This window comes from Delphinapterus leucas, chromosome 6 (assembly GCF_059928025.1).
Source record: "Delphinapterus leucas isolate spDelLeu-1000000601 "Yukka" chromosome 6, BTC_Dleu_Yukka2, whole genome shotgun sequence".
Lineage (NCBI taxonomy): Eukaryota > Metazoa > Chordata > Mammalia > Artiodactyla > Monodontidae > Delphinapterus > Delphinapterus leucas.
The window spans coordinates 78,774,845-78,846,933 of NC_143134.1; the positions used below are offsets into that span (position 1 = coordinate 78,774,845).

At 37.1% G+C, this 72,089-nt stretch overlaps 1 long non-coding RNA gene across 1 annotated transcript; it reads left to right on the plus strand.

Annotated features, from left to right (window-relative positions):
• The first annotated feature begins 11,488 nt into the window (after positions 1 to 11,488).
• LOC111174596 (uncharacterized) lies at positions 11,489 to 43,234 on the plus strand. Its single transcript, XR_002644514.3, has 3 exons — positions 11,489 to 12,649; positions 40,165 to 40,214; positions 42,776 to 43,234. It is a non-coding gene; the product is annotated as an uncharacterized LOC111174596 (long non-coding RNA).
• Positions 43,235 to 72,089: the final 28,855 nt, after the last annotated feature.

The window sequence follows — 72,089 nt, forward strand, 5'->3', positions numbered from 1 at the left end:
GAGTGCTAAGGCAGGAAACAGCAGGTTGACGACTGTAGTTAAAGCAGTAAATGGAACTTCTGAAGACTTCTTTTGGGAGGCTGAAAATTATGAACTCAATTTCTTTAATAGTAAAGGGCTATTCGAATTATCTATTTCATCTTGGGTGAATTTTGGTAGTTTGTATTTTCTGAGAAATTAGTCCATTTTGTCTGTTCCTAAAACAAACAAAACCAGGGAGTCAGTAAACTTGAGGTCAAGAGGAAAAGCATTCATTTCTTTTTTTTTTTTTTAACATCTTTATTGGGGTATAATTGCTTTACAATGGTGTGTTAGTTTCTGCTTTATAAAAAAGTGAATCAGTTATACATATGTTCCCATATCTCTTCCCTCTTGCGTCTCCCTCTCTCCCAGCCTCCCTATCCCACCCCTCCAGGCGGTCACAAAGCACCGAGCTGATCTCCCTGTGCTATGCGGCTGCTTCCCACTAGCAATCTACCTTACGTTTGGTAGTGCATATATATGTCCATGCCTCTCTCTCGCTTTGTCACACCTTACCCTTCCCCCTCCCCATATCCTCAAGTCCGTTCTCCAGTAGATCTGTGTCTTTATTCCTGTCTTACCCCTAGGTTCTTCATGACATTTTTTTTGTCTTAAATTCCATATATATGTGTTAGCATACAGTATTTGTCTTTCTCTTTCTGACTTACTTCACTCTCTATAACAGACTCTAGGTCTATCCACCTCATTACAAATAGCTCAATTTCATTTCTTTTTATGGCTGAGTAATATTCCATTGTATACATGTGCCACATCTTCTTTATCCATTCATCCGATGATGGGCAATTAGGTTATTTCCATCTCTGGGCTATTGTAAATAGAGCTGCAGTGAACATTTTGGTACATGATTCTTTTTGAATTATGGTTTTCTCAGGGTATATGCCCAGTAGTGGGATTGCTGGGTCATATGGCAGTTCTATTTGTAGTTTTTTAAGGAACCTCCATACTGTTCTCCATAGTGGCTGTAGCAATTTACATTCCCACCAGCAGTGCAGGAGTGTTCCCTTTTCTCCCCACCCTCTCCAGCATTTATTGTTTTTAGATTTTTTGATGATAGCCATTCTGACTGGTGTGAGATGATATCTCATTGTAGTTTTGATTTGCATTTCTCTAATGATTAATGATGTTGAGAATTCATTCATGGGTTTGTTGGCAGTCTGTAAATCTTCTTTGGAGAAGTGTCTATTTATGTCTTCTGCCCATTTTTGGATTGGGTTGTTTGATTTTTTGTTATTGAGCTGCTTGTAAATTTTGGAGATTAATCCTTTGTCAGTTGCTTCATTTGCAAATATTTTCTCCCATTCTGAGCGTTGTCTTTTGGTCTTGTTTATGGTTTCCTTTGCTGTGCAAAAGCTTTGAAGTTTCATTAGGTCCCATTTGTTTATTTATTTTTTTATTTCCATTTCTCTAGGAGGTGGGTCAAAAAGGATCTTGCTGTGATTTATGTCATAGAGTGCCCTGCCTATGTTTTCCTCTAAGAGTTTGATAGTTTCTGGCCTTACATTTAGGTCTTTAATCCATTTTGAGCTTATTTTTGTGTATGGTGTTAGGGAGTGATCTAATCTCATACTTCTACATGTACCTGTCCAATTTTCCCAGCACCACTTATTGAAGAGGCTGTCCTTTCTCCACTGTACATTCCTGCCTCCTTTATCAAAGATAAGGTGACCCTATGTGCGTGGGTTTATCTCTGGGCTTTCTATCCTGTTCCACTGATCTATCTTTCTGTTTTTGTGCCAGTACCATACTGTCTTGATTACTGTAGCTTTGTAGTATAGTCTGAAGTCAGGGAGCCTGATTCCTCCAGCTCCGTTTTTCTTTCTCAAGATTGCTTTGGCTATTCGGGGTCTTTTGTGTTTCCATACAAATTGTGAAATTTTTTGTTCTAGTTCTGTGAAAAATGCCAGTGGTAGTTTGATAGGGATTGCATTGAATCTGTAGATTGCTTTGGGTAGTAGAGTCATTTTCACAATGTTGATTCTTCCAGTCCAAGAACATGGTATATCCCTCCATCTATTTGTATCATCTTTAATTTCTTTCATCAGTGTCTTATAATTTTCTGCATACAGGTCTTTTGTCTCCTTAGGTAGGTTTATTCCTAGATATTTCATTCTTTTTGTTGCAATGGTAAATGGGAGTGTTTTCTTGATTTCACTTTCAGATTTTTCATCCTTAGTGTATAGGAATGCCAGAGATTTCTGTGCATTAATTTTGTATCCTGCAACTTTACCAACTTCATTGATTAGCTCTAGTAGTTTTCTGGTAGCATCTTTAGGATTCTCTATGTATAGTATCATGTCATCTGCAAACAGTGACAGCTTTCCTTCTTTTCTGATTTGGATTCCTTTTATTTCCTTTTCTTCTCTGATTGCTGTGGCTAAAACTTCCAAAAGTATATTGAATAAGAGTGGTGAGAGTGGGCAACCTTGTCTTGTTCCCGATCTTAGTGGAAATGGTTTCAGGTTTTCACTATTGAGGACGATGTTGGCTGTGGGTTTGTCATATATGGCCTTTATTATGTTGAGGAAAGTTCCCTTTATGCCTACTTACTGCAGGGTTTTTATCATAAATTCGTGTTGAATTTTGTCAAAAGCTTTCTCTGCATCTATTGAGATGATCATATGGTTTTTCTCCTTCAGTTTGTGTATCACGTTGATTGATTTGCATATATTGAAGAATCCTTGCATTCCTGGAATAAACCCCACTTGATCATGGTGTATGATCCGTTTAATGTGGTGTTGGATTCTGTTTGCTAGTATTTTGTTGAGGATTTTTGCATCTATGTTCATCAGTGATATTGGCCTGTAGTTTTCTTTCTTTGTGATATCCTTGTCTGGTTTTGGTATCAGGGTGATGGTGGCCTCGTAGAATGAGTTTGGGAGTGTTCCTCCCTCTGCTATATTTTGGAAGAGTTTGAGAAGGATAGGTGTTAGCTCGTCTCTAAATGTTTGATAGAATTCGCCTGTGAAGCCATCTGGTCCTGGGCTTTTGTTTGTTGGAAGATTTTTAATCACAGTTTCAATTTCAGTGCTTGTGATTGGTCTGTTCATATTTTCTATTTCTTCCTGATTCGGTCTTGGCAGGTTGTGCATTTCTAAGAATTTGTCCATTTCTTCCAGGTTGTCCATTTTATTGGCATAGAGTTGCTTGTAGTAATCTCTCATGATCTTTTGTATTTCTGCAATGTCAGTTGTTACTTCTCCTTTTTCATTTCTAATTCTATTGATTTGAGTCTTCTTCCTGTTTTTCTTGATGAGTCTGGCTAATGGTTTATCAATTTTGTTTGTCTTCTCAAAGAACCAGCTTTTAGTTTTATTGATCTTTGCTATTGTTTCCTTCATTTCTTTTTCATTTATTTCTGATCTGATTTTTATGATTTCTTTCCTTCTGCTAACTTTGGGGTTTTTTTGTTCTTCTTTCTCTAATTGCTTTAGGTGCAAGGTTAGGTTGTTTATTTGAGATGTTTCCTGTTTCTTAAGGTAGGATTGTATTGCTATAAACTTCCCTCTTAGCACTGCTTTTGCTGCATCCCATAGATTTTTGGGTTGTCGTGTCTCCATTGTCATTTGTCTCTAGGTATTTTTTGATTTCCTCTTTGATTTCTTCAGTGATCACTTCGTTTTTTAGTAGTGTATTGTTTAGCCTCCATGTGTTTGTATTTTTTACAGATCTTTTCCTGTAATTGATATCTAGTCTCATAGCGTTGTGGTCAGAAAAGATACTTGATACAATTTCAGTTTTCTTAAATTTACCAAGGCTTGATTTGTGACCCAAGATATGATCTATCCTGGAGAATGTTCCATGAGCACTTGAGAAAAATGTGTATTCTGTTGTTTTTGGATGGAATGTCCTATAAATATCAATTAAGTCCATCTTGCTTAAGGTATCATTTAAAGCTTGTGTTTCCTTATTTATTTTCATTTTGGATGATCTGTCCATGGGTGAAAGTGGGGTGTTAAAGTCCCCTACTATGAATGTGTTACTGTTGATTTCCCCTTTTATGGCTGTTAGTATTTGCCTTATGTATTGAGGAGCTCCTAAGTTGGGTGCATAAATATTTACAATTGTTTCATATATATATATATATTTTTTTTTCCTGTTGCGCGGGCCTCTCCCTGTTGTGGCCTCTCCTGCTGCGGAGCACAGGCTCTGGATGCGCAAGCCCAGCGGCCATGGTTCAGGGGCCCAGCTGCTCCGCGGCCCATGGGATCCACCTGGACCGGGGCACGAACCCGCGCTCCCCGCATCGGCAGGCAGACTCCCAACGACTGCACCACCAGGGAAGCCCTACAATTGTTATATCTTCTTCTTGGATCGATCCCTTGATCATTATGTAGTGTCCTTCTTTGTCTCTTCTTATAGTCTTTATTTTAAAGTCTATTTCGTCTGATATGAGAATTGCTACTCCAGCTTTCTTTTGGTTTCCATTTGCATGAAATATCTTTCTCCATCCCCTTACTTTCAGTCTGTATGTGTCTCTAGGTCTGAAGTGGTTCTCTTGTACACAGCAAATATATGGGTCTTGTTTTTGTATCCATTCAGCCAACCTGTGTCTTTTGGTGGGAGCATTTAGTCCATTTACATTTAAGGCAGTTATCGATATGTATGTTCCTATTCCCATTTTCTCAATTGTTTTGTGTTCGTTATTGTAGGTCTTTTCCTTCTCTTGTGTTTCTTGCCTAGAGAAGTTCCTTTAGCAGTTGTTGTAGAGCTGGTTTGGTGGTGCTGAACTTGCTCAGCTTTTGCTTGTGTGTAAAGGTTTTAATTTCTCCATCAAATCTGAATGAGATCCTTGCTGGGTAGAGGAGTCTTGGTTGCAGGTTTTTCTCCTTCATCACTTTAAATATGTCCTGCCAGTCCCTTCTGGCTTGCAGAGTTTCTGCTGAAAGATCAGCTCTTAACCTTATGATGATTCCCTTGTGTGTTATTTGTTGTTTTTCCCTTGCTGCTTTTAATATGTTTTCTTTGTATTTAATTTTTTACAGTTTGATTAATATGTGTCTTGGCATATTTCTCCTTGGATTTATCCTGTATGGGACTCTCTGTGATTCCTGGACTTGATTAAATATTTCCTTTCCCATATTAGGGAAGTTTTCAACTATAATGTCTTCAAATATTTTCTCAGTCCCTTTCTTTTTCTCTTCTTCTACTGGAACCCCTATAATTCGAATGTTGGTGCGTTTAATGTTGTCCCAGAGATTTCTGAGAGTGTCCTCAGTTCTTTTCATTCTTTTTTCTTTATTCTGCTCTGCAGTAGTTATTTCCACTATTTTATCTTCCAGGTCACTTATCCGTTCTTCTGCCTCAGCTATTCTGCTATTGATCCCATCTAGAGTATTTTTAATTTCATTTATTGTGTTGTTCATCATTGTTTGTTTCATCTTTAGTTCTTCTACGTCCTTGTTAAATGTTTCTTGCATTTTGTCTATCCTATTTCCAAGATGATGGATCATCTTACTATCATTATTCTGAATTCTTTTTCAGGTAGACTGCCTATTTCCTCTTCATTTGTTAGGTCTGGTGGGTTTTTATCTTGCTCCTTCATCTGCTGTGTGTTTTTCTGTCTTCTCATTTTGCTTATCTTACTGTGTTTGGGGTCTCCTTTTTGCAGGCTGCAGGTTCGTAGTTCCCGTTGTTTTTGGTGTCTGTCCCCAGTGGCTAAGGTTGGTTCAGTGGGTTGTGTAGGCTTGCTGGTGGAGGGGACTAGTGCCTGTGTTCTGGTGGATGAGGCTGGATCTTGTCTTTCTGGTGGGCAGGTCCACGTCTGGTGGTGTGTTTTGGGGTGTCTGTGGACTTACTATGATTTTAGTCAGCCTCTCTCCTAATGGTTGGGGTTGTGTTTCTGTCTTGCTAGCTGTTTGGCATCGGATGTCCAGCACTGTAGCTTGCTGGTCATTGAGTGAAGCTGGGTGCTGGTGTTGAGATGCAGATCTCTGGGAGATTTTCGCCGTTTGGTACTATGTGCAGCTGGGAGGTCTCTTGTGAACCAGTGTCCTGAAGTTGGCTCTCCCACCTCAGAGGCACAGCACTGTCTCCTCGCTGCAGCACCAAGAGCCTTTCATCCACACGGCTCAGAATAAAAGGGAGAAAAAGTAGAAAGAAAAAATTAGGAGTAGAAAGAAAGAAAGAAAGAAAGGGAGGGAGGAAGGAAGGAAGGAAGGAGGGACGGAAGGAAAGAAAGAAAGAAGATAAAGTAAAATAAAATAAAGTAAGATAATATGTAATAAAGTTATTAAAAGAAAAAAATAATTATTAAGAGAAAAAAACGGATGGATAGAACCCTCGGAGAAATGGCGGAAGCAAAGCTATACAAACAAAATCTCACACAGAAGCATAGACATACACACTGACAAAAAAAGGAAAAGGGGAAAAAATCATAAATCTTGGTCTCAAAGTCCACCTCCTCAATTTGGGATGATTCGTTGTCTTTTCATGTATTCCACAGATGCAGGGTACATCAAATTGATTGTGGAGCTTTAATCCGCTGCTCCTGAGGCTGCCTGGAGAGATTCCCCTTTCTCTTCTTTGTTCTCACAGCTCCCAGGGGCTCAGCTTTGGATTTGGCCCCGCCTCTGCGTGTAGGTCGCCGGAGGGTGTCTGTTCTTCGCTCAGACAGGATGGGGTTAAAGGAGCAGCTGATTCGGGGGCTCTGGCTCACTCAGGCCGGGGGAGGGGGGGCACGGAGTGCGGGGAGAGCCTGCAGTGGCAGAGGCCGGCGGGACGTTGCACCAGCCTGAGCCGTGCCGTGCGTTCTCCCGGGGGAGTTGTCTCTGGATCCCGGGACCCTGGCAGTGGCGGGCTGCACAGGCTCCCCGGAAGTGGGGTGTGGACAGTGACCTGTGCTTGCACACAGGCTTCTTGGTGGCGGCAGCAGCAGCCTTAGCGTCTCATGCCTGTCTCTGGGGTCTGTCCGTGCTTTTAGCTGCGGCTCGCGCCCATCCGCCTCTGGAGGTTCTTAAGCAGTGCTCTTAATCCCCTCTCCTCGCGCACCAGGAAACAGGGAAGAAAAAGTCTCTTGATTCTTCGGCAGGTCCAGAGTTTTCCCCGGACTCCCTCCCGGCCAGCCGTGGCGCACTAGCCCCCTGCAGGCTGTGTTCACGCCGCCAACCCCAGCCCTCTCCCTGCGCTCCGACCAAAGCCCGAGCCTCAGCTCCCAGCCCCGCCCGCCCTGGCCGGTGAGCAGACAAGCCTCCCGGGCTGGTGAGTGCCGGTTGGCACCGATCCTCTGTGCGGGAATCTCTTCGCTTTGCCCTGCGCACCCCTGTTGCTGTGCTCTCCTCCGCGTCTCCGAAGCTTTCCCCCTCCGCCTCCCGCAGTCTCCACCTGCGAAGGGGCTTCTAGTGCGTGGAAACCTTCCTCCTTCACAGCTCCCTCCCACTGGTGCAGGTCCCGTCCCTATCCTTTTGTCTCTGTTTATTCTTTTTTCTTTTTCCCTACCTAGGTACGTGGGGGGGGGGGTTCTTGTCTTTTGGGAGGTCTGAGGTCTTTTGCCAGCGTTCAGTAGGTGTTCTGTAGGAGTTGTTCCACGTGTAGCTGTATTTCTGGTGTATCTGTGGGGAGGAAGGTGATCTCCGCGTCTTACTCTTACGCCATCTTCCTGGAACCAGCCTGTTGTGTCTTTGAAACCAGAGTAAAACAGGCTTTATAAAAGGAATAGGAGTCTTCCCTTTCTGTTTTTGTAGGAGAAATTGTGTAGAACTGGTGTTAATTCTTCTTTAAAAGTTTGGTAGAACTCTTCAGTGAAACCAAATGGACTTGGAGACTTCATTTTTGAAAGTTTTTTTTTTTTAATATTTCAAGAGCTTTATAACTGATCTATCAACTATCATTTGTAACAATATGTTATTGTCACATTTATTGACAGAGTTCACTTGCTTGAAAGAATATTTGTTGAGGTAAACAGGTACTATACAGGGGGTTTTATCCATGAATCCCCTATCTGTGTACCTGAGATAAATTTACACAAGGGTCCAGATACCTTGTAACAAGAGGGTAAAAAAGCATCTGCTAAACTTTTATGTTCATTTAAAATGTTTAATACATTTCTTGGGCACAACTAACTGGTGTTTCTGCAGGCGGTGAGAAGGATGATGGATTTTTGGTAGCTAACTTAGCTCAGGGGCACCCACTGTTGGTACAGTTAGTGCAGTGACTTGGATAGATGGAACTTGATTTTTGGTGAAGGGTGGTATGTTGCTATACCTTTTAAATCTGTGATGCTCTTTTGCTTAATGTATTACTCAATTTTCAGATCATGCTTCCTCCTTTCTCTTCACCAGTGAACTTCTTGGGGATACCTCCCCATTTCCAAGTTCCCTCTCTTTCAAAAGACGTGCCTCTCCTAAGACGGCCATGTCTGGTTGTACACATGTTCAAGCCCTTTTCTCCTACTGCCCAGATCTATTAGATCTCAGATCTATTCTCAGTGCAGTGTTTTTATACTGGGAGTGGGGATAAATTCTTAGAACAATCTTGTCTGTGTTTCACCTGTGCTTCATCCTGATACTCTCTCATGTTGCCTGGGCCATCTTGACCTGTCTCTCTGCTCTTATATAGACTCCAAATCTGGCTCTGCTTGCTTTACATATTTTCTCCCACTTATATGTAAACAACATTGGTTGTGGGTGGTTTTATTAACTTTCTTTTTTTTGATATTATGATTTTTGGAGAATGTGTACCATTTCTTTGCAAATGCCTACCTCCTACTCATCTTTTGTGCCTGAAAATAAATATTATTTCTTTCAGGATACCTTCTATTTTTGTGTACTCCCAGAGTGTAATAGGGAATTACAAATCTGACTCTATATTAGATCTGTTTCTTTTACTTTAACCTTTGTATTATATTGCTTTTGCTACATGTTAATCTCTAAAGGGATGTTGCTTATAGCTTAAAGTTAACATAATGTCCTATCTCCGAGAACCCTGCCCTCCATGCCTGAACGTAAAACTAAAGCACCTTTGTTCAGGTCACAGGAAATATCCTGACCCAGCCCACCTGTGAAAGGCTGCAGGAAAGAAGAGATTAACACATCCCATCCCAGAGCCTGGCTGAAACCAGGAGATATCTGCAGCAACTTATGGCCTTTTTACATTACCTCTCCACCTCCCCCGCTCTTTATTCTATAAAAGAAATGAGCATCCAGACCCCAGTAAGATGGTTCTCTGCACATCAGTTTGCCATTTTCTCAGACTCCTGGCTTTCCAAGTAAAGTCATTATTCCTTGCCCCAGCACCTGGTCTCCTGTTTTATTGGCCTGTCATGCAGCAAGCAGAACGAGCTTGGACTTGGTAACAAGAGCGTTCATCACAGCACTTACAACTGTAACCACCCTTTACCTCTTCTGTAATCCTTCATGCAGTTAGCTTACTGAGGAGTGTTTCTCATGGTCATTTTTTCATCCTTTCTATTCAACACAGGGATCAACCTTTATTAGAATCTCAATAACTCTTTCTTGAGTAAATGACTGTGTTATTTCTCGGTAAGGAACCAAGAGTGGGGCAGTCTGTCTCTGGTGCAGGTAGTAAGGAATGCACATCTGCAGATAATTTCAATACAATAATAAAACCAACCAAAAGTTTGTCTGCTTTTGGGCTTCCCTGGTGGCGCAGTGGTTGAGAGTCCACCTGCCGATGCAGGGGACGTGGGTTCGTGCCCCGGTTTGGAAAGATCCCAAATGCCGCGGAGCGGCTGGGCCCGTGAGCCATGGCCACTGAGCCTGCGCATCCGGAGCCTGTGCTCCGCAACGGGAGAGGCCACAACAGTGAGAGGCCCGCGTACCGCAAAAAAAAAAAAAAAAAAGTTTGTCTACTTTTTATTATAACCATAGGCCAATAAATGTAAATAATTTCATGATAAAATAAATATTCCTCTCTGTTGGGAGAGACCCCCTTCTCTCTGTAGCACACCACTGTTATTTCCATTATCAGAAGAAGATAGACATTTTGTTATAGCCTAACTCTCAGCCTTCTTTCATACCCTTTTGAAGAGTTAATGCCTGCTAGATAATGTTCAGAAAGAAGAGAATTTATTTTATACTTCTTCTAGGGTACAAATGAAATATTACTTCATAATCCTCTGGTACTTTCTTCCTTTCAGCCTCATTATGACAAGCTCACCTTGATGCTAGTTTCTGTCTGCAACTCCTGGATTCAATCACCTCAAAAAAGGGAGAGGTATGTAAAGGTGTGTCACACCTCCCTTTACTTCTGATGAGATGGCCTTAAGGTTCTCCTCAGCTTGACTCAACTTTAGAAAGATTTCTTTTTAACTCTAGGCACCTGATCTCCCTTTACTTAGAGCACTTTAGAAAACTTGCAATTGTAAATTCTTTCTCTGCTCCTTTGAGATGTAAATCCTCTACAACCCAGGAATGTTTTTCTCGAGGACCTGGGGGCCATTTCTTTGAAATGTAATCACGAAAGCCAGTGCCGCTGTGTGCCAGTCTCTGTGGGAGGGTAGGAATCTAACTTCAGTGACCACGAGTTATCAAACACTGATGGCCTGATCGCATTGACCAACCTCCCAACCAACGTCCTTCAGCACTTTTCCACTAGCTCACCCAGTGCTTCAAAACTCTCCTGCCTTTTGTTTCAATGGAGTTGAGTTCAACCTCTCGCCCCTATTTCAGTAGTCTTTCTCCCCTACTGCAATAATCTTGAATAAAGTCCTCCTGTTTAACCAGTCCAGTGCAATTTTTCTTTTACACTTCCATGTCTATTTTCTCTTTATAGAAGTACAACTAAAGTAGTATGAGTTTAAATAAAATCCCAACTTCAATAAAAAAAGAAACACAATATAGGGAAGGAAACTATAAACTATATCCAAAATAGGACTTTCTCAATAACTTAAGAGAAAAGCATTTTCATAATCTCATAGAAGTGTCCACTCACAGATATACCTCACTTGATAAGTTTACTCTCCTTTACTCAGGTATGCATTTAAAAAACAAAAATGACAATGACAACAAACAGTAAAAGCTTCCCTTTCTTCATGAGTTGCCCTGAGCTTTATAATTGTTATTATTATCTTCCTTTGGGGAAACTTTACCCTTTATAATCAAGATTGTTCTTCCTTTAGTAAGCAACCCTGCTCTCTTCCTACACCTCCCATCAAGATGTAGTACGTTTCTCCAAGTTATTCAGTTAGTAGTGCTCTGGCACTCTAGGGACAGCCTGGGGACATAAGCACCTTTCATGAAATAGTGCAGGGTATGTGTGGGCACTGCAAGTCAACTCCTCTTAGAGTTTTTACCAACAGCATGAGTTTCAGACATGCTTATTTATTTGTCAACTATGTACAAGGTAACTGCTAAATCTTACACCAAGACACATTTCCCAAATAATAAACATTTATTCTCAGAGACAGTACATTCTAAACCCACTGGAGGAAGAGAAATATATTCCTTTTTGCCTCCATAATTTACAAGGCGGCCACTTTCACAGTGAAGTCCGATTTTGGCATTATCACGCAGAACACTGTTAATTCTTTTCCTTTTTTTTTTTTTTTTCTGTCTCAGACACTTTGTGCCTCTTTGCTTGGCCAAGAATAAAAAAGGGACACATTCTGGAGTCAGATACCAACTCCCTTTTCTACACAAAGAGCTATGTGCAGTTTTGGCAGATTATTTGTAATTCCTGGATTAAATTTTTAGCTAATAGCCATCTTCAACTCTTCTTTATGGAGGAAAACATTTTTTTATTCTAGTTAAGATAAAACAACAAATAGGTGGGTAAGAATTAAGCAGGTATTTAGTTATTTTTTTTTTTCATTTTAATCAGGAGCTATGAAATTTCTAGATTTTATTTAAGGCTTGGTGTTATAGCTTACTTATTTCTCTACCTTCCATAATGCCTATTACATGATTCTATATGAACTATCAGGGCCTGCGACTATGATAGGAAATAGTATTTCACTGACAACGACATTCCAATAACACTTGTTAATCACAGTAGTTTTCCAATTGTCTCTATAGGTTTCTGTATTATTATAGCCTTGCCATTATAAAGATACCTATTGTCACTATGCCATAATAACTTTGGATTCCAAAATTGATTTTGGAGAATGAGAAACAGATATCCTTTCATTCCCAAGAAATAGATATATTTCTGGAATTCACTATTAGCATTTGTTTTTGCAATTTGGTTTTTAGAATGAAAATTAATGGACACTGGTAAAAGTGACCAAAAGAAAAAAAAAGTTGATGCAGCATTTTTATAACTTTCATTGTTGCTACAGACTGAGAGGACTATGGTAGCAGTTTCATTTAAATAATGTACTTAACTTCTTAATACGATCTCTTAGTTCTTTATCCAACTGTTCATGTTGTGAGAGAGTGGAATTCAAGTGCCAGATTTTAGCTCTGCCCACCGATGACGATATTTGCGCGTCTGTGAGGTGTTTCCAGTTTAGGTTCGATTAGCTTGTCCTATTTAGACTAATTTCAAATCTAAACAGTTTTGTGCTGTTTAAGCAGAGGAAATGGAAGTACCACTGTAACCACTTGCTTTTGCTTCCAGATTAAACAGAACATCTATAATCTTCTAAAGACCTAAAAGCCTGCATTATGTCTGGAAACTGTAGTATTTATCTACTATTCCCAGGAGACTATTGGTAAGTATTAAGAAAGTTGGCTGAATGGTGTTCTGTTAGCCTTCTAGGACCCTTTCTGACTGTAGGACATAGAAAGAGATATTTTATAGAAGAAACGGGCACAATCTTTATATACCCCTTTGGAGATTTATTAATTTATGTATTCCAATGTAGTGACAATTACCTGCGTTTGTGGTGGCTATTCTGGGATTACCTGAAGGTGACCATCACCTTGGATATGATCTTCACTTCCAAATGTTTCATTTTGGTAGTCAAAAAAAAAAAAAGTAAAAAATTTCACTCCCATTATCAAGCCAGGTTAAGAGCCATAATTTTCATGATTCTCTAATTTGATGAAATTAGTAGGGAACAATGTTATGATTCCATTTCTGCTATTTGCTAATTTTGTGACCTTAGTCTGTGTCTCAGGTTGCTTAGGCAGAAAATGAGAGTGTTGGATTAGATGACGTGGTAAACATTCCTAGTGTACATTTCTAGAGTATCTTTCACTGCTGTGAATTTGTGAGCCATGATAAAATATAATTCAGGCTACTTTTATTAAATTATTCTTTGAAGCTATTTGACCACTTATTAGGGTTTTAATCTTATATTTAGAAGTACCACACCTTGATCCATGGATTCTTTTTAGTATGACACAATTTCAATTTTGCAATGTTGTTCATTTTTACAGTTTTTGAGCTGAAACCTTCCGACAAAAAATGAAAAAATATCAGTATTTACATATATTGATCTATTTAGTACTTATTGTACTATGTGAATTTCCTTTTTTTTCTTGAGATGCTAGTGGACTATATATCTCAATATTCCTCTCCAAGGAACACATTCATATGAACTCAGAATACATATCAAAATTCTAGAAGTAAAAATCTTTCATAAAAAGATACTTTGTTTTGCTCAAATGCTATGTCACTTCAATGAAAATGGAGTTACTTTTCTCACAGTTAGTAAGCAACATTAGAAAGAAGTATAAGTAATCTTATTTTTCCTACATGATCGTTCTAGGAATAGTTATTAATGCCAAATTACTATTCATTTCTATATATGAAAATCGTAACAAACACCAAACTTCCAATGTTTATTGAATGTTTATTCTGCTCCAGAAATATCTACCACATTATGATTATTCTAATTATTATTGCTGTAAGGCACATCTTTTTCTTATCAAATGCCAGTTATGTAAATTCCATTTATTTAATAATCCCTTCTTCCCCACTAATTTCCAGTGTTTCCGCAATTGTACATAAAGTTCTCATTAAACTTGAGTTTAGAGCTGAGTTTTTACAAGTTTATTCCCCAGTATTATCAGTACATTGATGAAGAAATTGACAGAAATAATCGAATACTGTTTCCAAGTTCATACAGTTTATAAGTAGACCAAGAATGATTAGAAAACACAGTTGGGGCTTCCCTGGTGGCGCAGTGGTTAAGAGTCCGCCTGCCGATGCAGGGGACACGGGTTCGTGCCCTGGTCTGGGAGGATCCCACATGCCGCGAAGCGGCTGGGCCCGTGAGCCATGGCCGCTGAGCCTGTGCGTCCAGAGCCTGTGCTCCGCAACGGGAGAGGCCACAACAGTGAGAGGCCCGCGTACTGCATAAAAAACAAAAAAACAACAAAAAAAACACAGTTGGAGCTTAAATTATCCTTAAGTGTCACCATTCAAACATGCATGCACAAAAAAGATAGTGTCAGAATAGAGTTGCTGCTATCTTGTTGGACATAAGTGAGAGGGCCAATGTACAATGAAAGTGCAGAATTGTTGTGGAGCAAATTGCTGATGGAAAAACACCTTCATTCCTTTTAAGTCAGAGTGGGTAGTTACAGCTTCTACATCAACAAAGACGGGTTGGGAAGGGATACAGACTTAGTACAGTTCGTTTCTATTTTGTTCATTATAGTGAAGAGAGTAATGAGACAAGCATAGTCAGCTTTGGTCTTAGTCGAGAATACAGACATAGAATTTCTTGTGAAAAAGTTAAATATTTAATGAAAAAGGGACAGAGCATAGGCCACGGGTTAAAGGCTGATAGAGTCTTAAAATCAGCTTTATTTGCTAGGTATGTTTCACAGACCCCTTGTGCTCAGAAAGCTGATTGTCAATGTACAGTATGTGCAGTGTATCACATACTGAGCTAATGGTACTGACAGGATGGGAAGTAATTGGCCTCTTATAAATTATAGGACAAATTTATGATTTGCCATTCCAGAAGGAGAGGCCTGTGAGGATCATGCCAGGTGCACATCATAGATCAGTGTCAATATTCATGATTTCACCTATGAGTAAACCTATTTCACTTTTCTGTACATCCAATAAATTGTATATCTAGACAGAAGATTTATCCACCATTAGGTAATGATGGCTGGTACAGAAGTAATTTTTCTCTATATTTTCTTTAGGGAAGCTTGCTACCTTTCCAGTAACAAAGATCAAGAAAAAATGTTGGAAGCATACATTTAACATGTTGGGTATTGCTTCACTCAAATCTCATCACATTTTAGATTAGTAGAAAAAATGAATGGAACATTATTATGAGATGGAAAAGCAAATCAGACTTATCCCTATGTTTTTCTTTGTCCCCTTTAAGGGATTTATGCCCCACTAGTTTGGGATATTTTTCTTTCTATATTTGCAACCATCTGCTGTCACTTTCTCATTTCAGGTTGCTACTTCATTTTATATTTTGAGAGGCAATAAACTCATTCATCTACTTCTTTCAGCCTTATGTCATAATCCATAGTGTAGAAGAACTATCTTGTAGATTGGTTCAAAGAATTTGGGGGGGCCTAATATATATTTCCTGTTCCCCATGTTTCCATTTTTAAGTCCATATTTACTGTCCAGTGAGCCTTATCTCCTTCAACTAGTTATTGTATCTCGAAACAAGATCTTATTTTAGTGTTGTGTATAGCTAAAATGGTACCCATATAAAATAATTAAGTGGATGACATTGCTGTCATCATTCACTAGTTTTTCATTTTAAAGCCCCCTAAATAATTTGAGGGAAGGCATGAATTTTTTAAATGCTGCTCAAGGGTGATTCATTATTGTAGGTACACCCATACATGGGAGCATTTATAATATGGTTATGTAGTGTGAAGTTTGATCATATGTTTTGTTTAAGTCTGATAATTATTTTTTAAATCAATCAAGTGGCTTTTTTATTTTAATGTGAACGCTCTCTTAGGAGTTTACCCCACAAAAAAAAATTCCTATAGCAATTCATTCAAGAGTAAGAAAAAAGGAAAATATTATATTCCCAGAGGGTATACCAAAATTTTCTTTAGGTCTCCAACATGGACTTGTGTAGATAGAAATCGTCATTGTTGTTGACAATGTTGTGACTTGTAGAGTTTGTCCTGCCTGACAGCTATAGACTGAATGTTTGTTTCCCCCCAAAATTCATATGTTGAAACCTAATCCCCAGTGTGATGATATCTGGAGGGAGAGTTTGGGAGGTGAATAGATCATGAGGTTGGAGCCTTCATGAGTGGAAAAAGTCTCCAGTGACTTGCCCCTTCTGCTGTGTGAGGAAACAGTGAAAAAATGGCCATCTATGAAGCAGGAAGCAGGCTCACACTGTATGCAGAATCTGCTAGTACCTTGATCATAAGTTCATTTTCACCCATGAGAAGCAAATTTTGCCCTTTGTGGGGGCAATACTGCTTCCTTTGAGAATACATGATTTACTCTTTTCACTGAAAGCTGTTGTTATTTACAAGTAGAAAATCTTGCATAAATTATGATAGTACAGAGAAGTGATAGGATTGAGGTGTATATTCAGAAGAAGGGAGAGAAGAATCGATTGTTTACTGACCATCCACCAATTTGCCAAACACCATGCTAGGTATTTTGCATGTATTATTTAATTAAATCTCCCAAAAACCCTGCTAAGTAAGCTGGACTATTCAGCTCAAATGATCCATTTTCTCCTCTAATTCCTGGCTCTGTTATTATTGACTAAATATGATTTTCCTTTTTTTTTAACATCTTTATTGGAGTATAATTGCTTTACAATGGTGTGTTAGTTTCTGCTTTATAACAAAGTGAATCAGTTAAGACATATACATATGTTCCCATATCTCTTCCCTCTTGCGTCTCCCTCCCTCCCACCATCCCTATCCCACGCCTCCAGGCGGTCACAAAGCACCAAGCTGATCTCCCTGTGCTATGCAGCTGCTTCCCACTAGCTATCTACCTTACGTTTGGTAGTGTATATATGTCCATGCCTCTCTCTTGCTTTGTCACACCTTACCCTTCCCCCTCCCCATATCCTCAAGTCCATTCTCTAGTAGGTCTGTGTCTTTATTCCTGTCTTACCCCTAGGTTCTTCATGACAGTTTTTTTTTTTTAATTCCATATACATGTGTTAGCATATGGTATTTGTCTCTCTCTGACTAACTTCACTCTGTATGACAGACTCTAGGTCTATCCACCTCATTACAAACAGCTCAACTTCGTTTCTTTTTATGGCTGAGTGATATTCCATTGTATATATGTGCCACATGTTCTTTATCCATTCATCCGATTATGGACACTTAGGTTGTTTCCATCTCCGGGCTATTGTAAATACAGCTGCAATGAACATTTTGGTACATGACTCTTTTTGAATTATGGTTTTCTCAGGGTATATGCCCAGTAGTGGGATTGCTGGGTCATATGGTAGTTCTATTTGTAGTTTTTTAAGGCACCTCCATACTGTTCTCCACAGTGGCTGTATCAATTTACATTCCCACCAACAGTGCAAGAGGGTTCCCTTTTCTCCCCACCCTCTCCAGCATTTATTGTTTGTAGATTTTTTGATGATGGCCATTCTGACTGGTGTGAGGTGATACCTCATTGTAGTTTTGATTTGCATTTCTCTAATGATTAGTGATGTTGAGCATCCTTTCATGTGTTTGTTGGCAATCTGTATATCTTCTTTGGAGAAATGTCTACTTAGGTCTTTTGCCCATTTTTGGATTAGGTTGTTTGTTTTTTTCTTACTGAGCTGCATGAGCTGCTTATAAATTTTGGAGATTAATCCTCTGTCAGTTGCTTCATTTGCAAATATTTTCTCCCATTCTGAGGGTTGTCTTTTCGTCTTGTTTATGGTTTCCTTTGCTGTGCAAAAGCTTTTAAGTTTCATTAGGTCCCATTTGTTTGTTTTTGTTTTTATTTCCATTTCTCTAGGAGGTGGGTCAGAAAGGATCTTGCTGTGATTTATGTCATAGAGGAAAACACAGGCAGAACACTCTAAGAGTTTGATGGTGTCTGGCCTTACATTTAGGTCTTTAATCCATTTTGAGTTTATTTTTGTGTATGGTGTTAGGGAGTGTTCTAATTTCATTGTTTTACATGTAGCTGTCCAGTTTTCCCAGCACCACTTATTGAAGAGGCTGTCCTTTCTCCACTGTACATTCCTGCCTCCTTTATCAAAGATAAGGTGACCCTATGTGCGTGGGTTTATCTCTGGGCTTTCTATCCTGTTCCACTGATCTATTTTTCTGTTTTTGTGCCAGTACCATACTGTCTTGATTACTGTAGCTTTGTAGTATAGTCTGAAGTCAGGGAGCCTGATTCCTCCAGCTCCGTTTTTCTTTCTCAAGATTGCTTTGGCTATTCGGGGTCTTTTGTGTTTCCATACAAATTGTGAAATTTTTTGTTCTAGTTCTGTGAAAAATGCCAGTGGTAGTTTGATAGGGATTGCATTGAATCTGTAGATTGCTTTGGGTAGTAGAGTCATTTTCACAATGTTGATTCTTCCAGTCCAAGAACATGGTATATCCCTCCATCTATTTGTATCATCTTTAATTTCTTTCATCAGTGTCTTATAATTTTCTGCATACAGGTCTTTTGTCTCCTTAGGTAGGTTTATTCCTAGATATTTTATTCTTTTTGTTGCAATGGTAAATGGGAGTGTTTTCACTTTCAGGTTTTTCATCATTAGTGTATAGGAATGCCAGAGATTTCTGTGCATTAATTTTGTATCCTGCAATGTTACCAACTTCATTGATTAGCTCTAGTAGTTTTCTGGTAGCATCTTTAGGATTCTCTATGTATAGTATCATGTCATCTGCAAACAGTGACAGCTTTCCTTCTTCTTTTCCGATTTGGATTCCTTTTATTTCCTTTTCTTCTCTGATTGCTGTGGCTAAAACTTCCAAAACTATGTTGAATAAGAGTGGTGAGAGTGGGCAACCTTGTCTTGCTCCTGATCTTAGTGGAAATGGTTTCAGTTTTTCACCATTGAGGACGATGTTGGCTGTGGGTTTGTCATATATGGCCTTTATTATGTTGAGGAAATTTCCCTCTGTTCCTACTTTCTGCAGGATTTTTATCATAAATTCGTGTTGAATTTTGTCGAAAGCTTTCTCTGCATCAATTGAGATGATCATATGGTTTTTCTCCTTCAATTTGTTAATATGATTTATCACATTGATTGATTTGCGTATATTGAAGAATCCTTGCATTCCTGGACTAAACCCCACTTGATCATAGTGTACGATCCTTTTAATGTGCTGTTGGATTCTGTTTGCTAGTATTTTGTTGAGGATTTTTGCATCTATGTTCATCAGTGATATGGGCCTGTAGTTTTCTTTCTTTATGATACCCTTGTCTGGTTTTGGTATCAAGGTGATGGTGGCCTCGTAGAATGAGTTTGGGAGTGTTCCTCCCTCTGCTACATTTTGGAAGAGTTTGAGAAGGATAGGTGTTAGCTCTTCTCTAAATGTTTGATAGAATTCACCTGTGAAGCCATCTGGTCCTGGGCTTTTGTTTGTTGGAAGATTTTTAATCACAGTTTCAATTTCAGTGCTTGTGATTGGTCTGTTCATATTTTCTATTTCTTCCTGATTCGGTCTTGGCAGGTTGTGCATTTCTAAGAATTTGTCCATTTCTTCCAGGTTGTGCATTTTATTGGCATAGAATTTCTTGTAGTAATCTCTCATGATCTTTTGTATTTCTGCAGTGTCATTTGTTACTTCTCCTTTTTCATTTCTAATTCTATGGATTTGAGTCTTCTCCCTTTTTTTTCTTGATGAGTCTGGCTAGTGGTTTATCAATTTTGTTTATCTTCTCAAAGAACCAGCTTTTACTTTTATTGATCTTTGCTATTGTTTCCTTCATTTCTTTTTCATTTATTTCTGATCTGATTTTTTTGATTTCTTTCCTTCTGCTAACTTTGGGGCTTCTTTGTTCTTCTTTCTCTAATTCCTTTACGTGCAAGGTTAGGTTGTTTATTCGAGATGTTTCCTGTTTCTTAAGGTGGGCTTGTATTGCTATAAAGTTCCCTCTTAGAACTGCTTTTGCTGCATCCCATAGGTTTTGGGTCGTCGTGTCTCCATTGTCATTTGTTTCTAGGTATTTTTTGATTTCCTCTTTGATTTCTTCAGAGATCACTTCCTTATTAAGTAGTGTACTGTTTAGCCTCCATGTGTTTTGTATTTTTTACAGGTCTTTTCCTATAATTTATATTTAGTCTCATAGCATTGTGGTCGGAAAAGATACTTGATACAATTTCAACTTTATTAAATTTACCAGGGCTTGAGTTGTGACCCAAGATATGATCCTGGAGAATGTTCCATGAGCACTAGAGAAAAATGTGTATTCTGTTGTTTTTGGATGGAATGTCCTATAAATAGCAATTAAGTCCATCTTGTTTAATGTATCATTTAAAGCTTGTGTTTCCTATTTATTTTCATTTTGGATGATCTGTCCATTGGTGAAAGTGGGGTGTTAAAGTCCCCTACTATGAATGTGTTACTGTCGATTTCCCCTTTTATGGCTGTTAGTATTTGCCTTATGTATTGAGGTGCTCCTATGTTGGGTGCATAAATATTTACAATTGTTATATCTTCGTGGGTCAATCCCTTGATCATTATGTAGTGTCCTTCTTTGTCTCTTCTAATAGTCTTTATTTTAAAGTCTATTTTGTCTGATGAGAATTGCTTCTCCAGCTTTCTTTGGTTTCCATTTACATGAAATATCTTCCATCCCCTCACTTTCAGTCTGTATGTGTCTCTAGGTCTGAAGTGGTTCTCTTGTAGACAGCAAATATATGGGTCTTGTTTTTGTATCCATTCAGACAATCTGTGTCTTTTGGTGGGAGCATTTAGTCCATTTACATTTAAGGCAGTTATCGATATGTATGTTCCTATTCCCATTTTCTCAATTGTTTTGTGTTCGTTATTGTAGGTCTTTTCCTTCTCTTGTGTTTCTTGCCTAGAGAAGTTCCTTTAGCAGTTGTTGTAGAGCTGGTTTGGTGGTGCTGAACTTGCTCAGCTTTTGCTTGTGTGTAAAGGTTTTAATTTCTCCATCAAATCTGAATGAGATCCTTGCTGGGTAGAGGAGTCTTGGTTGCAGGTTTTTCTCCTTCATCACTTTAAATATGTCCTGCCAGTCCCTTCTGGCTTGCAGAGTTTCTGCTGAAAGATCAGCTCTTAACCTTATGGGGATTCCCTTGTGTGTTATTTGTTGTTTTTCCCTTGCTGCTTTTAATATGTTTTCTTTGTATTTAATTTTTGACAGTTTGATTAATATGTGTCTTGGCGTATTTCTCCTTGGATTTATCCTGTATGGGACTCTTTGTGCTTCCTGGACTTGATTAAGTATTTCCTTTCCCATATTAGGGAAGTTTTCAACTATAATGTCTTCAAATATTTTCTCAGTCCCTTTCTTTTTCTCTTCTTCTACTGGAACCCCTATAATTCGAATGTTGGTGCGTTTAATGTTGTCCCAGAGGTCTCTGAGACTGTCCTCAGTTCTTTTCATTCTTTTTCTTTATTCTGCTCTGCAGTAGTTATTTCCACTATGTTATCTTCCAGGTCACTTATCCGTTCTTCTGCCTCAGCTATTCTGCTATTGATCCCATCTAGAGTATTTTTCATTTATTGTGTTGTTCATCATTGTTTGTTTCATCTTTAGTTCTTCTACGTCCTTGTTAAATGTTTCTTGCATTTTGTCTATTCTATTTCCAAGATTTTGCATCATCTTTACTATCATTATTCTGAATTCTTTTTCAGGTAGATTGCCTATTTCCTCTTCATTTGTTAGGTCTGGTGGGTTTTTATCTTGCTCCTTCATCTGCTGTGTGTTTTTCTGTCTTCTGATTTTGCTTATCTTACTGTGTTTGGGGTCTCCTTTTTGCAGGCTGCAGGTTCGTAGTTCCCGTTGTTTTTGGTGTCTGTCCCCAGTGGCTAAGGTTGGTTCAGTGGGTTGTGTAGGCTTGCTGGTGGAGGGGACTAGTGCCTGTGTACAGGTAGATGAGGCTGGATCTTGTCTTTCTGGTGGGCAGGTCCACATCTGGTGGTGTGTTTTGGGGTGTCTGTGGACTTATTATGATTTTCGGCAGCCTCTCTGCTAATAGGTGGGGTTGTGTTCCTGTCTTGCTAGCTGTTTGGCATCAGATGTCCAGCACTGTAGCTTGCTGGTTGTTGAGTGAAGCTGGGTGCTGGTGTTGAGATGGAGACCTCTGGGAGATTTTCGCCATTTGACATTACGTGGAGCTGGGAGGTCTCTTGTGGACCAGTGTCCTGAAGTTGGCTCTCCCACCTCAGAGGCACAGCACTGACTCCTGGCTGCAGCACCAACAGCCTTTCATCCACACGGCTCAGAATAAAAGGGAGAAAAAGTAGGAAGAACAAATTAGTAGAACAAGAAAGAAAGAAAGAAGGGACAGAGGGAGCGAGGGAGGGAGTAAGGAAGGAAGCAAGGAGGGAAGGAAAAAAAGAAAGAAGATAAAGTAAAATAAAATAGAGTTATTAAAATAAAAAAATAATTATTAAGAGAAAAAGAAAAAAAACGGATGTATAGAACCCTAGGAGAAATGGTGAAAGCAAAGCTATACAGACAAAATCTCTCACAGAAGCATACACAAACACACTCACAAAAAGAGGAAAAGGGGAAAAAATCATAAATCTTGTGCTCGATGTCCATCTCCTCAATATGGGATGATTCGTTGTTTATTCATGTATTCCACAGATGCAGGGTACATCAAGTTGATTGTGGAGCTTTAATCCGCTGTTCCTGAGGCTGCTGGGAGAGATTTCCCTTTCTCTTCTTTGTTCTCATAGCTCCCAAGGGCTCAGCTTTGGATTTGGCCCCGCCTCTGCGTGTAGGTCGCCCGAGGGCGTCTGTTCTTTGCTCAGACAGGGTGAGGTTAAAGGAGCAGCTGATTCGGGGGCTCTGGCTCACTCAGCCCGGGGGGGAGGGAGGGGTACTGCGGGCCGAGCCTGCGGCGGCAGAGTCCGGCATGACGTTGCACCAGCCTGAGGTGCGCTGTGCGTTGTTCCGGGGTAGTTGTCCCTGGATCCCGGGATCCTGGCAGTGGCGGGCTGCACAGGCTCCCCGGAAGGGGGGTGTGGGTAGTGACCTGTGCTCGCATACAGGCTTCTTGGTGGCGGCAGCAGCAGCCTTAGCATCTAATGCCCGTCTCTGGGGTCCGCGCTGTTAGCCGCGGCTCGCGTCTGTTTCTGGAGCACCTTTAATCACAGTTCTTAATTCCCTCTGCTCCCGCACCATGAAACAAAGAGGGAAGAAAAAGTCTCTTGCCTCTTCGGCAGGTCCAGACTTTTCCCCAGACTCCCTCCCTGCTAGCCGTGGCGCACTAACCTCCTGCAGGCTGTGTTCACGCTGCCAACCCCAGTCCTCTCCCTGGGGTACAACCGAAGCCCGAGCCTCGGCTCCCAGCCACTGCCCGCCCCAGCGGGTGAGCAGACAAGCCTCTCGGGCTGGTGAGTGCCAGTCGGCCCTGATCCTGTTTGCGGGAATCTCCCCGCTTTGCCCCCCGCACCCCTGTTGCTGTGCTCTTCTCCGCGGCTCTGAAGCTTTCCCCCTCCACCACCCGCAGTCTCTGCCCGCAAAGGGGCTTCCTAGTGTGTGGAAACCTTTCCTCCTTCACAGCTCCCTCCCACTGGTGCAGGTCCTGTCCGTATCTTTTTGTCTCTGTTTATTCTTTTTTCTTTTTCCCTACCTAGGTACGTGGGGGTGTTTCTTGTCTTTAGGGAGGTTTGAGGTCTTCTGCCAATGTTCAGTAGGTTCTCTGCAGGAGTTGCTCCACGTGTATATTTCTGGTGTATCTGTGGGGAGGAAGGCGATCTCTGCTTCCTACTCCTCCGCCATCTTCCCGGAAGCTCCTGATTTTCCTTTTAAGATCTCAATATCATCTTGAGCAGTGATTTTCCATATGCTAGTGTACCTTAGGGACAATGCGGGACCTAGAACAAACCCTTGTTCCTTTAAACTACTGACAATTCATGTTTACCTTAAGTATATCTATGGGGTTTAAGTTACAGTTTTTTGTGAAAAAGATGAATTCTACTTCTTTAGCATATTTTAAAAGCTGCTGTTATGGTATAATTCTTCTTAACCTGATTTTACAGATGAAAATCTGAATCTCTGAGAGGTTAGATCTCTTGCCTCTGGCTACATATTAATTTAGTTGCACAGTGGAAGTAGAGTCCAACTTCTTATCTAGGAGACAAATTAATTATCTAAAGAAAGAGCTTATATTTGCTTCAAGGCATTTTGTTAACTCTATTTAGATCTTATGTTAATTGTTTATTAAATAGATAATGTCTTTGTACTTTGATTACAGAAAATCATTTAAGTTATCTTCTATAGTCTTTTAAAAACTAATATTTAGTTCTTATTCCAAACTGAAATATATTACTTGATTCAGTTTGGTGAGGAAAAGTCACCCAGGTAATGACAGTGTTTTGAGTAGCAGATAATGTAAATGAACCATCATTTTGATCTCTTTACAACACAGTAGTAGTTTTTCAAAATATCATTGCTAAAATTAAGTGATGATGAGTGAAATTACTTTTATTTCATATGTGTCCATTTTGTCATGTATATTTTACGTATAGGGTCTTAGATTATCATTTTATATTTGCTAGAATCTGGCTTCTATGTGAACTGGTTTCTTTTTGTAAGATCATGTGGAATGAAAGTATCAGTGAGATTTACATTTTTATTTTTAGAAGTCCATAATTAATAATGTGAGGTATACTTTTAAAATAGCATTTCAAATGCAGTGATATAGTATTTTCTGAGGACATGAGCTTAATAGCACGAAAAGTAAGAATTAACGAGTTGAATGAATTGTTGGTTTATTTAAGGGTGAATAAAAATGGATTTCTTCGTTCATTTTTGTGTTCCCCTTTACTTCTCTGTCTGCCTAAATCCCCCACCTTACAACTCAGAAATACAAGTTATCACTCCCTCCTCTGGGTGCTGGGAAGAACATTTTACTTATTCTCTTTTATGGCACATATATCTTTCTCCCTTGTTCTGTAGTTGTCTCTGTACTTGTTTTATCTCCCCTACTAGATTATCAACCCTCAAAAAATAGAGCCTGCAACTGCTTCATTTTTCTGTTTCCTCTTTCTCTCATGACTATGGCATGTGGCCCAAGATTTGATGAATTAATGGATGTTTGCAGGCTCAGAGAGACTGTGGTTTCCTTCATTTTTTGGCCTTCTGTTGCTTTCATAATAGAGGATGGCACCTTCCACTTCCCTCATTTTTCTCCATGTAGTTAGGTTGAGAGAATGAAAGGATTCCATTTTAACCCAATATTCTGCCAATGCTGCTAAGAAGGATACCAATTAATTCTAATTATAGTGGCAGCTTTTAGGATGTTGCCTCTTCTTTATTAAGATTATAACCAGCAACTCAATGCACATAGGTCACCATGTAGCTGTCAGATGGCAGCAACTTCCAATCAATGTCCATCTGGATTGGATTCAACCTGGTGACCTAGAGGTGAGGATTAATCCCTTGACTTATCACTTCCTCAAGAAAAGAACGTTTGTTTTCTTCCTAACTCAGGCATTTATGATTGCTTTTAAAACCCCCTTCGTGTCAACATGTTTGAGAAGTGAAATTTCATATACAAATGTTTACTTTGATTTCATAAAGGTTTAGAGGCATATAATGTATATTTTCTTTTACAGAGCCTATCTTAGTAGGCAGGGAGAAAAATTATGCACTGTATTATGTGCTGATCCAAATGCAAATATTTTAAGGTGGAATTAAAAGATGTGTCAAAGTATTTTAAAGTGCTAAAGAAATAGAATCAAATATTTTCACAATGAAATACAGTCTCTCTGGGGGGTCTCTTTCAGTAACTGTTGTTGTTGTTTTTTTTTTTCCTGGTACGTGGGCCTCTCACTGCTGTGGCCTCTCCCGTTGCGGAGCACAGGCTCTGGAGCGCAGGCCCAGCGGCCATGGCTCACGGGCCCAGCTGCTCCGCGGCACGTGGGATCCTCCCAGACCAGGGCACGAACCCGTGTCCCCTGCTTCGGCAGGTGGACTCTCAACCACTGCGCCACCAGGGAAGCCCTCAGTAACTTTTAAATCAAGAAAATATGAGTAGAATACATGGGGTGATGTTGAGCAAAAATGGATAATCTTGGTAATGATTCTGTTTGACTCTTCTGTTGAAAACAGGATGGAACACAAAGTTACAGTTTTAACTGTTAATGAGATTACACTTTATTATAAAAATGCAACTACTTTCTAACTTTGCACAGCACATATAAAGATAGAAGATTCCTAATATTTCTAGCATACACTCATAAATGTCTTTAAGGGATTTTCCTAAAGCATGCTTTGTCTGTGCAACAACATATATACCTCCCTGGCTACAGGAAATTCAAAGTATAAAAAAGTCTCAGATCCCTCAATTGGAACAACATATGTAATGCTAGCATCCACCTGCCTCTACTAGGACTCACGTAAGTTTCATCACTCTAACCAGAGTCTAAATTCCAGCCACAAAAGAGACTGGCAGGATTATGGAGCAGGAAAGCCTGGTGTTGAGAAGTCTGAGGCAGATTAATGAGTTCTGAGACAGATATACTCCCTGTGGAGACCCAAAACTTTGGGGGTAAATTCCCTAGTTTCACAGATACAAACTCAGTGGATCTAGGAAATAGGGATAATGTCTTGATATTAAAAAATAAGAATTTTTTAAAAACAAACATACTGTTAAGAAATTAGTACTGTATTTATGGTAGATCTTAGCTGTCTTCAAATAACAAGACTTATTTCATTCACATCCTTCTCAAACCACTGGTTTCCCTTGAAGCTATGGTGCCTTTTTTGGGAATTGCAGTAAATATATCAGATAAATGAGGAAAAAACATTAAGTATCAAGAGTTTAAAGATATTTCTGCATGTTATTTGATACATTTACTATAATCACAGTCAGGGCACTACTTGTTTTTCCTGTGGTTGTTTTTTTTTGTTTTTTTGCTTATTTGTTTTTAATATGAAGCTTGATAAAATGACATCATTTCATGTAGAAGAATACACAGAAAATCTTGAGAAAGAATCATGTAAATGAGTACTTGCCCTTATTAGATATTTAACACAATTTAAAGATATGAGTTAAAAGAATATGATACTGGTATAGAGATAGTAAGATAGATTAAAAGAATAGAAGATAGAGTTAAGAAACCCATAGAGATGTCATTTCAAATCAATGGGGAAAAATGAATTATTCAATACATATTATTAATACAAATGTCCCTATAGCCGCTAAAGAAAAAAGAAAAAAGTAGTTGACTATTGGGGGGTAGATAATTCAGTTCTCTACCTCCCTCTTTATCTTAAAGATTAGGTTAACTCCAAAAATGAAATCATAAAAATGCAAGAGGAGAATATGAATGGATGTGTTCTTAATCCTGAGTCCAGGATGGGATAACGATGCCATGAAATTCAGAATCTAAACTTAAAAAAATTTAACTACATGCAAATTAAAACCACAGTTGAATAATGAAGACAGAATTCAAAGAAAAAAATGGGAAAGATATTCACAAAGTAAAAGACTAGAAAGCAAATATTTTCTATATCAAGAGCTCTAAGCCATCAATAAGAAAAGACCCCAGAGAGCTGGGTAAAAACATCATGAGGAGATTCAGAAAAGAAAAAAAAAAACAGTCATACAATAGTATGTGTAGTCCCATATAAAATTAGTTAAATCAAATGTTTGCCCACTAATTATTTCAAGGGAAGCAAAATTTTATGTGAAAGTTTCCTAAGTTTAAAATATTGACTCAATTTTTAAAACTTGTGCTGCTCAAACAAATTTGGCCTCTGGGCCATGAGTCTGAGAGTGTTATTAGGCATGATGGAGAATGGACTATCTCCTTTTTCAGATATCTAAGAAAGTCTGCTACACAGCATTGAACAACCTCTGCAGAACTGGGGAAGGAACAATTCATGAGACTGTTACCTTCTACCAGTTACTTTCTTCAGGCTGATGTTGAGCAGCACTGTATGTATATGTGTGGAATTATTCCACAGTTAATGGTAATACAGAATTTTCTGGGAAGCTTGAGATTAGAACATTTAACGTACTGATCAGAGAGGAATATTGGGTAAATACTAAAGGTAATTAATAAATAATCTAAAGTTAATCATTATAAGACCATTAAATAAATCCTGGTATAGTCATACAGCAGCTAAAGAGACACTGATTAGCTTTTAACTTATATTACAACATGTATATTTAAAACATTTTGGGATAACCACTAAAAAGAGGCAAACAAGTGTATAACTTGCAAACCAATGGAAGGTAAATGAAAGAGAATTTACAAAAAATAATAATCCACAAAAAGCAGAAAAAGAAAATAATTTGTCAGTTGAAAACAATATTTTAAAACTACATCCAAATATATCAGTTATTTTAATAATATTAACTAAACTAGAAATGGACAGTGTACAAATATATTTGGATTTTAAGCATATTTTATTTTCAGACTAGTCATAAATTATACAAAAATATGAGAGTAGGGCTTCCCTGGTGGCGCAGTGGTTGAGAGTCCGCCTGCCGATGCAGGGGACACAGGTTCGTGCCCCAGTCTGGGAAGATCCCACATGCCACGGAGCAGCTGGTCCCGTGAGCCATGGCCGCTGAGCCTGTGCTCTGCAACGGGAGAGGCCACAAGAGTGAGAGGCCGATGTACTGCAAAAAAAAAAACCAAAAAAAACCCATACATACATACATACATACATATATATATATATATATATATATAAAAATATGAGTAATTGTGTTGGAATAGAAAGAACTGAAATTACTTGAATTAAAAACCAGCTATGCCATTTTCCCTCAAACTATGTGTCTTTAGGCATATTTCCTTACCTTTCAGAGTCTGCTCTTCCCCACATGTATATACCAGATAATATATACTTCACAGGAGTTTTGTGATGATTGTTTACGGTGAATGCAATGTAGCTAGCATGGTGCCTCATCCATACAGGATAAGAATACATTTTAGAAATTATGACTGAAGTTTACTCTTGGTGTGTAAAAACCCAAATTAATAACTAATACGGCTGTCCAATTTTTAGATAATGTCCTTAGTTCTTTTTTGGGGCATATCATGCATTTTCAAATATTGACTTTATTTTTATAATAGGAGAAAAGGTTAATACTACTTGGGTGAATATGAGATTTATTATCTTTAGCAATTAAACTCACAAGATTCTTTGCTATTGATGTCATTTCTTAAAAATAATTAAGGTGATAAAACACCCATTTGGATGTACTAGTAATAAGCTGGGAGGGTTAGATATATAGTTGGGCTGGGGTTAGGGGGTTTTATCTCGTTTCATGTATAATACCTAGCATATTTTGATATGAATATTAATAATGAGAGCAGTAATAGTTTCAATTTAGCTTTCTATGTAGAATACAGATGTAGCAGAAATTTCTGCTGAACTTTTTCTCCTAATGCAAATTCTGAGTATTATAATTTATTTCTGCTATTGACTAAATCTACGTTCTCTAGCAAATTATTTAATACATTTGTACCTATGATTCCATCTATAAAATGGGGGTAATAATACAGACCTAGTTAAATATTTAGTTCTTCAGAATGCTGAGATGCTTCAAGTTCAGGCTTTTATTAAACGTGTTTATAAGATTTTGTACAATATGACGTACCAATTATACATGGCATTACACTGGACATAGAGGATAAAACATAAAATGAATTCAAAATATCTGAAGAGTAGCAGGTTAGCAACAGAGGTGTAAGTTACTTAATATAATAGAGGGATTATTCAAAGATGCTAGGTGTGACCATCTAAATGATCAATTTAAATGTGAAAAAATTATCTCAAGACTATTAGTCTCTCCTTGTTATAGTTTAAGACTAGCTAAGATAAAAATGAAATGCTTTGTTTTAAGGTTTGTGTGCTTTACATATATATAGATATTTCTAATTTTAATGCATCAGATTATTAGAATTAATGTCTTAATTTCTTATGATGCATTGATGTTCATATTTATGTTTCACTTAAAAATACTTTATGCGGGCTTCCCTGGTGGTGCAGTGGTTGGGAGTCCGCCTGCCGATGCAGGGGACACGGGTTCGCGACCCGGTCCGGGAGGATCCCACATGCCGCAGAGCTGCTGGGGCCGTGAGCCATGGCCGCTGAGCCTGCGCGTCCGGAGCCTGTGGTCCGCAACGGGAGAGGCCACGGCAGTGAGAGGCCTGCATACTGCAAAAAAAAAAAAAAATACTTTATGCAAAATAAAGTGTCTGCCATGGTTTAAAAAGCACAGTATAATTAATAAAAATAATAAAGAGGTTTTTGTTTTTAAAATGAAAATGAAGTAAAATAAAAATTGAATTAGTATCTGATATACATCTGTTAGGCACTTTAGACATATTATTGATTATCCTTAGAAGAAATGCTATGAAGTAGGAATTAATAATTTAAATCAAGTAATTTGCCCAAATCACATAAACAGTGATGAAATCCACATTTTTCGGTCTTTGTGAATCCACAGTGTAGGCTTCTTTTTTTTGTGGTACGCAGGCCTCTCACTGTTGTGGCCTCTTCTGTTGTGGAGCACAGGCTCTGGACGCACAGGCTCAGCAGCCATGGCTCACGGGCCCAGCCGCTCCGCGGCATGTGGGATCTTCCCAGACCGGGGCACGAACCCATGTCCCCTGCATCAGCAGGCGGACTCTCAACCACTGTACCACCAGGGAAGCCCTAGGCTTCTTTTTATAATTCTCTTCAAATAATTAATACCCTTTTACTTCTGTTATTTTATCTAATATATATAGTTACTGATCTAGTTTCTCTCTCTCCATTTCTCTGCATTTTTGATAGACATTCTTTTTCTCACAGCACAACTTTCACAATATTCCCAGCCTCCTGCAGCCTTTCTACTGGTAATTTTTCATAGGCTCCTTTTTTTTTTTTTCCTTTGCATGTGTGGTAGATACAGCTAGTTGTGTCCCAACATCCATTCTCTTCTTTTTCTTTAATAATAGAGCCTCAAATTTTAGCTTAACACATGGTCACCAAAGACTTCCTTTTCCCAGCTTCCCTTGCAGTATTTGTGCTTATGATTACATTCTGATTTACGAAAGAAGGCAGAAAAATCATGTGGCATTTTTCTTAAACTTACCAAAAGAGAAAGCATATGTTCTCTTTGCCTTCATCTGTTTTGCCATCATATGTGCTGTGAAATAGATGCTGCATCTTGGACCAATACAGCAGAGCCCACAAATCATGCAGTAACAGGATAGAAGGAACCTGGGTTCCTGACAAGGAGAGTGCCGTCATCACCACTGGCAGGGCCAGCTACATAATTTGTGAGGTCCTGTACAGAATGAAAATGTGGGTTCCATGTTAAAAAAGCAAGAAAAACATCACTAAAAGTACTAAACTATGTTTTTTCTTTTCTTCCTCAGTCTGCCTTTAGACTTTCCATAATGTTTTTATTTGCTATTCAATATCACTCCAAGTAAAGAAAAAAAAGTTAAAATATTAACGTGAATTTTAACATTCATCTTTGTATTGTTCATAATGCCAGTTTTAAATGATAATATAAGAGCATTTCACTTGTGTGCATTATTAATGAAATTACACAATTTGTATTGCATATCTTGTATATGCTTACACCAGAAGAGTAGAAATGCTGGACAAAACTAATGCAACTTTTTATTTCATTTTTTGATAAGCACACATTCTATCAATGCCATTTACCTTTGGCTTACTGATGAGTAAGGAAGGATTGAAAGAAAAAGTATGGTTGCTCTACCTTTCCCTTTTCTTCCTTTTCATCCTTATCAGTGTTAAGTGATGGGCAAATATAGGAAGGTATCATGAGTCAGAAAGGATACAGTAGGGTTCCTTGGTAGTTTGTGTTTCTTAGAATGCCACTGCCTTTCTCCCTGCACGTGAAGCAAGTTCTAGTTTGACAAAAAGCACGGGCTCTCATGGGCTGTCAGTGTCTCCCTTAGTCTTAGAGAAGTACACTTGTATTGTGTGGGACCTTGAGTCCTACTAAACTCAAATACATCGTGGATTCACTTGGATTCTGTACTCACTGGGCCTTGCAAAGGTTATATGTGAATGAGACAGAAAGGAAAGACAGCGTTTATCTTCTCTGCTCATATACATGCTACATTTTCCCATTGGACTTCACTTACCAAACATTAGTTAAAAGATAAAATTATTCAGAGTTTCAGCATGGCTCCTGAAAAGCATTAAACCTAGGGGGGGGCGCCTGGAGTGACTGCACAGGTTGCAGGTTCTACCCTGACTCTTCTCTGCTTTCATAGACTCTTACGTTTCAGACTTTTGTCTTTTGTCAAACCCAACTAAAAGTCTTTAGTTAGACAAAGTGCCTACCTTAGAATCTGACATACAATAAAAACTCAATAATAGTTATAATTATTAGTAGTAGTATTAATAATTTTTATTATATATACAACACTTTTCCTTATGAATATCCTTTGTAGCTACTCTAGTATCATCAGTTATTTCAACTATATACCCAGCTTACATGTCAGAGTTACATATTTATAAAAGTTTATAAATATACTTACTTCTTGAAAATGAGTAGGTTGACTCTGGTGAAATCCAATCCAAGATGATGGCATTCCTTTGTTTGTGATAATTAGCCTAAAACCTTAAGGTAAACATGAAATCACTTGTTCTGAATCCTTGTGACAGGAAAAGCAAATTAGCAACTTTTAACATTTTTACAGTTTTGTGTTTATCCGTCTGAACAAATTACGCCAATCAGACCAGGATTAGGAAAGAGGCATACATATATTTACCAATGACATTAAATTTGGAAGAAAAGTGGTAGTGAGTAGCCCATCAGCTTTTTGGTTAAGTATTAGATTAGAGACTTGATGGATATGCTTAGTTAGAATACTGGCTACAAGACAGGACACTAAGTTTGCCAGAGGCCTTCATAAGAGGCAAGTGGGGTAAAAGGAGTCACAAGGTCTTATTCACCCTAAGATATTCAATAAAAATAAAAATAATGAATGTACAACTATAGAATTCAGTCACTGGTACTGAATGGACTAGCAGAAATTCAAAACGGATAGAAGAGAGTTAGTCCAAACTGTAGAGGTCAATTTCTTAGACTTTATAAAAAATGGTAACAAATTATACCCTCTTCTATTTGTCTGAGTTCTTAAGCAGGAACAGGTCTTATTATTACTGTCCCCCAGTGCTTAGCAGTGTGACTTGCACCCAGTTGACCCCCCCCCTCCTTAGATGTTTGTTTTATTCTTTCCACAGCAAAATGCAAGACAAGCTCAGACAAAAACCGAAATGAATTGAGAACATACTAACACTCTCAAATAGCTGTCAAGGATTTAGAGGCCATGTCTTAAATGGTTTGGACATCTGGTGAAGTAACATAAAAATAGAAACCCCAGTAGAATTTTTTCAAAACTGAAGTAGAAAGAAAGAGATCTAGAAGCAACCCTTGAAATCCCTGTAGGAACATAATAAAGAAAAGACTTTAAATAGAAGCCTTGAACAGAAAGCTTCGTGTGCTACAGGGGTTTAAAAAGGTGGAAGGAGTTTGTGTCTCTGAGAATACGATGAAGGTCTTTATTCCATGTAGACATAAGGAAAGTTGATGTTACACGATTCACTAGAATACTCACTTGCAAATATGCAGTCAGATCCTAACCATTTAGAAACTGTTTCCTGTCTCCGTGTCAGTATATTTTCATCTGTCTATGGAAAGAACTGTTTGCTGAGGTAAAACCTGTAATTTTCAAATCTTTAGACATTTCAGAAATTAAGAATTCATTGAAAAAATACCCATTTAGAATATAAATAATAGATAAGAACAGCTTGTAGAAAGCTCAATACTGTCCTAAGTTCAGATTCTTGACAAGCTCGTAGAAGCATACTAAAGCCATCATTAAGCAGTGTTTCATGGGAAAGATGCAAGCAATGGCTAATCTCAAACACTTTTTTTAAAAGAATAAATTTATTTATTATTTATTTTTGGCTGTGTTGGGTCTTCGTTGTGGCAAGCAGGGGCTACACTTCATTGCAGTGCGTGGGCTTCTCACTGCGGTGGCTCCTCTTGTTGCGGAGCACAAGCTCTAGGTGCTCGGGCTTCAGTAGTTGTGGCACACGGGCTCAGTAGTTGTGGCTCACGGGCTCTAGAGTGCAGGCTCAGTAGTTGTGATGTACAGGTTTAGTTGCTCCGCAGCATGTGGGATCTTCCCAGACCAGGGCTCGTGCACGTGTCCCCTGCATTGGCAGGCGGATTCTTAATGACTGCGCCACCAGTGAAGTCCCTCAAATACTCCTTGAACACTGTCAATATTTATGGAAAGAAGTGTCCAGAGAGTCTGTCTTTGTCCCATGTCATCATTCTTAGATACCAATAAGTCCAAGGAATAGGTATTATGTAGATATAAATTAATTCACAAAAATTATAATTATAGTGATATCTGAGCAGAGTTCTCTAACTGATGACTTTGCCTCGAGACAGGAACATAATAGTAAGACTTATTAAGTCTTAGTCCTAATCAGCCTCTTTACATAACTTTAGTAGTTTGTAACGTTCATAAGTTTGGTAGTTCCTCAAGGTTCTCAAAGACATAGTTGCTATATTTTAAGGTACCAAAGTCATATAGGGTTTAACTGCCATCTCCAGACCGCTTAAAATCGTGAAAAAAATGATGTGACTTCATGATTAGAATTAGCAAAGTTATTTTGCTTGCTTTCCTTATCTCTGTGCAGAGAAATGCAAATCATAAAAAACCAACAAGGACTTCTCTGGTGGTGCAGTGGTTAAGAATCTGCCTGCCAATGCAGGGGACACTGGTTCGAGTCCTGGTCTGGGAAGATCCCACATGCTGTGGCACAAGTAGGCCTGTGAGCCACAAATACTGAGCCTGTGCTCTAGAGCCCGTGAGCCACAACTACTGAGTCCACGTGTCGCAACTACTGAAGCCCGTGTGCCTAGAGCTCACGGTCTGCAACAAGAGAAGCCACCACAATGAGAAGCCCGCGTACCTCAACGAAGAGTAGTCCCCGCTCACCGCAACTAGAGAAAAGCCCGCGAGCAGCAGCGAAGACCCAATGCAGCCAAAAATAAATAAATAAATTAAATTAAATTAAAATATGAATAAAACAAAAAAACTGAATTGCCAAGAAATTAAATAAATGTAAAGAAAGTCTGAAACTTACTGACTCATCCAGAAAACACCTACTAATTCTGCTGTGTTTCTGTTTTAGAGGTGTTTTCTGTTTTGTCACATTTTTGGTATCTTTGAACTTCAAATACCTCCCAGGCAGTGAGATGGGAAATCTTGTGTGGATAATATTTGAACGTGGACCATTGAACTGAAAAGAGACAAGTTTTACTGTTTTTTCCCATGATGACATCTTGTTTCAGTGACTTTTATGGTCTGTATACATGAAGTTTTCTTTTCTAGCTTTACTGAGGTATATCTATCTATCTGTTTACACATATATATGTATATATCTATGCATTTGGTTTTTTGGATTTTTCTTTTTTTTTGGTGAGAACATTTCATTTCTACTCTCTTAGCAAACTTACATTATATAATACAGTGTTATGAACTATAGTCACCATGTTACATTAGATCCTCCAACCTTCCAACCGTATTCATCTCATAGCTGAAAGTTTGTACCCTTTTACCATCCTCTCCTATTTCCCCCATGCTCCCCACACCCCTGCCCAGTCCCCGGTGACCACTTTTCTACTCTTTATTTCTATGAGTTTGATTTTTTTTTTTTTTCAGATTCAACATATAAGTGATACCATGAGTCTTTGACTTTCTCTGTCTGGCGTATTTCACTCACATCAGGTTTTGAGCAATGCACCTTCTGAGGATAAGGGCTTACTGTACTTTATCAGCCATCTAACCAGCCAGCAACACGTACACAGGGAAGCAGAAATGGCTTTAGCGCTTGTGATCCAGCTTCTCAAGGTGGAGAAGGCCTAGAAGAGATATTTTTAATTTGACATTCATTTATTCATCATTTTAAATTCTGTAAATATTTGTGGGAAATGTGAGGGAAAAGTGATCAGCAACAGAAGATAGAGCATGCACCATTTTCATAAAACAGCTTCTTTTAAGGCCTTGGATATTTGAACTAGAAAGTAATGTATTACCTAATCTTTAGAATAGTACTTTCATTTTTGTTCACAATGATCGTGTCCAAGAAAAAAAAGCCTGTTTACCTTAGTTTTTGGACGTTCCTCAAATAATCATTCAACTATTTGAATCTCTAGTTTGGGAAATAACTTAAGGAAAAATGTTTGCCCTTTACTTTTATATTCATATAAAATTCACACACTTACTGGATATTTATTATGTGCAAGGATTTCTGCTGGGTGCTCTGGAAAAAATAGACTGATAAATGCTTGTTATCTTAAGGAGTTTGTGATCAGCTGGAAGAAGATGGGGCATAAAAATCCAATGTACAGTATTAAAGCTCATAAAAACATGTATGATTAGGGACAGTGCGATTTCAGAGGAAGATGGAACCCTTGGAAATTTTCATTTTACAACTTTAAATTCTTCACTCAAAAGAGAAGTACGTTTTTTATTCAGCTGGATGGGTAGGTGAGCATGTGTTATGTTCCCAGTGAGGTAAAGGGTGAGAGCGAAGAATTTTGGAATGGGAAAGATACTTATTGCAGCACAATAGCCATGTGCACTGATTCAATCAAAAGCCTCTTGTATGAGAAAAGAAATTGTCCTCATTCTAAATATTATGCCTTCGTTGTGTGAAAACCACAGCACTAGAAAATGTTAGCATTACAAATGCATGCCATAGTCAGTCCCTGCCCTCAAACAGCATCTTTTATGGCATAACTTTCACATGGAAATCTTAGGATTTTCTGAGGATGTAACCAAATTAAAAACAAAAAGAATTATAAAAGGACAGATGGCAAGCTGTATGGAGAAATATGAGTTCAGTCATCCAGAACTTTCTTTAAAAAGTTATGCTGGTTTAGGCTCACCGTCTCAAAGCAAGCAGAGTATAGCAAAGATGTAGCCCTAAGAAACTGCACTATGTTGTTCTTAAAAAAAATTTCCCCCCATTTCTCTATGGAAGGCAGTATAATGTTACTGTCTCTATTGTCCTGTATCATTAAAGCTCAGACTTTCTATCAAGAATTGGCTGGTGAGGAAATTAGAAACAGAGGTGGAATTAAAGTCATCTCCCTCAGAGGTCATTCAGTTGGTATTTACTGAGGACTGCAGGGTAAGTACAAAGTACCTTGTGACAGCACAGCAAAAACCAGCAAAAATGTGTTCCCCTGGGAGAAGAAAATGACATTTTTTTAGAACAACAAACATAGAGTGATTTTCAGTTTCTCCAAATACTTTCCCCTCTGGTAACTGTCCCAATACTATTCTATAAAATTACTTTCACTGTTGAAATTACGAAGATGTGAATAAACAGAAATAAACAGGCATTTAATTTTTTACTAATTCCTTTAGAATAATTATGAATTTATTTATGAAAAGTTCAGCTGTTTTTTTATTATAGAAATTCATCCCTTCAAATTTATTGAAATGATTATCTAGAATTGTTCTGTTTTTCACTTAACCTTGATATCTGCTGAATTCAGAAGTAGGTGAGGATTTATTTGCCACAGTTATACAAAATCTGTTCAGTTTCCTCAGGTTCTTAGATGCAGAAAGAGAATAGAAGTTCAAAGCTGCTTAATCAGCCTGATTCCCTGACACTCCAACTAGAATCGCTCCTCACACCTGGCAGGAAACACTGCTGTTGCCCTCTTGGACATGAATTAAGACTTGTGGATTCTTGAAATGATTTATTCATTCACCCTCTTCCTTCAATCACTGAAATAAGTGAGAAATTGAACATGAAACCTGGTTAAACTCTTGGATTATACTAATTCTCTCTAGGTTGCCAGTAAATCATTTCCCCTTTCATTAATTAGTGGTAGCAAGAAAAGTATTATGGATGTCAGGAGCCCCAGATAGCATGTATTTAATAACGAGGGATCCTATCCTAAACCAAGGTCAAAAAGAATTCTAAGCAAAGCCTAAGGAAATGGTGCTGATGGCAGGACTGATGAGATTTGGATCAACCCCATTCTCTTAATGAGCATACAAGTCCACCACATTTCCTAGTCCTCCCACATCTAGCAGGGGCGATGTGACCAGTTCTCACCAAGACATCAAGAGCAGAAGTGAAGTGTTACTTCTAGGTCTAAAGAGGATCTACCCAAAACATACTGTGTATGACTAATGAGCTAAGATTTTTTATTTATTTTACATTTTTAAAGGGTTGAAAAAAAATTATATATGTATATACAAGTATATATACAGGTGCATTACCTTTGGATAATACCTTAGCAGTGTCTGAACTTTAAAACCGACCACACCTTTTGACCCAGCAATGGTGGAGCAAGGTGTTGTATGTTTTAGGTTTACTTGCATGTGTGCTCAAAGACACAAAAATGAGTTTACTGCATTATAGCAAAGGTCTGGAAATAGAGTCAAGTTTAATAAAATGAACAACTGTAGTTCATGTTTTAAAAAATGGAAGTTACCTTAGGCATTTAGAGATATTGTTCCAACATTCAATGAGTATTATGGTTCTTAGAAATATTTATAGAAGAAATGTAACATCAGAAATCTCTAGTCTTTAAGAATCAAGGGTACCAACAGTTAAGCAATATAAGACAAAGATTTTACACATAAAACTTTGTTTTCGTTTCATTTTGTCTATTAGAGGTGGTTGCATAGTCGTATGCTTAGAGTCTCAAGCTTAAAGAGAATGAAGCAACTTAAGAATGAAAGATTTGGTATGATTAGATATTATTTATCTTAATTTTTAAAAAAACTCTTTAAATTATAAAAATAATGTATTCTTATTTTTGTAAATATTAAATACATACCACAATATTAAGAAGAAAACAGAAACAACCACTACTTACATGCTTATAATTTGATGATTTTCCTAGCAGTCATCTTTTTCTATTTTATACACACATGTATTTCCAACTTTACATTGCATTGTCATAAACTTTTTTCAGTATCACTAAAAGTTTTACAAAAGAATGATTATTAAAAGCTGCCTATCATTCCATATGTACTTCAATACCAAGATGTATTACATATTTAGATATTTGTGTTAGACACTTGTGTTAGACACATGAATTGCTGCTATGATGGCAAAATGAGCACCTCTGAGTGTAAAGTCATGTCCCCATCTCTGAAAGTTTGGTTACAAACGTGGTAAATTCATAAAAGTTTGGCTTATAGAGTATGAATAATATTCCTTAAAAGAACTACCAGATTTCCATAAAGGTAGAATTTTCTACTTATAGTCCCACTAAAAAAAAGATCACAGTCCTCAGAGTAGACATTATAGTTGGTGGTGTCGCTTAAGATAATAGGAGGTGGAGAGATGGATGTGGGTTGAAATTTGGTTTAAGCCTGATAGTTTAGGATGGGAAAAGATATTTGGACAGATTTGAGTCATAATCAGACTTCAGTCACTACTTGTGTGACCCAGGACAAGGAAATTAACATTATTCACTCTTACTTTGTTTACCCAAACAATGATACTAGTAATAATTACCTAAAAATGTGGTCTGAGAAATAAGTAACAAATATAACATCATTAAGTTTCTGGACCATGCTTCGTATTTAGTAAACAACAACTTTTGTTATTATTATAGGTAGGTAAGCAGAAAAATTTACGAGTGAATTTATTACAATGTCATGTATCTATTAACTACATTTTTCAATTAATACAGTTTATTCATTTATGTACCTGTTACCAGAATTTGCAATTTTAGATTAGGCATATACTATCGTGATCATGGTTCTTCTTACTACTCAGATGTTAGTGGAATATAGCTTCCCACTGAAAAATACCAAGTAAGAACAAATGTGAAAATCCTGGGATAAAGTCAGATTCAATTAATGTGAGATCTGAAAGTGAACATGATCTCTATTACAAAATTTCACACCTGTATACGGTAGCCCTGCAAGATTCACAAGGGACTTTATTTCCATCACAACACTGAGTGGTAAATGAAAGTTGTGGTAGATGGAGCTACTTTTTCACATTTTACAGATGAGGCAAATCAGGTATCAGTAGATGAGTGATTTACACATGGTCATAAAATGACATGTTCAATAAAATCTAAAGTTCTGGAGTTTCCTTCCACAACACCACACTATATAATGTGTGTGCCTCCATTTTTTTCAGTAATCATGGAATTGAACTGGATGTCAGTTGGAATGTTCAAAAAAATCCAGGTAAGCCTTTTTTTTTTTTTAACATCTTTATTGGGGTATGATTGCTTTACAATGGTGTGTTAGTTTCTGCTTTATAACAAAGTGAATCAGTTATACATATACATATGTTCCCATATCCCTTCCCTCTTGCGTCTCCCTCCCTCCCACCCTCTGTATCCCACCCCTCCAGGCGGTCACAAAGCGCCGAGCTGATCTCCCTGTGCTATGCGCCTGCTTCCCACTAGCTATCTGCCTTAACGTTTGGTAGTGTATATATGTCCATGCCTCTCTCTTGCTTTGTCACAGCTCACCCTTCCCCCTCCCCATATCCTCAAGTGTGTTCTCCAGTAGGTCTGTGTCTTTATTCCTGTCTTCAGGTAAGCCTTCTTTTTAATGTATATGTCTAATACAAGTAATATATGAATATGGCAAACAAAACTAAAAAGAGCAGACAGAATTGAAATAAAAGATCTCAACTCACCTATAACTAATGTTCCCTATATCTACTTCCTAAAGGCAACTGAATAGTTTCTTATGTATCTGTTTAAATACTTCTAATTCATATGGCAGACTGTATATAAACACTTACATAATTATTTCTATAATATATGGCATACTGTACATTCAACTCTGCTCCTTTGGTTTATTTTAGTTAATATATGTTTTATTAAAAGAAAATGTAGCACATTGTGTTTTCATATTGTATAGTATTTTATGTATGAATGTAACAGTTCATTTACGCAGTCTACTGTGGATGGATATTTAGGTTATTTCCAGGTTTTTTTTCACCAAGTTCTTTTTACTGTGTGCTACTGAATAAAGGAAATTTTATAGAGAAACACTTCTTAATGAAGTATAAAATTATCTATGTATGTAATTTTGGGTATGTGTAAGAGAAAGGGAAAAAAGGAAAGCTAGAATTTTGTAGAAAACGCACGGTTTTAGCCAATATAGTTTTGTTCGTAAACCTATATTTTGATCTTTCAGTACTTGGGCAATACAATAAGCAGAGAAAATTTCCAGTGCACTGACGCCTGTAATTCTCACAGGTTTTTCACTCCATCAATTGTTAGAGGAGGAATTATTTCTAGAGTTGAGAAGAGAAACCTAAAGGCAAAGGCTGTTGGCTGTTATAGCAACATCTATGATATCAAAAATAAACCTGGAAATGGAAACTGTTATGGAGACTGTGTCAGGAAAAGGAAAGGTCAGGGTGAACATCCTCCCAGAGTTGCTGCTCAGCAATGTTAATATGTACAGATTTGGATGGTCTAGATGGATGCATCTGAAAAAAAATAGTGTTAATATAGAAAACACTGTGACGGGAGTAAAGGGGCAATGCTTGGATCACTGAATGAAGCAAAATAAAGTGTTGTTCAGTGAGAGGAGAAAGGTCTCCTCTAATGCATCCAAGAGCTCCTATTTTTACAGTCCCTTGTGTGGAAGCGAAAGCATTAGAGGACTAAAAACCTTGCCGAGGTTACCTGCAATTTGACAACACCAGGCTGTTTGTGGAGCTGCACTGTGATGGGTTTTTACCTTCCGTGTGAGGTTCATGATGGTTTGTTTAAAAGAATTGTTTTAGCATTAGTTTGTCAGTTCAGGTAACCCAAGGGTCTTCTATTCAAGGCCAAAAGTCCTAGAAACTTACCACCCCTTTCTGGGCCATCAAATACCCACCCAACAACATTAATGTCCTTAAAAACAGCAAAATTTCCCTTTCCATTTCTTTTTCTTTTTTGAAACGCCATGGCTCTGATTTATGAATATTAGGCATATTTTCTTGCCAGGTATCACTCAGGGACTAGGGCCATCACATATCAGCATTAAAAAAATATTCTAAGCTTTAATGATTCAGATGTAATCAAGAATAACTTGACAAGGACCAGAAAATTCAAAATAAAGCTATTTTGTATCTTGGCCTGTCACTTACTTTGTACTGTGAACCATTATGACTCATGAGTTTTTTCAAAGAAAAACTATTGTTGATTATTAAATTCTCATTGAGTAACTTTAGGTTGAGTTGTTTTATAAGTTAGAAAATTTTTGTTGTTTTAAATTCCAATGTTTGTTTAAACCAGAAACATTTCCCATTTTGATTTACTTATGTCTACTTAAGTCTTTCTGTAAATAAAACTTTAAAAATAATAAATAAAATATTTCTCTTAATTTATATTCATCCTATTAGAAACCTTGCTATGACTGTACTGCCTTTGAAATTCCAAGAGCTGCCCAGTCCCGTATTTTAGGACTGGCCATGATCCATTCCCACTCAGCATGTGTTATAAAAAGAAAAAAAATATGTCAGAACTGTTTAAAAATATAGAACCCAACAGATTCAGGTGTGATCTACCTGTTGCCAAAAACTTTTCTTTAAAATGAAAAAAAAAAGTCAAGCCTATTTTAAAATAAAAATCTGTTAAGCAAGGATTTACTACTGTAGGAATTATTTTTCTTATTACTGCTGGTTGTGGTGATGACAAATAGATGGTGTTCTAATGAAGTCGAGATTAAAACTGTGGTCAAAGTTGAGAAAGAAAGAACGAAACCATCTATATATTTCTCCATTTTGGAAACACTAGGAAAAGACAAAAGGGCCCATCCTGAAGGCAGAAGACTTGTGGCGGTGAGTAGCATCTGATGATACCCTTTAGCCCCTCGAGGGACCAGGCTAAGCCTCCTGTCAAAGAACTCCCCTGGAAAGGGCTTGAAACTCTCAAAATTAGTTCTCCTCTGCCTTGCTTCAGGGCCTTGTGCTTCTCCCTGTTTCCTGGGCTCTTCATTGATGACTCTTCCCCGTCTGCAGTGCAGTCTCACCTCCCAAGTGGGTCATTTGTATGGATTGACTATCCTACTAACTTTTGAACTGTGTCCTTATTTCTTTGCTATTTTTACCCACTCTTGGTAAAGAGACAACTGCGGGAGACCACCTAAAAATGGCATTTCTTTCCCAATCCTTGGAATCTCTTACCCTTATACATTGTCCTAGAAGGTGTCATTCACCTAGGGGAAGTTGACACTTAACACTTTCTTTTCCACTCACTTTTTTCTAGTGTAGCACTTTGAAGGTGGTCAGAAATTGACTTTCAAAACCACGCTTTATTCTGTTAACACATACAGGTTAAAGGCAACTATGTTTTTTCTTTTATCTTTTTAGAAAAATTGTTGGCATGACAATGTGCTACATTAATGTAATTATTTCAACTTACAGTTTATCAAATCAGCAAAAGCAATCTTTAAATCAGTGTCATTTTTAAGCCTTAAAATAAGACATTCTCTGAATTTGGACAGCTTATTTCTGGCAGTTTGCAGATGGACAGCCTCATGGCATTGCTGAATGTATGCATTAGAACATAATTAGCTACATATAAAGATAGGTTCAGCTCTTTCTAAATGGGTTAATCAGTTCTCGCTGAATTCAGAAAATATAAGGGAAACTCAATGCTCAATGTTTTTAGATTAGTTGGCTAAGACTTCAGATAAGCTGGATATAAATAAATATGTACCCCAATGGGAACTACTTCTGTCAATGTTCAGCCTTTCTATCAAGTTATCAAAGCATAATAATTACCTAGTCACATTCTAAGAGACTTCTTTGTTCTGATTTGTTTTTATTTACAATCAAGAATGTGTAATAGATGTCTCAGACTTAAAATGCGCCAAACGGAACTCTTGATTACTTCTTATCTCACCCTTCCATGTGGCTATCCACCATTTCCCAGTCTTCTCAATCTTGGCAAAAGACATCACCATCGACCCACATTTCCAACAGAAGTCCTGGGAGGTATTCTTGAGGACTTTCTTTCCTTCAACCCCCAATCCAATCAATTAGAAGTACTACTGACTCTCCTTCTTCTAAATATATCAAATCCTTTCAGTTCTCAATCTTCACTGCCACTTTTTAGTATCAACCACCATCATCTCTCTTCTGCCTCACTACAGAAACCTCCTAACTGGTCTTACTGCTTTCAACTATGCCCCTCTGCTAAATTTCCTAAATGTAAGTGAGAGCTTCACATGCCTCTTATTTTTTCTTTTAAATGTCTGTCATATTGAAAAATGTCAAACATATTCAGAAGTAGAGAGAATAGTACAATGAATCCGGATTCAATAATCCATTATCATCAATTATCACTGTTTTTTTTTTTTTTTTTTTTTTTTTGCGGTACGCGGGCCTCTCACTGTTGTGGTCTCTCCCACTGCGGAGCACAGGCTCAGCGGCCATGGCTCACGGGCCCAGCCGCTCCGCGGCATGTGGGATCTTCCCAGACCGGGGATCTTCCCGGACCGGGGCACAAACCCGTGTCCCCTGCATCGGCAGGCGGACTCTCAACCACTGCGCCAACAGGGAAGCCCAATTATCACTTGTTTTAACTATATGTTCATTTGATCTGTAGTGTCCCTCACTCTAAACTTTTGTGATTGCATGTCCTCTATAATGGCATCTTTTACCATTTTTCTTTGACTCATATGTTTTCTGAAACCTGGTAGTTAGATTAGGGACTAGAAGGATTTCTGGTTCATGTTGTGGCAAGAATAGTTCATGGGTGATATTTGTATTTCCTAGTACAACACATCAAAAGTCACACTCTGTCACTGTTTTTGAGATGTTAAAAGTGATCAGTAGGTTAAGGTTTTGTCAGCCTGGTACATTCATAATAATGGTCTCCACCTATAATTCAGTTAGTAGTTTTAGCTATTGCTGATGATTGTAAACTAAATCTACTATTTATTAAGGGTTGCAAAATGGTTATATGCTAATTTTACACTATTTTTTCATTTATTTGCTGGGATACATCTATAAATACTAACTTTCTCTCATTATCTAAGCTGTTAATGTGGAGGTGAATTTGTACAGGAAATACAGGATAACTGGGAAATCTTTTCCCTTATTTACAGATTTTTAGAAGAATGGCTTTGTTTTCTAGCATCCTACAAGGTGACTGATACATTTGTTTTCTTACTGGGTATTATTATGAAATCATAGATTTTAACATTTATTTTAATTACTTATTATTGCTGTTGTTTAAATTGTCTTTTGGCCAGTTGAACCACTTCAGATTGAATCCAGAGTTTTGATGACATGACCTAAATGCTTCCACCCTTTCTGGTATGATAAAGTCTTCTATGCTTTCCTTGTACATTTCTTGCCCCATACCTGGAAGCATCCAATTTTTCAAAAACTTTGGTTCCTTTAGGAGAAATGATATTTAAAGAATCTAATTTAAGCACTAGTGATGCTCATGGCTACTGTGTTGATCATTGTTTCTACACTTTCTCATTGGACAGATCTTAGAAAAAGTTGAAGGTAAAATACACCATGAGCTCATATTCAAATCTCCAACTCCAATATGAATTTGACTTTATTAGTCTTACGTTTGCATATCTTTTCTCTTATAGTGAATGTCTTGGATCCTAACAACAGTAGCACAAGCATTTTTGCTCATCCTAATATGTGTGTTTAAATGATTTGTCAAATATAGAGAGACACAAATAGTTACAGAATAACAATATAATTACTAAAAATGGTTTAAGATCTTTGAGTGTTTTTCTCCTTAAGCTATAGCCCACTGGAGACGTATAAGACGTATAATACAAATTACTGTGTTTTAAAATCACTTGATATAATTGCTTCTCAGACTTTTGGCTAAGATCAGGCTTAAAATTACTTGATATAATGCCCATTTGTGCGGTGCAGCCCCCGATATGCAGTTCTTTTCATTTGTTTTATTTTGCTTTCAATTCTTAAGGATTTCTTTCTGTTTACATCTGTTATGTTGTATTACTATAAAGACATTTACACAATTCCAAAATCAAAACTACAGAATAGAGAGAAGTCTCACTTCCAATCTAATCCACTTCACCCTAGTCTCCTCCTCCCCTTATGTAACCTATTTTTTAAAACTAGTTTTGGTTTATCTTCCTTTTTCATTATAGGCATATTTGTCTACATGCCTGTATATTCATGTTTTCCCCCTTCTTGAAGATGAATGATAGCGTATTGTATATACCTGTCTTCACCTTACGTTTTTTACTTCATGGTGTATGCTAGATACATAGCCATTAGAGAGATGTTTCTTATTCCTGTTTAGAGGTACATTTTGTGGATATACCATAATTTATTCAACCAGTCATCTATTTGTGGACATTTGGACTACTTCCAGTCTTTTACTTTATAAATATTGCCTATCACTTAAAACCCTTTAATGGCTTCCTGTTGCTTTTAGATAAAAATCCAAACTACTTTCCATAGCCTACAAGGCCCTGCATATTGGGTATCTATCTATCTTAATTCTCCAACCTCAATTCATGCCATTCTCCCCCTGCCTAGTTATATTCCAACTTCACAGGACTTCTACTCCCACCTAAGAATGCTTTCTTGGTGTGTATCTTCATGGCTGACATGTTTTCTCTTTCATATTAGGGAAGTTCAAATGCTACTGGCCCAGAAATATCTCCCTGAACAGTCCTACCTATGATGACAGTATAGTTACTCACCAGCTAATCACTTTATTTTCTTCACAACACGTAACACAATCTATAATGGTATATGATATATCATCTTACGTTATTATTAAACATCATCATAGTGGGTTACATTATTTGTTCATTTGTTGCTTGTTCACCCCACCTAAATGTTCTTCTGACCATTGAATCTTTCACATCTTGTATAGTGTCTGACACATAGTATGGTCTCAAAAAAGCATCTGTTGAACGAATAACTGAGGGAATCAATAGCAAACAAAATATGCTACTGTGAAAAAATATCTAAAAGGCTTAGCAGCATAAAAATCCAGCTAAGTACTAACTTGACTCTTTTAGTACATTACCATAACATACCCCAAACTGTATGTGTTTCGCAAATGCCAGATGTCATGAGATTAATGTGCTTTTGACTTCACTTGAGCATTATCTCTCCAGGATGTAGTATCTAATTTTTTATGACTTTATTACTTTAGGAACCAAGGCAGTAACATTTATCTGTGATGTGTAATTGCATTAAACTGTGAGGGCTTTACACTAATTTTGAGATTCTAATTAAAGGTTTTTCCATAATCAGGCTTGTGTCCACGAGTGAGAGAAGGTATGAGACATATGGCTGTCCTAACAAGAGAGGTACTATTATTTCCATTTTAGAGATGAGAAAACTGGGCCTCAGAAATATCAAGTGGACTGACAAACAGCACATATTAAGTATCTTTGCTGGAACTCAATATCAGGTTTCCTTAACTCCAATCTCATTCTTTGTGTCTGGATACACTGAATATGGAGACATAACAAAGTAGAGTTTTCATGACTTCTAACCATTTATAAATGTATAGTTTAATAAGAAATGCTAAAAACTTATATTTGTATAGAAAAAAAATCTGTCTGTTTTGGTGTATTTTTATTTACTTCCATTTCCTAAGCCAGGAATTTTCTCAGACTTCATGATTCAAACACCTGTGATTTAACCATGTGATAAATTTTTGACAGTCTCTACAGTGTTAAAAGTATTCACAAATACTTATAAGTTTTTGACCTAAAGTCTCATAACTAAGTTAACTAGTTTTGAAATGCTCTCTTTTTTCTGTTACAAAACAGCCTATTCAGCGTTACGCCATTCTTACACTCACTACATCTGTCAGTTTTCTTCCACAGTTTCATGTCAGACTGCCCATTTCACTCTGCAGCCTCTATAAGCCTGCCCCCTGCATTGCATAGAAATGGCCTAAAATTCTAAACTGACAGAACCTTTAAATGGCCAGGTATGTATATTTTTCCTCATTGTAGCCACAGCAAAAATATCTGAAGCATAAAACTTATTTTAACAGAAAACTGTGAAATTTATATCAAATTGTTTTTGTCACAATGCTCTGGAATTCTGTGTAAGAACAAATATATATCTACCATTATTTATTAGTTTCATAACAGCATTTGTTCTTTGCCTGGTTAGGACTTTGGGTAGAAGCAAAATGTTGAAAACTATGGTCCTTATTTTACATTATTTCCCAAACTTCTCTAATTTTCAGAACCACCTGGAACATATAATATGCACACAGATGCCCAAACTTCATGCTTCGTGCTTGGAGGAGCTGGTTGAACAGGGTTGGATTGCAGCCTAGGAATTTGCATTTTTTAAAAAAGAGCATCTGATTGTGATCCTAGGCCTAATCTGGGATTATCACAGGTCTAAATGCTCTACAATTTACATTCAGAATTACTTGAAGGCAAGAAATATATCTGTGTCAACAAAGAATGTTCTAAAACTTAAATGTGCATATGAATCATCTAGGTGCTAAAATATAGATTTGGTAGATCTTGGTCAGGGCCTGAGATTCTGCATTTCAGAACAGCTCCCAGATGATGCCAGTGCTGGTGGTTCTTGGAGCACACATCAGGTAGCTCTCAAACCCATGTGATTTTTAGACTCACCTGAGGATTAAAACAAATAGCTATACCTGAGCCTCACCCCAGCTCAATGAAATCAGAATCTCCAAAAAGGAAAGGTAAGGAAATACATGTATTTTCAAAAATCCACAGGTAATTCTAACGTGTAGCCAGGGTTCAAAACCACTATCTTAGTGGGAAGCAGCAGCATAGCACGGGGGGATCAGCTCGGTGCTTTGTGACCACCTAGAGGGGTGGGATAGGGAGGGTGGGAGGGAGACGCAAGAGGGAGGAGATATGGGGATATATATATATATATATATACGTATAGCTGATTCACTTTGTCATACAGCAGAAACTAACAAACACAGCATTGTAAAGCAATTATACTCCAATAAAGATGTTTAAAAAAAACCCCACTATCTTTAATGAAAACGCAAGTGAAAAAGAAAATCAAAATTTCTTTTTGTAATTGTTAAACTTACAGAACTCATGCTACCTTAAACCCTAATGGTGAGCAAAGAAAGCATAAGCTGCCTAAATAGGTATTCTCTATATCAAGGAAGAATGTCTGCTGGTTCTTCTCTACCTAAAATTCAGATTCCAGGACTAAGGCATCTGTCTTACTATTATTATTTTTAATAACAAACTACAAACAGTAAAGTATGGTTATTACCACAGTTCCTCTTTTACAAGTTGTTGTTAGGTGAGTAATGGGGCAGACATCTAGGAGAAAGAGACTCTATTTATTGTCTGACTACACTATTCAGGGTGCAGGTGAATTACAAAGACTAGAGTTGCTATCCATGGTCCTGGTACTTGACTCATTTATTTTTCTCAAATTTAGGTTTTAGAAGTTGTCAAAGTTTTCCTTACCTTATTGCATCTTTTCCCTTCACACCCCTCCCCATCTACATAGGAAGTAATAGACGATTATATTGTGGATATTTTTGAAAGTACCAAAAGAGAGTGAGAGAGAGAGAACAATCAAGGCATCATAAAAGGTTATTTAGAATGAAAACAAAATGGTGCTATCATTTCTCCTTGTCAGCAGAACATATTCTCTTAAAATTTTAGTGACACAGATAAAGTTGAACATGTCACTATATATTTTATTTTTCATAAGATCATTCATAAAACAATTAGCTGATATTTCTGCAGCTGCTACTATTTGCCATTTGTATCCCAAAAAATTGCAATTTTTAATTTCTGTTTATAAAAATAAGTTTATAAAAAGCAATTCTGAATTCTGTTTCTTTCTATGAGAGTAACTGGTCCTGGACATGCCCTCCTATCACAAACAACTAGAAAACTACATAAAATATAGGAAAGGTCTGTTTTCAGATACTGGCAATAGGCAGCCTAGGGCTGTTATCCTTGAGAAGAGGAAATGAACAAGACGGGCACTATGATTTCCCTGGCTTTCTGCCTGGAGGCATATTCTAGATCATGACCCAAGATGGGACTCTCACGTAGAGCACGTCGGTCTTGCTGAAATGAGATGACGGAAGTTAGAGCTTAGGGAAGCTAAAGTGGCTGGAATTTGTGGGACAGAGTATGAAAAGAGAAGAGAGATACACAGGAAGTAGCTTCAGCAATCAGCATAGGAGTCAAGTTGAGTCTGTTGCTGAATATTAATCTGCACAGGCGTAGAATAAAATTCCATCAGGCTGGTAAAGAATCACCAAATATGCATAAGCTGAACAGTTATCAGAGCCTACACAGGACTGAGGGATATATTAATATAAGTTACAACAAGGCAGGTGGGAGACATCTTGCTGAATACTCAGGGCCTTCAAGATAGATTCCTGAAGAGTAATACTTTAGCAGTAGGACGACAGTAGCCCTAGAGTAAAGCTATACCAGGGCAACCACCACAAAGTAAAAAGTAGGCCTCAAAAATATTAGGCCAATCCAAATTACTTAACTGTCTGCCAAATAAATGTCAATATTCTCAGAAAGAAAGCAACACATGCCAGACATGCAATAATATATTACAATGTCTGCAATCCAATGAAATAATAAGGATGCAAAGAGGCAAGAAGAACGTGCCCCATTATCAGGATAAAAATCAAACAATAAAAACAGACATAAATGATGGGGATGATAAAATTAGCAGCAACAATTTTAAACTACCTATTATAAACATGTTCAAGGATTAAATACTATAAATATAATATGGAGAGAAGTGGAAGATATAAAAAAGAATAAAATGGAAATTCTGAGGCTGAAAATAGAATATCTCTTTTTTTTTTTTTTTTTCAGATTTTTGGGCCATTAAATAACAGCTGTAGTTCACATACTTTTTTTCAGTCTCCTCCTTGACCTACCCCTCCTCGGAGACTCTAATTACATGTACATTAGGCTATTTGAAATTATCCCACAGCTCACGGATACCCTGTTTATTCTTTTTTCCATCATTTTTCTTCTGCTTTTCATTTTGGATAGTTTCCAATGCTATGTAAATTCACTTTTTTTCCCCTGCAGTGTGTAATCTGCTGTTCTTCTCTTCCAGTGTACTTTACATTTCGGACCTTGTCGTTTTAATCTCTTGACATTTTATTTGAGTTTTTCAAAAAAATATTTTTCATGTATCTATCTGACATTTCAGTCTGTCCCTGAGTACTGCTCAGTACTTGTATTAATAATTAAATTAGTTAATACTCCCAAAACACTTAGATCAGCAACTTCTACCTGAGTATTTGCTCTTATCACTCTCAGTTTAAAAAATAAGACTTGGCCCAAGGGACTAGAACAGCCATGCATGTGAAAGTCACAGGATAGGAAATTAAAGAGGAAACTAAAAAGGAAAAGCAGCGCTAGAGAGAATATAATGGGAGCTTAATAATGTTACTATTGCAATAACAGTAACTTTCAAAGAAATTCCTAAAATTATTTTAAAATGAATGTAACAAATCTGCTTCTATCTGCTTTTTCTTCCTGAAGATTTGTACCAATGTTTTTGAATAATAGAGAGAACTCTCAATATTTCTCCTTACAATCACTTCTAGGAGAATTTATGTGCTCAAGTATGGCATGCTCTATAGGTTCTCCTCTTTGAGCCACTCATCTGGAAATACAACAAACCTGATGTTATCATTGGGTTTCACTGGACAGTTATGAGGTGAGCAGTTTATGATATGGTGAAGAAATACCTACACAATCAAAATCTCTCTCTCTCTCTCTCTCTTTCTACAGAGTGGTATATATGGGTAATACTTAAGAAGATTTAGCAATGAAATCATCTTCCACAAAGGAATTTTTTTCCATGTATGAGTATACTGCACAAAAGAGAACTATAAAGTCAACTGCAAAGGGAGATAATTCTCTTGTGTAGAGGGACACGGCATTTAAGTTATCTGTAAGCATCTATCAAGGAAGTGAGATTCTGTAGGCTGAACAGTGAAACTGGTACTCACTGGGGCCAGTCCATACGTTTTGAAAATCAGCTTTATGATCTGTGCAAGGCAGATTAAAAACAGTCATCTTAAAATTGGATCCAATAAATTCTATTCCAGAAATTCAAAGAGGGAGTAATCTGAAATGCAGCCAATGAGGAATTATGTATAATAGCAAAATTTTCAAACAAATCGCTAATAAAGGGAGAATGGCTAGGTAAATTATGGATGTTTGATCATAACATTTTTCTAAAATGTCATATTCTAAATAATTTGTATGTAATATGATTTCTGTATTATTACTTCATTTATATAGAATTAAAAAAATAAATGAATTAAAATGATTAAAGCAGATCCTCCTGGAAAAAAATATGATGGAGAATTTTCAGAATCAAACAATAAAGACAGATAAAAGTTCATAAAAATCATTTGCAAATACCGTATGCTAACACATATATATGGGATCTAAGAAAAAAAAATGTCATGAAGAACCTAGGGGTAAGACGGGAATAAAGATACAGACCTACTAGAGAATGGCTTGAGGATATGGGGAGGGGGAAGGGTAAGCTGGGACAAAGTGAGAGAGTGGCATGGGCATATATACACTATCAAATGTAAAATAGCTAGTGGGAAGCAGCCGCACAGCACAGGGAGATCTGCTCAGTGCTTTGTGACCACCTAGAGGGGGTGGGATAGGGAGGGTGGGAGGGAGGGAGATGCAAGAGGGAAGAGATATGGGGACATATGTATAACTGATTCACTTTGTTATAAAGCAGAAACTAACACACCATTGTAAAGCAATTATACTCCAATAAAAAAAAAAAAAAGTATATTTTCCAAAAATTAAGTTTCTAAATGCTATTTACTATCTCAGTAAGTTTTATGTACATCAGAATAATTTTAACTACAATTTTGCATTGTTATAGAGCTTTCTTTTTTTTTTTTTTTTTTTTTCCGGTATGCGGGCTTCCCACTGCCGTGGCCTCTCCCGCTGCCGAGCATAGGCTTCGGACGCGCAGGCTCAGCGGCCACGGCTCACGGGCCCAGCCGCTCCGCGGCATGTGGGATCCTCCCGGACCGGGGCACGAACCCGTGTCCCCTGCATCGGCAGGCGGACTCTCAACCACTGCGCCACCAGGGGAGCCCTCTGCTTTGATTCTTTTTAGAAAATCCTTTTTTGCTTCAATATTTCTCTTTTCTTTCTGTCTTCTTTCCTTCTACAGAAAGTATGCAAGTATACTGATATTCTTATTTTATAGATAAGGAAACAGAGCCAGAAAAGTTATGTAACTTGCCCAAGGTCACACATAACTAACTGGTGGAGCCAGGAAATGAATTCAGACAGTCTGGTTCTAGAATTTATGTTCACTGCTACTGTGCTTTATGATAGTTATTGCAGTTTTTATGTCTTAACTTTCATAACTTTCTGTAGAAAGTTTCTTCAGTTTATTAAAGTATTCATTTTTTTTAAAGTTCTGCCTTAATTATTTCAAAATAATATTAATATTCAACAGCCATCTAGAGGATAAGCAGACAGCCTGGCAGAAATAAAACTGGTGAATTTGGAGGTGGACTGTAGCAGCAGTACAACACCTACATAAGCATTAGTTCTTTTTTTTTTTGGCTTTCTATTTTGTAACAAATGCAGGTGTCGTTGGTGATTGACGTACTCGGCCAAGGAAGAAAAATCTAGATTTTTGGAATCATAGTCAATTTCAAGGAAAGGCATTTTCCCCCCTTTTTTTAGTTGAGGTATACCTGACATACAACATTATTATTAGCTTCAGATGTACAACAATGATTCAATATTTGTATATATTGTTAAATAATCACTACAATAAGTCTAGTCAACGTCTGTCACCGGTTTTTTTTTTTTCTTGTGATGAGCACTTTTAAGGTATACTCTCTTAGCAACTTTCAAATATACAACACAGCATTATTACCTATAGTCGCCATGCTGTATGTTACATGTTCATGACTTACTTATTTTATAACTAGAAATTTGTACCTTTTGACCCCCTTCACCCATTTGTCCCACCCTCCAACCCACCAACATTTTAAATTTTATCTTGAGATTTTTTTTTTTCCTTTCTCTTAGGAGCAGTTACTTGTCTAACTTTAAAGCTAACCGGTTTTCTATTCTTTTTATTTTAAGACCCCTATTGTATTACAATTATTATCAATGCTACTACTAAATGAGTGTACTGTCTAATTAACATAACATATTCTCTGTTATGGGGTACATCCAATTTCCTTAAACCCTTGATTTACAGAAGCTGCTTTATATGGGGTTATTTTTGTTCTTTAAAATGAAAAACTAATCCTGGGTGGCAAGAAGAATCATTTATTTTGTAGAATTTTGAGGATTATCATCCAGTGGCAATAATAATGTATCCTCATTACTTATTGTGTTTGAACTCATAGAATAGATCTTAACACTGCTGCTCTTGAAATTTATGTCAATTTCCTCTACATTAGGTGCTTTATTGTGATTTCAGAACACCAAATATACATGTAAGGTTTTCCTCATCTCTATAGTTATTCGTGAAAATGGTCTTTAATAAAGGTAGTGGTGTACAGAGTGTCTATCAGGCTTTTCATATTGATTTATAAGCATTATTCCATTAATCCTCCAGGCTGACCAATAGAGTAGGTGAAATGAACCAGCTCCTTGGGGCAAGTGAGACAGAACCATGTTAAAGGTAGCTGCTTCAGGTTTTGTCAGTGGGTGGCAAGAACCAGTAGAGAGATTTAAGTGCCTTAAAATATTCCTGAAATGACAGTATTAGAGTACTTGGAAAATAAAATTTGAAGGTAAGGTTAAGTAATAATAGAGTAATGCTCTTATGACTTGTACCATCCTCTGTCCATTAAATTATTATCTACATGGAGCCTCTCCTACTCTACCCATTTCAGTGACGATCAAGGCATGGCTGTCATATAAACAATTACACAAAACTTTGGAACAAAGCTCATGGGTCATACCCATTTTTTACTTGATACATTTAAAAATGTACTTTGACATTGGTTATTTTCTGCTTTTATCACTAAGGATCAAACTCAATTATTTAAACTCACATTTTAGAATTTGGAAGAGTGGGCATACAGAATATGTGCTAGGGTGTGATGCCCAAAATAACAAATTTGATGCTAATTCTGTTTTATCTGAGTTATATATAATAATGCTAACCTGCTTATGGTTAATAAGTATCACTGTATGACTTATTAGAGAATAAATTTAGGTAAAATCAGTGTTACTAAGAAATAGAGAATATCTGTGACAGAAGATAAACACAACTTGTACTTATTTCTTACTGGTTGAGATCAGTCTTTTACCATGATATATTATTTCAAGGTATGTTAATTCAAGATATGTTGTCATATTCTTAATTACTTCCTGACTATTTTGCTAAAGCAAGTGGAATATTAATTTGGGGTCAGAGTTACAGAATAGTATTTGAATACTCTATCAGACTCTATCTTTTCTGCAATAATTTATGGAGATTTCTCTTAGAGTAAAAGTTAACATTTCTAAAAACAGGGGCTGGCTTTTTTAAAAAGTTATTAAAACCTAACATTCAATCATGAAACTTTATCAAGTCTGTATTACAAGTTATAATTAATCAAAAATTTTTTACTGCCAGCTAGAAGTTGTTGCTTCAGTTTCAGTAGCAAGTGTTTTCTTTTATTAAAGGATTTTCATATTTGTTTCTCTGGAATATTTATTTTTAAATGTCCATCTAATAGCAGTTCTACATCCCTCAGCTTCCCCCTTTCACATAAAGTGAATTCCTGTGTGGTTAATAATTATTAAGAGAACAGGAGTACAAGGAAGGCCACGGTTGCTTAAAGTTGGAGCTATTCCTGGCTAGCAGATCTGTACTAACTGAATACGTCCTCCTTCCAGATCTCCAACTGTGTCTTCGCAGTTTTTAACCATGCCTTTCTATTCCACCCTTCCTCAATATTTTTTATCTTTCCACTCCCACGCCCTTTCTCATTGGCATCTTATCTATTCCCACAACTCCGACTGCCATCTGTTGATATCTTCCTAATCTGTATCTTCAATATAGACTTCTATTCTGATTTTCAGACTTGTAAATTTAATGCTCACAAGCACCTCAAATTCAATGTTCTGTTCCCAACCTACCACTTACTACTGACACTCCCTCTTCCGATTCTACCTTTCTTGTTCTTTTGCAAGTAAGTACCATTTACCCACACGGCCTCCCAATACCCATTCTAATATCCATTATAAGACCACTTAATTTCTCTCACTAACAATGTTTAATTAGTCATTGGTTTGATTGCTTATATATCCTAAAAATATGTGTTTCTACATTTCACATCTTCGGGTCAGACTCTTATTATTTCTTGCATGGACTAATATGGACTTTCTCAACCTCGACACTATTGACATTTTGGCCTGAATAATTCTTTGCTGTGGCAGGCTGTCCATGCACTGTAGTATGCTTGGAAGCATCTCTGGCCTCTACCCAATAGATGCTAGCAGCATCCCCCATGGCCAGTTGTGTAAACGAAAAATGTGTCTAGATGTTGATAATTGTCCCCCGTGGGGCAAAATCACCCCCCACTGAGAATGACTGGACTAATACAACTGCATCCTAACTTGTTACCATGTTGTTAGCTTTCTGCAATCCATCTTCCACCAAAGTGAATTATCCAAAATTAACTTATGACCCAAATTCCCGTTTAAAACCCTTTAGTGACTTCACATTGCCTAAAGAAAAGTAAAAACGTTTTCAAGCCATTTATTGCCTCACTAATCCATTTCCTTTTGGCCTGTATTTCTGAAAGAGACAAGAGTTAACCCCCAAATCTTTGTATTTAATATTTTCATGATGTAGACAGGTAGATTCTAACATTCTCTTTGCTAATATTTAATCACAACTTTTAGGTAGCTTTAAGTAAATTTGGAAAGATACTTAATTATCCCAACTCTTCCTGTCCTTGATTTCTTGTATTATATTTCTATACAGTTGGACCAAACAGAAAACCTTGGTACAGTAAGAAGGCAGCAAATTCATTTAAATTGCTGTTAATGAAGAAGCTTACCCAGAAAAAGGAAATCAAAACATAGGCTGCAAGCTGTTAATTGTAATTCCTATTCTTCCCAAATAAATTGAAAAAAACCAGAGAAACAAAAACAATTGCCCTATAGAAAGAACAGCATATATTTCAATGCACAATTCAGAAGCACCTGCATTAGTCAGAAATACCATGGCAATAACCTGACCTATTGTTAGAAATCTAGCAAGTACATTTTTCATTGTTCCCCAGTGGGACTTTATGCCAACCAGTATTGATTGTGAGAGTTCCAAACTTCTATTAGACTTTTCTCATCTCTTAGATGATAATTATTTTAGCTCAACAATAAGACAATTTGGAATGTGAAAATAAATTGATGTAGGCTGGGTTCAATGGCGCAATACTTGGGCAAACCTTATGTGAGTTATGTTCTTTCTCATTTGATGCCAGAGCATAAAATCTCAATACAGGTGTTTAAGACTTTACATTATTGTACATGTTATTACATATGATTTCTGCTTGCTTTTGGAAATCACGGTTTTATTTTTTTTTAGAAGTATCATATGTTCAGTGTACCATTAGGACTTAATATGACTCAATACAATTGAATAATATCAAGAGTTCATATGAATGTAGTAGACATACTGTGAAGTGAAGCGGGATTCAAGGTAGATGGAAAAGAAGGAGCAAACACTGGCAAAGGTTGTATGGGGAGGAATGAACCTGGGATGTAACTTGGTCTTGATAGTAGGTAGAGTTTTATTTCTTTGAGATAGAGACTAGCATAGACTGTTTTAACTCGTTTCCTCTAATGCAGCATCTGTAAAAAGCTACGTCAAACTATCAGTTCCTCAGTACCTGGAAACTTCACTAAAACTTTGATAAATATAGTGTAGTAGTTTAAAAGTGGACCCTGGAGTCAGAGTGTTCAGACTCCAGTTCCAGCTGTAGAACTTGCTAGAATGTGGTGTTGGGTAACTCAGTGCCTGAGCTTTCTCATCTAAAAAATGGGCTGGATAATAACGCCACTTATCCCATGAAGCTGTGATATTAAATTTATAACCCATGTAAAGTACTTAGAAAAATGCCTGCCATCGAGTAGCCATCCAATGAATGTTGCCTATTATAATCCAGCACATAATAAATCTCATAAATCTAAAAGACAAAACAGGTAGCATCTTAATTAGTCAGTCTCACATGGTTGAGGCAAACACTACCTAATACAAGCTGCAATGACTTTCTTCAAAGAAATGTTGTCTTCCCATCTGTCTTATCTTTTTTTAGACCTCTGTTTCATCTTCATGTGAAAAGTTCTAGTACTCAGTTCCTTCCCAGTTTACCTTATGGTTATGGTGTCTTTAATACTTGGCCTAGTTTAGAGCTTGAAATAAGAGGAAATAAAAGCAGTTACATCTTTTAATTCTGAAGGTCTTCTGTGATGGCTTTCATATATGAGTAACATGTAACGTCCTCATTTTTCCAGAAAAGTTTGGCCAAAGGAAGGTGGATTTGTCTGCTATGTTTACTTACTTTCAGCACATAATTTCTCCTTTTGCTATTTCTATTTTGCTTTGTTCTAAATCATCTCTTTCTCCCTTGTTTCCTATCACAAAATAACACGTTATTCTTTTTCACTAATTTGACATTTTGCCATGCTTATTATGTAAATATTATTCATAGAATTTGGAAGCTCTTGCTTGATGTCCTAAAGACTTCAGGAGAAAGGTATTATGGAAAATATTACTGTTGTTATTATTAACAATAGCAATAGTAGCAGACTACAGCTGTGAAAGAATTGGGAGAAAATGAATCCAAGTGTTTTTGCAGATATTTTAGGGTTCACACAGCAAAAGCTTAGAAATATGTCTCCTCCTGTATTTAGGGCCAAACCAAACCTGTCTCTCAATTTATGTTAATTGTGTCTGAAAATCCAGTCCCCAAGGCCTTGGTCTTTTCATTCTCTCATTTAGAATTCATTCTCTTGCACTGGATAGTAATTACTGGCCAATGTCCTGACCACCCAGCTGCGTTCCAGTGATGGTACCTAGCTTTTGCATTCCCATCTTCTGCTGAGGTGAGCACTCTTTCCTGCTGCTTAGTGATCGTTAAATCATCTGCAAAGATGCAAATGTTCTGCTCCTTAGTGCAGAAGGAGCTAGCAGTGTAAGTCTTCTGTTTTTTGCAGGATGCAAGTAAACCACATATGAATAGGAAATGAATTAAACTTCTCTGGATCCTTATTTCTCTAGATTGAATTTTAAGGTCCAGATCATATGGCCAGGGAAGGCATCTCTTGCTGCTTTCCACAAATTCTTCTACATAATGCTCTGAACAAGTGCTAAATGGCTAAGGGCAGAGATTTCATCTTCCTTAAATAAAATGAATGAGGGATTGAAAAGCCAAATATAAGTCACTTTAAGAATCACTTATTGTAGAGTCTGAAGTTCTGTCTTTGAATTGACAACTTCCCTTCACTCCACCATCTGTAACTTATACACAAGCATTAGGTAGAATCATTAACATTCATTCAGCATGACCTACTGGCAACAGGCATAGTTGTAAGGTTGTGCTAAAAGTGTGCCTTTAAAGCCCTCACTTCTTTATTTAATTTATAATTCTTTTTCATCTTTGAAACTTCTTCAAAGAAAAACTTAGTTCTCAGCTAGCCATAAGTTTGGGAATTTAAATGAATGGTTAAGCTCATACAGAGCAAACTATAAGTGTCTACAAATAAAACGTAGGTATCCACATTTTGAGATTGGTCAGTGAAGCCACTTCTCGTGAAATAACATTTTTGCACACAGTAGATATTGTCATTTTTGACATATTTATTGATGAGAAATTTTGAGTAGGAAGAACTTTCAATTCTACTCTTCAAAGAAAATCACCAAGGGACGAAGCTACTTCTTAGAGCTAAAGATGTCTCTGTCTTACGACTCTGGAACCTTGAATTTAATATATTAATATTAATTATGGATATCAAAGATGATAGTATAAGAGTGAGAAAGTGAAATATCCATTTATCTAAAGAGTAAAAGTTACATTAAGTGATAATTATTTACTGTTATTTTCCAAGAAATTGTTCAGCTATTTCAACCTATGTAAATCATAGTTTTGATGGGAAAATAATATTTTTTTAGCATCTACCTAAGGTGGGATGAGGTTCCTGGCTCTTTAGAGCTGCATTGTCCAGTATGGTACAAGTTGTCATTTATGAGCACTTGAAATGTAGCTGGTCCACATTGAGATGTGCTGATAGTATAAAATAGATACAGGATTTCAAAGATTTAGTAAAAAAAAAAAAAAGTAAAATATATCATTAATAATTTTTATATTTTAAATGTTAAAATAATACTTTGGATATAATGGATTAAATAAAATGCATTATCAAAATTAATTTCATCTGTTCCTCTTTACATTTTTAGGGAAAACTGAACAGTTTAAAAACAAAAATTTCAAACTGCATCTCTCAGATTCCACTTCTACTGGATTGTGCTGCTTCAGAGAATTAAGCATCATTAGCAGAGGGGGTGCCAGGAGTATGGAATGAAGAGGACAATATGTGGCCTCTTCCCAAATCTGTCCCCTTTTTCTGGTATCTGAGCAGTATGGAGAGAGAAATATGGATAGGAGCAAGAAAGTCAAGTTTTCACAAGGAACACTGAGGTCATAGTCATCCCTGCTTGGGAACCACCATAAAGGCAAAATACGAGTGAGGAGGGTTTTCTCATTTCCCTTTAGAGGACCTGAGATGGCTTCTTTCGGGTGCAGCAGCTGGGGGAGCCCACTGGACGTGGTAATCTATCCAGACGCCTAGAGGAAGATGGCCAATGCTAGTCAGACACAACAAAGTCCAGTGTACAAGTGTCAGAGAAGCAGCAGCTTCCTGGGGGAAGCTGACTTTTTGTATATACCCAAGAGCCTACTGAAGAACATCAGGCTTTGTGGAGGACTGCATGAGTGATTTGGGAGGATGTTATCAAGAGCCAGATTCTTATTACTATTGCATCTCTCCATTTGTACCTGTAAGCTAGTGAAGACTGGGAAAAACAGCATTCCCCAGATTTATTCTTAGTTCCAAAAGTTAGGAGAAATGTTCAACTTTGAATTTTAATCACCACCTATTTATAACTTTTTTAAACAATTTTGTTCAAATATTATTGTTTTTCAGAGCCACTAGCTTCTATTTTAAAATTAACCTTTAATTTTAGAATACATGTCAATTTTTTTTAATGATTGAAGGTTTATTTGTGTATAAGTGTTTGGGAAAACCCGTTTCTCTCCATGGATTCAGTCTGCTTCATTTCGTTTCCCAGTGCTGGGGCTGGTTTGCAGACTTGTATTTTTCTTTGTGTAAGAACCAATTTTTATAATAAATTCCCACTCTAGAATACTCCTTTGGTTCTGTTTCTGTAACTAAACACTGACTGTTGGAAGTAGTTCAATTAAAGCCACTCCATTGCAGTTCCTCCAAATGCTGCCTTTCTGAATGGGAGGGAGACGATAGCTGGAGGTGTTGACTGTCTCTGTGGGTACAATGGGGAAGAGTCAGAAAATGGGGATATGGCTATATTTTTGCTAGTCCTCTAAATCTAGAGCTAGGTGATCGATTTTGTTTCTGCAAGAGCACTTACAACCTTCAGCTGTGGCTAAGAATTTGGAAGCCACCAAAGGAGACGATGTTCTCAAGAACAGAAGTTTCCACTGAACTTACAAAGAATAAGCTAACAGAATAAATTTACTGAAAAATACAGGTTGTCTACTGTGTTTTGCTTGTTTTCGTGTTATTTAATCACGTTTATTTGAAAATTGACTCCTATATGACAATCCATTCTGTCGAGTTTATTGTTAAAAGAGCAGGAATGATTAATGACTCCAGTGAAATTATGGATTCCTATTGTTACTAGGCTAATACAGTAAGTCCCAACTAAATCTTATAATGTATGATATATATATATGGCATTCTTTGGGATATAGATGATTGTGTAAACGCTTATGCTATGAAGTTTGTCTTCTGGACTAAATCAACATCAGCTCACAAAATAAATAAAAAGGTAAATACTTTGAATTCAGTTATGGCCTTTCTCCAAAGGGAAAAAAAAGAGTAACTTTAAATATTGCTTCTCCATAAAACAACAAGAAATGTTGGCTAATTTGCATAAATTGAGTAGTATTGACACAATCTGACTTAGGGCAAAATTACTACTCTTTTTAAATAAATATAATTATATTGCTCTGATTTATTATCATCTATTGACAAGGAATTCCAATTTAGAAGATTGTAGTCATTCCACAATCTTCTAAACTTTTAAATAGGTACTTTGTAATAGATATATTTATGTTCTATGTATATTATTTATATATATCATCAATGATAATAACAAATATGAAGTATAAATTCCTTACTGGGTACCTGATATTGGGCTAAGTTTGAACCCTAAGAGATGAGTAATATTATTACCCTGATTTGACAAATGAAGAAACTGAAATACAAAGAAGTTAAATAATTTATCCACAATGACATGGCTAATACAAGAAGGGGCCAGAATTTGAATGCAAACAGGTTAGCTCTTAACTTCTATCCTGTATTGGTAATATATGTAGAACTAGCTGAAGATTGGTGGCTCTGGTTGACACTGGTTGTTTTGCATGACCTGTTTCCTGTTCCCAGGAAAATTTGTTCATTTGGGAAGAGTTCTTTGGCAAATGACTCTTCCACTCTATACAGTCAAGGTGGGGCTGTCAATCCAGGTTATTTTCCACCTTCTCTACAACTAAATGATGGTCAAATGCTCTTTTTTTCCGAAAATACAATTCTTAAGCAGAATGACACAAGACAGAGAAGTGATTGGATCTGAGCTATGTCCATGGTAATTCCTTGTAGAAAACCCTCCATTACTTCTCAGGACACATACTCTGGAGGGTGTCCCTGGTTCCTCTTTCCTGAGGCCTAATTTTTCAGCTTCTCTTTTAATACTGTTTGCTCTTTCATGTTTTTATTTTATCCTTTTGTTTGTTTTTGCTGTATTTAGTTGTAGTTGCTTTCAGCTAATGAAGAATTCTAACAGAGAGAAATGAATCCATAACTTCGGATACTCCAGAATAGTTATGTTCTAAACATTCTGCCCTGCTGTGTCCCTAAGCCCTTGAAATCTCGATATTCCTATTTTGACAGCTGGATATCCAATTGTATTTCCAGTTATCATGTTGTACTTAAAGAACCAGGGCAATCATTGTACTTGGTTAGACTGACCTCTTTTTGGTTGTTGTTTTGGAAAATGTGGTCGCTTTGAGTAGATTGTCCTTGAATCATGAGTAGCCACATTAATTGTAATATATTAATTTATTGGGCTTCATGAGCTTTTGTTTTGGTAAGTTTCCTTTATTGATTCCAGCTCCAAATTCTATTCCTGTGACCTGTTCTGGCCTTTCACATCTAAGGGCTCAAAAGCAATAGATTTTTTGGCATTACTTAAAAAATTGAGACACAGTTCACATAACCTTTGCATAAAGTTTACCCTTTTAAAGTGTACAATTCAGTGTTTGTTTTAGTGTATGCATAAGGTTGTGCAACCATCATTATTATCTAATTCCAGAATATTTTCCTCACTCCAAAAAGAAACACTGCTCCCATTAGCAGTCACTTCTCAGGCTCCCTTCCCCCTAGCTTCTGGAAATCACTCTTTCACATTCAACTCATCTATACTGTTTAAATATCAAAAAGTATTCCTTTTATAAGATAACTTCTTTTTATTCACTCAATCTATACTAAGTGTTTAGTATTCTCTATTTTTATCCACTGACTTTAAAATAAAAACAAGACAAAATGTATTTGTGTCCTCCTAGCTATTGAGAGAAAATAGCTATAAGACATTTAACCCATATGTTTTTCAGACATCCTTAATTCTCTATTTTTAGTATTAATTTATTTCTAAGTCTGAGAAATTGCAGTCTTATGCTTACATTTTATCCATATCTGGGCAAGTTGAAAAAGGAAATAGATTGAAAGGATATGCAAGGTCAGATTCCACAATCTTCCACAGAATCATTTGTCCTTTTCCATCCTCCAATCACACTTCCTTATCATAAAATAGATAAGAAAAACCTCATCTTTAATTAAGCAATTGGAAAGAATTTGAAATTCCTTTGAATATATGCTATTTCTCACGGCCTTCCTAATATCATATCTGAAAAAAAGAAAAGTTTTCTTACTATGTACTTTGTACTAAAGAAGCAGTTAAGAACCACTACATAATGATGTCTATTTACCCAAGAACAGATATTAAGTAATAATTAATGTTCTCATCTGTCTTATTCTAGAAAAGATCTTAAGTAGCTATATTTTTCAGTCTGGTAATTTTGACTCCAGTGTCCATTGTTCTTAGGCAGTATATCAACTCCTGCTTCTCAAAAGACCTCCAGAGGTCTAGGGAAGTAGAAGTCCGACTGGTTAAGAACTCAGGCTCTGGAGTCAGCCTGCCTGGAGTCAAATCCCACCTTTATTCTTACTAGCCACGTGAACACAGGTAAGTCACTTAACCTCTTTGTGTCTGTTTCCTTATGTATAAAATGGGAGTAACACAACCTACCTCAAAAATTTTTTTTTATCAGTGGATAATAAAAATAAAGTTCTTAAAAGAGTGAGTGATACATTCCTATGAATCATTTAAAACTAGCAATTCATATGAACTGGAGCTATCCTTCAGCTCGCCAACCCAACGATTGAGACAGCAACAGTTTAATTAAAATACATCCAAGAAGACTCCCTATGAAAGATTATTTCATTGAAATTATAATCATAACACCTCTAAATTGTTGAACTATTCAGTGCCAACATGTTGATATGTCCTTTACTTGTTTGTTTTTCTGTTCAATATCTCAGCAACCTGTGAGTTAAGTAGTCTTTTCATTTTATACAGGAATAAATCACATTGCAGACTGGCTAAGTAACCTGCTCATGACTTGCACATTCTTTATATTGTCTTTCCAAAAATTTGTCTGTTAAAGTGATACCCAGTGACTTCGTGAGAACTCCAAGAGTTCAAATAAATAAATTTTCTGGAGCTTCTTCAATGTTACTTTTAAGGTAATCTGTTATTAATAATTGGCCTTGTCATATCTTCTTTTCAGGGACGTTTAATTGAGAAAGCACGGAAGAAACACAAGTAGCAGACATACAAAGAACAGAGAAAAATCATGGGCAGATTTCACTTGAGTAAGCAGAGCTGATATTTTCAGGAATTTGTCATGGGGCCAGCGATAAGGTTAAGATCTGAATGAAAGGTCTCTCCTTCAAAATGTTAACTCTATGTCCATTGCCACAGATGGAGAAGAAAGGCTCCATGAGGAGAACCAAAACATGTCCTGGGAGTTGCTTCTGCAAACATGAAGGTAGTCTTTGAAGCTCCCATGGGGGAACCTCCTCTATTCAGCTTACTTAGGACCATCTGTGGAATCTGACAGCCAGGGGAACAGACAATCTCCTGCAGTCCATATATGTGTGCCAGGGAAATAAACTTCCCAGGATAAGCATCACATATCATCCTAAAGTGGCAATTTTAATAAATATAAACAATCAAGAACACTATTTTTATATATAAAATATATTAAAGTTTTTAAGGTGCACTTTATATTGAACCATATTAGGGAGTCCCAGCAGGAAACAGAAGTCACATTCTAAAGTAATTAAACAATTAACAAAGTGTCTATTTGTCAAGATGTAAACAGAACAACAAAGGATACTGAAGCACACATGAACTAGCAACAGTGGGAAACCATTACCAAATTCAGAGGAATGATTATTTCTTACTCATCTGTAAGTCTCTAGTATCTAGCACAGTAACTGTCATATAACTGTCATCATGATCATCGTCATTATAGCTATGTTTCATGAAGGCTTCTCATGTGCTGGACACTAAAGTCTATACACTATTTCATATGTTCTCAGCCATCCTGTGATTTGGAAACTAGTGACTATATATTGCATAATGAATAGTGAAATTCAGAAGTCAAAAAATGGGTAGATTGGGCTTCCCTGGTGGCGCAGTGGCTGGGAGTCCGCCTGCTGATGCAGGGGACACGGGTTCGTGCCCCGGTCCTGAAGGATCCCACATACCGCGAAGCGACTGGGCCCATGAGCCATGGCCGCTGAGACTGCGCGTCCGGAGCCTGTGCTCCGCAACGGGAGAGGCCACAACAGTGAGAGGCCCGCGTACCGCAAAAAAAAAAAAAAAAAAAAAGGTAGAAGATCACACGGGTGACAGGTGTGAAGCAGAATTAAAATCATGCCTGACTGACTCAAAATACAGTGCTATCCAAGTTATAGTAAGTGAAGGTCCATGTTAGACATCAAATAAAAGATATTTACTATTAAATTTCTACGACTTCAAAAACCAGTCAACCAGTAGTTTTCCATGTAAACTCCAAGGAATAGTCAATGATATAAAACTATGTAATTTATCACTCTTTAGCCAGAAATCTTTTCATGTTTTGTCTCCCAAACAGATCACAAAGTCCTCAAAGGAAGATTCCTTGTGTTAATACAGCTTCATATCTCTCAGAGACTCTGGTGCCTTGCAAATGCCAGTTCTTGTTTATTTATATATGTTTTTTTTTCTATGCTTATTTCTGTAGTTCTCCGCCTGGCTACAAGCCTGGCTCTCACAGGGTTTTTATAATAATTAGGTTCTAGAGCAACAGTTTCTGCATCCTGAAGGTATAATGCCACTTATGCTTAGCTTTCAAATCAAAATTAGTTTTGTTTTCCCACTGCCTCTACTTCTTTTGAAAAATTTGATGATGTCCAACGTGGGCTTTGCAAAACTACAATCAGACATTATTTTTATAAAGGGCAAATACTGGACCTGTCTGACTCATAACTCTTTTATAATGGCTGTCATAATCATGGATTCCTAGGAAAGGTTTCTGACCTTGGTAGCTAAAAGTGAGAGAAGGAATCCTTACTGCCTTGTTGACCAGTCTGACTGACCTTGAAATCAATGAGGTGGAGTCGTTCGGGACAGTCTTGCAAACTGCTTAGCAAAGCATTGAAGCTCTTCTGTGACTTGGACCCAATTTAATGCAAACTTGAATTCTGAATTTTCCAGCCTCTTCTATCACTCTCTCCACCCATGCATCATAGACTCCAGCTGCAGAAAATGTTTAAGGAATATGCTGTGCCCTTATGAGTCTCCCCATTTTAGATTGCTGATTGCCTCTTCCTGGAATGCTTCGCTTCATATGGACTCAAATAAACAAGGATGCAGCTACATTTTGCAGTAGAGCCCACTGGTTAATAGTACATGTTCTAGAGTCAACCCCATTTTTCTAGCTCTAGCTATCTGACCTTGAGCTTGGCACATAACCACTCCGAGAATTAGTTTCTACATCTGTGACACGAGAAAAATACCATCCACCTCAACACAGCTGTTGTGAACATTAAAATGAGATTATGAAAGTAAAATGATCAGCAGAATTCCTGATAACACAGTAAATGCTCAACAAGTAGTAGCTACAATAATTTTTATCCAGATCAAATATTTTCTATCTATGAGGCCTTATTCTTCTCCAGATGAGATTACTTTCTTCTTTGCTCCCTTAGCACATTTCAGTCACCACCATGATGGCACTTTCTTCACTAATAATTTACGTGCCTGTATTCCATAATCAGAACATAGGTCTTTAGTTTCTTTATAGCTTTAGCATAGCTGCTTCCTGTGTGCTTATTAGGTACTGGAATGAAATGAATGAATGAAAGAATGATGAATGGATGCTAAGATACAAAATACTCCTATATAAAGATGTTGATTATTCTAAAGTAACCAAGTTACTTCAAAGTGAGTAATTTGGGTAATGAGAGACTCTATCTTAGTATATACTTGATAAGACCTAGTCAATAGGAAGACTTGGCAATATGATCTTTATGACTCATTTAATCAATCATTTTTTCTGAAATTGAGAAGTGGAGAGCCCTTATCATTGTATTTTAATAATCATGAGAAAACAAATCAGTCCCTGGGATCAATACTCAATACCATTAAAGTGGTGTACATTTTGCAATTCTTTTATTTAATTTATTTATTACTATTATTTTTTTGGCTGAGTTGGGTCTTCATTCCTGCATGTGGGTTTTCTCTAGTTGTAGCGAGGGGGGGGGCTACTCTTCGTTGCAGTGTGCAGGCTTATCATTGTGGTGGCTTCTCCTGTAGCAGAGCACGGGCTCTAGGCACGTGGGCTTCAGTGGTTATGGCACATGGGCCCTACAGCACACAGGCATCAGTAGTTGTGGAACATGGGCTCAGTAGTTGCGGCTCGCGGGCTCTAGAAAGCAGGCTCAGTAGTTGTGGCACACGGGCTTAGTTGCTCCGCGGCGTGTGGGATCTTCTCGGGCCAGGGATCGAACCCATGTCCCTGCGTTGGCAGGTGGATTCGTAAGCACTGCACCACCAGGGAAGTCCCTGCAATTCTTAATTAATTGGTGGCAAACACGTTGCAGTCTCTATGGCTAGCTTCATCTGCATACAGCAGCATAATGGCTTTTTCCCTTACAGTAAAGATTTTTTATGAGTCATAAGTCTTCTCCAGAGGGTGTGGTTCTCATTTGATAATCACACCCTTGGGAGATTAAAAACACTTATCTTTGGATCATGACTTGCAATGCCCCAGGGGTGTGATTATCTCAGGAAACTCGCACTCTCTGTCATGCCTAATTGCTTAATTATTATAGCTCAAGTTCATACCACCGTACAGGAGCTAAAGTTGTGTCAGCATTTCCACTCTAAATTCTTTTTCCAGGAGTCTATAACTCAGACATTAAAAAAAAAAAAACTATGTTCTGTAGAAGCACTGCACTAACGGTCTTATTCAGAGAACCATATTTCTTCAACAGATTATTTTTATCTCAAAAATTGGGTCCCTGTCCCCCTAGTGAGTTGACAAAAGAAATGTGCTAATTAAATGTCTTTAAATCATATTATTTTTCTGGGCAGCTGGGAAAATAATTCACATTCTAATGACATAAATATGATTTTATCTATCTAAACAGCAAGAATGGCTCATGCAATTTCCAGTTTCCTTGGAAATATACTTACACTTTTTAGAACCATTCATAAAAGATTTTTCCCTTTGTAAGTAGAACAAGCTAACCCATAGTTGGAAAATGTCATATATAACTAAGTTCCAAGCCTCAGCTAAATATTTTCTTAGGTCATATACTGTTAACTTTCCAAAGAGAATTGAGTAAAGGGCAGATAGGTAAAAAATGGGAAACAAGGAGATGCAGGTAAAACACTGCATAGTTGCTTATAATAAGTCCTCTCAGTCTTATCAGTGTCTCAAAGGTGACAGATTTCTCAAAGCCTGGAAGAGGCTGACTCACATAGATCAAATTCATGAGACATCAAAGATTACAAGCTACCCTGCTAATGCCTTAATGTACAAGATATATATTAATTAAATCTAGTGGCTGTAATTCACCTGAAGTAACACCTTTCCAATAACAGCATTCCTGAAATGCTAATAAAAAATTTCCCTGTAAGTGCAGAATTGGATAAAATAGGAGAGTGTTGAGTGGTGTTTCAGATAGGATGTGGTGAGGGCTAAACATTCTTGTTCCTTGCATTAGAGGACATACTTCCTCTGTTACTGACAGTTACTAAAACTCTGGATGCAGGATCTTTTCTTGAGGCAGTATTCTAGAATTTGACCTTCAGTTTTCTATGTTCTAGGCCAGTACGCCTCAAAGTACACATTTGGAAAACTTATGTCTTGAACTGTACCTCCCCCCCAAAATAGAATCTCTCCATTAAATGTCACAGAGTTGATGAACACCTGACCCTACAGGGGAAACTATCTTTGCCAGAGCATTATTTCTAATATAAGTCCTGTCTTAAACTAATTGTTCTTTAAAAAACAAAACAAAAAAAACCCCAGTAAATAATGTTCCGTGGAATTTAGAATGAAATATAAATGTCATATTTTCTTTAAAAAATCAAAACAACATCTCGAGATAATGAAAGTGTGTGCCCATTTCCACCTGCACAAAATAAGTGGTTCACCTTATTTGTAATCAGGATATCTCACACGGATAGAAAAGAGATCAGTAAATGCAAGTGCATTTCCTTAAAATTTTCTTAAAATTTTGAATGTTGAATAATGTCTTGCTTAGAATATAAGCAATGTGCTGCAAATATTTTGTTGTGTTTCTGATAATCAAGAATGTGCGCACTAAGTAATCAATCAGGAAAACAGAAGGAAAAATAGATAAAAAAACAGAAACTAAAAACATTTATATTTTTCATTATCTCACATACAAATTTTACTGTAACCCCCAGGTGAAAGTTTATAATCGTTTTACAGACACATGTGTTAGAATATCTATTATGTAGTTACCAGTAATGAGGTTACAATAAATGAAAATATCTGGTGTTTTGTGAACAGGGAGATCAAGATGGCTGATTAAAAGAAGAAAGAGTTAACAGTTGCTAAATAGAATGATATTCAATATAGGAGCAAAAATGCATATTCTATTCTGTTAATGTTTTACTTTACATGTTATTAAAATGAAAAAGAAAATACAGATACATAGATATTTGAAGATGACTTGGAGATAGACAAATGAGAAAAATGAGATCCTGAGAGGGAAAATACATTGCAGTATATTATACAACTAGGTAGTCTGTGAGGCTATTAACAGACCCTTATCTTATACCACTCACAAAACTTAACTCAAAATGAATTAAAGACTTAAACATAAGACCTGAAACGATAAAACTCCTAGAAGAAAACACAGGAAAAATGCTCCTTGGCATTGGTCTTGGCAACAGTTTTTTGGATATGACACCAAAAGCAAATGCAACAAAAGCAAAAATCTACAAATAGGACTATACCAAACTAAGATGCTCCTGATCAGCAAAAGAAATAAGAAAAACATAAAAAGGCAACCTATGGAATAGAAGAAAATATTTGCAAATCATATATCTGATAAGGGGTTAATATCCAAAATATACGAAATCTCATATAACAATAGCAAAACAACAACAAAATATCTGATTAAAAAATGAGCAGAGGAACCTTTCTTTTCCCCCAAAAAAAGACATAACGGTGGCCAACAGGTAAATAAAAGGTGCTAAACATCACTAATCATCAGGGAAATGCAAATCAAAATCACCAGATATCACCTCACACCTGTTAGAATGGTTATCATCAAAAAGACAATATTACAAGTGTTGGTGAGGATGTGGAGAAAAGGTGGGAATGTAAATCATTGTAGCCACTATGGAAAAAAGTATGGATGTTCCTAAAAATTAAAAATAGAACTACCACATGACCCAGCAATCCTATTTCTGGGTATATATCCAATAGAAATCAGGATCTTGAAGAAATATCTGCACTCCATGTTCACTGCAGCATTATTCACAATAGCCAAGAGGTGGAAACAAACAAGTGTTCATCAATGAATGAAGGAATAAAGAAGATGTAAATATGTCATGTCATAAATACATAAATATTATTCAGTCATGAAGAAAGAAATGAAATCCTGCCATCTGCAACAATGTGGATGGACCTTGAGGTATTATGTTAAGTAGAAACAGAGTTGAATGCTGGGGTAGGAGAAATGGAGAGATGTTGGTGAAAGTGTACAAACTTCTAGTTATAAGAAGCAGAAGCTCTGGGTATCTAATGTACAGCATAGTGATTATAGTTAATAATACTTTATTATATACATGAAAGTTACTAAGACAGTAGATATTAAATGTTTTCACCACAAAAAGAAACTGTAATTATGTAATATGAATGAGATGTTAGCCAATGGTATGGTAGTAATCATTCCGAAATATAAGTATCAAGTCAACAAGTTGTATACCTTAAAAATACACAATGATATATATATATAAATTATAGCCCAATAAAACTGGAAAAATAAATTTCCCCATGAATTTTATAATCAGCTTAGGACTTTCTAGAAGAAAAATGCCTGTTCGAATTTTTACTGAAACTTTATTGAATCTATAGATAAATGCAAATAGAGTCGACATCGTAATATTACTGAGTCTTCCGATTCACCATTGAAGATGCTCCC